This window comes from Coptis chinensis, chromosome 8 (assembly GCF_015680905.1).
Source record: "Coptis chinensis isolate HL-2020 chromosome 8, ASM1568090v1, whole genome shotgun sequence".
NCBI lineage: Eukaryota > Viridiplantae > Streptophyta > Magnoliopsida > Ranunculales > Ranunculaceae > Coptis > Coptis chinensis.
Window position 1 is genome coordinate 48,035,432 of NC_141463.1, and position 72,089 is coordinate 48,107,520.

General features: G+C 38.6%; 2 protein-coding genes across 12 annotated transcripts; one reads left to right on the forward strand and one right to left on the reverse strand.

The window, feature by feature from the left end:
- Positions 1-13,104: 13,104 nt before the first annotated feature.
- On the forward strand, positions 13,105-14,075 carry LOC147481744 (FKBP-type peptidyl-prolyl cis-trans isomerase). Its single transcript, XM_086580674.1, has one exon. The coding sequence runs from the start codon at positions 13,291-13,293 to the stop codon at positions 13,900-13,902; it is 612 nt and encodes a 203-aa protein (XP_086436800.1). The 5' UTR covers positions 13,105-13,290; the 3' UTR covers positions 13,903-14,075.
- Positions 14,076-14,262: 187 nt separating this feature from the next.
- Positions 14,263-43,878, reverse strand: SAC3A (SAC3/GANP/Nin1/mts3/eIF-3 p25 family). Of its 11 annotated transcripts, none has more exons than XM_086580670.1 (17): positions 43,754-43,878; positions 43,582-43,643; positions 43,445-43,484; positions 43,213-43,369; positions 42,746-43,114; positions 41,522-41,605; positions 39,321-39,872; positions 38,774-38,875; positions 35,940-36,037; positions 33,395-33,575; positions 32,361-32,858; positions 32,039-32,179; positions 31,801-31,860; positions 18,038-18,168; positions 15,199-15,332; positions 14,878-15,110; positions 14,263-14,700 (listed from the first exon to the last, which is right to left on the reverse strand). In XM_086580670.1, the coding sequence occupies exons 4-17, from the start codon at positions 43,321-43,323 to the stop codon at positions 14,602-14,604; spliced, it is 2,793 nt and encodes a 930-aa protein (XP_086436796.1). In that variant the 5' UTR covers positions 43,324-43,369; positions 43,445-43,484; positions 43,582-43,643; positions 43,754-43,878; the 3' UTR covers positions 14,263-14,601. The 11 variants fall into 11 exon arrangements, with proteins under 11 accessions (XP_086436796.1, XP_086436799.1, XP_086436798.1 ...); XM_086580673.1 differs by lacking the exon at positions 41,522-41,605 and having other exon boundaries at positions 32,361-32,662; positions 32,783-32,858; positions 43,754-43,871; XM_086580672.1 differs by lacking the exon at positions 41,522-41,605 and having other exon boundaries at positions 33,395-33,572.
- Positions 43,879-72,089: the final 28,211 nt, after the last annotated feature.

Here is a 72,089-nt window from a genome sequence, read left to right on the forward strand (position 1 = left end):
CCTTCAAGGACAGCTTGCTTGTCTTCAGAAACAGAGAAACTTATGTAAAACAAGTCCCTGTCTGTAGTAATATCCATGGAACCTTTTATCTTCCAGGCTTTCTCTAGAGCATTCTTTACAAAGGGAAAGCTCATCCTTTTATCCAGGAAGAATCCTATTAACACTTCTTCCCATTCAGCAATACCCACATCAATAATGTCTTGGGGTACCACTGCTGCCCCCTCTTCAAAAGTTGGAGTGCAAGGTTCTAAAACAGAGTTAGAAGATGCCAAAGATGATTTATCGTTTTGAAAGAGAGAGCTCCATCGGAATGGTTGAGGAGGAGTAGATGTAGACGCCATAGAAGGTAAGAATTGATAGAAGAGAGGGATGGATTCAAGCCTTATGTGCTAGACCTAAGAACTCCCACAGTTAACTGCAGAGGATTTTACCTCAGACTGGAAGGAAGGAGTTGCGCCAACTCAGAACATACACTGTAACCAGCGATGGATTTTACCCGAATTGGCAGAAAATAAAAGAAAAAGAGGGGATAAGCTTTTATACCTGACTGAAAATTTAACTAAAAGCGGCAAAAAGAGGTGCACAGGATCGTATGAGTGACTTAAGTTAAGTCCCTACTGGTCGCCCTTAACTTGGTCCCCATTTTCAAGTTTTCTAAACAAGTAAAGCAATTTCTTTCCTTGTTCGGACACTTCTCAGTAAAGCCATAACTGGGAAAAGTTGAGAACAAAGTTTATGAACAAGTTCTACCCACCCCAGAAGACAGATGTCTGTTCGGACACTTCTCATATAACTCTAGAATGTCCTGGTTACTATCAACATGCATCAGTTAGAGAGTACAATGTGAACTCATTTCAGAGGCCCAACCAAGCTGGTAATAACTTTCAAGGCAATTATTGGAGACAGAACGCTGGACCCCCAGGTTCTCAAGATCAAAGTTATATTCCACAGACAAGTCAAGCTTCACAGTTGGTCCCTCAACAACAATTATACTCTCAACAGAATTCTAATACAAGTGGAGAGTTAGTGCCGATCCTAGGAGAAATTATGCCGCGACCTCGCCAACCACCTCGAGAATGCTATTACTTTGCTATCACGTAAAAAATCAGAAGTTTGAAAGTGTTCTAGAGCTTCTTGCACGCCTCACCAATCTCCAAAGAATCTCGTGCAAGTCAATGTTCTAGAATGGAGTCTCTAGAAGCTAAGGTCGACCAACTCACCACTGCTTTGTCTGTAAAGACACAAGCCACTCAACCTAGCTTATTGGAACCAATATCGAAGAGTGAAGATGTATGCCACATTGGGACAACTTCTAATACTGATCACCTCCATGATCGTCACCGCTTACTACTCTCAGATCAGGATTGAAGATAGACAACAAGGTTAACTTACCTTCTCATGATGACATTGTTACACAGCAATCCGTCAAGATTTCAAATGAAGTTTGAAAAGAAGTGGGAGAAATCCTTTCAACTCCCATTTGTCAAGATAACCAAGACAAGATATGCAAGAATGCCAAAGAGAAAGAAGAGCAAACACATGCTTGATGTGTTTGTACCAAAAGGCACCTTTTTCCTATGTTTTTGCTCAAAGCAAAAAAGACAAAATTTTAGAGATGAAGGAGGCATTTGAGAAAGATAACATCAATATCCCCTTTCAAAGCGATCAAGCGGTTGCTATCATATGCCAAATTCTTGAAGGATGCATGCAACATAAAGAGAAGTACTCATGTTCCAAAGCGGCGTTTCTAGCTTTGGACAAACAACATCTATTATCCATCGAAGAAGCTCCAAATAAGCTCAAAGATCTAGGAAGTCCTACAATATCATGCAAGATAGGAGAAAAATTCATGGGTAATGCTCTTTTAGACCTTGGTGCTAGTGTTAATCTCTTGCCATATCATGTGTACCAAGCGTTGGGCCTGGAGAACCTAAAGCCTACATAAGTCAAATTAAAGTTAGTTGACCGCTCTACCAAGATTCCCAGAGGCATAGTTAAGGATGTTCTTGTTCAAGTAGCCGATTTCTACTATCCAGTGGATTTCATTGTGATAGACACCAAGGAGGCCTTTGATAAAATTCCAATTATTCTAGGCCTACCTTTCCTCGCTACCGCAAAAGCTTTGATAAATTGTCACAACGGTGAAATGAAGATCAACTTTGGTAAGATGTCCATGGACATAAATATCTTTCACCTGTCGCATAAGGATTGTGATGACACCGAAGGTGGAGAGGTGTACTTCCTTGATAGCATTATACAAGAATCCTTCCCATTCGAAGATACAATTGAGAGTGCTCAATCTACATAAAACTGTGATGAACTTGAGAACCCCACCACATAGGCATTGCTAGCCATGTCCTTGGAATCTCTACAGAAAATTCAGGATTTAAGTGAGCAGAATGGAAAATTGGCAGAGAGAGTATCATACCTTGAGAAGATGAACTCTACATTTCAGGATGAACAAATGTGACTTACGCCTAAAAAATGGGTTACTAGAAAATCGCTTAAAGAAGTCTTAGAAAAACAAATGTAATCTAGATATCGAAATGAGTCTTCCGGGCGAAAGTGGACCATATTGATAAGAAGAATTGCACTTTCTTGAAGCTTCTTCTACACCATCATTATCCGAACGAGAAAATTATGTGAACCGGAACTTCCCACCTTGCCCACCTTGAAAGATAAACCAAGACATCCATTATCATTATTGTGGTGGTAAAGGGCACATCAGATACTATTGTCCTATTAGAAAGAAAGATTTTTGGCAATCTTCTACACAGAGGAACCACAAGGCCTATCACACAATCATCAGACCTGAAATAGTTCAAGGTAGAAAAGCAACTTCACCAAAGAATCTTTCCAAAGATATCAAGGAGTATTTTTGACAACCCACAAGGTGAGACCTCCTCGTCCTCCAAACATTCATCAGATTTGGGTAAGAAAATCTGATCTCCTCACTCCAAATTGATAATGCATGATATATAGCCTTAGGGATCTGACTTAAAAAGACCTAACAAAAAAAAAAAAAAAAAAAAACTGGTAAAAGGAAATGTTCTTATTTTGGGAATTAATTTTGATATTCGACATCAATGGTAACATCTTCCCTTTTTCTTATTCATTTCATTTACTTAATTTTTATATATTGAGGACAATGCATATGTTAAGTTGGGGGAGGGTGTACTTGAGAAATGAATTTCGAAAATTAGTTTTCAAAAACAAAAATATTTTTGTTTCTATATCAGTAGCATGAGAAAAATGAATTTTAATGATGAGTCTGGGATATATATATTCTATACTGCTTAGTGTTGAGTTTGATAGATAGTTGATATTGTTGATTTCATTACCACTTAGACTATTTATTATGCTCGGACATAGTTCTTGTTAATAGAATTCTTTATCAAGGCACCACCATAGTACTTGGTCAGTTTTGTATACTTTTGCTAGAAGAGAGATTTAAACCCCTAGTAAACTGGAAGTAGAATTTTTAGACTTAGCCCGTGAGACTTGAGCTTTATACCCATTCTTTGGAGAGTTCTTACGAAAAATCCGAGTCTTAGTGACTCAACATCTTTCAGTTCTTTATGTCGTTGTAATATAGTCTCATTATTCGTTGATTTGGTTAATCACAAAGTGACATCAACTGGGGAGATAGCCATTAGGTCTTGTAGTCTATTCGAAACAGAGTATCATACTGATAAGTCAAGTAGTGAACCCATTCAGCCTTTATCCCACCTAGTAGGACCATCATGTTAAACCATTTTGAGCCTTACAATAAGCCATTTTCTTTCATAAAACCCTTTACCCTTTACCCAACTCCAGACAAGGAGTATAGCCAAAATATCTATCAGCCATACCCATATGTTTCTGAGAATACGAGGGGCATAAAGAGGAAGAAAGAGCACAAAAGGAAGATTACAAGGAAATACCAGAGAGATACAATGAAGACCATCATTCTGTTCTAAGTGAAAGAAGCTAGTGGAAAACAAGCATATCCAGTACTAATCAAGGATATACCACTAAGCTTAAAAAAAAAAAAAAAAAAAAAAAAAAAAAAGGTTGAATAGAATGGATGGAAAAGCTAAGACAAAGGAAGAATTTTCTCTGTAATACAGAAATTGAAGAAATCTTCCAAATAATGAAGCAAAACCCTTAGTGTTTTCAGAAACAACCTTTAAATCCTTTTTACCTTTCCTTCATAAACCAATACCCAAGCCAAGTTACAACCCATGACTTATCACTATAGTATGGTACGAAGTCTAGAATAGGTGAGAGGATGCTAAAGTGAAAGACCTGACATTTCATATGTGATTGACATTCTTTCCATGAGACTAATTTCATCCAGAAGTCCGTTTTTCAAGGTAGTATGTGGGATGTTCGTATTCATTATTCTTTTCCCCACATACACGAGGTAAAATAGTAGACCATCTTCTGAGAAATTCTTTTCTGAGAGTATGACTGGTGAGGATTGAAAGCCGAGATCATCTGCCTATGGTAAACTAGGGATTCCATTTCTTGGATAGGAGAGTATAGGAGATTGACTAAGTACAAACATAAACCTTGATTGAGAATTTTGTCAATTTTTACTATCTCCCATCATAATCTATAAGTCTTTGCAGTAATATAGTTAGCAATGGAGACCTTCTGTTGGAGTAAACACTAAGTGGGTAAGGAATTTCTCTCTCTAAAAAATACTATCATTCTTGAACATGATATTGATTGATTTTGTGGGTATATCACCTGAAAACCCTCACGAGACTATAACTCGTCCTTTTTGGGGAACTTAAAGGTTTAAAGCCTTGTTGCATATGGTAAATGCAATCGCGATGCCTGCGAAAATGAGTTAGGATTTTATTTTTGTTATTAGGATGTGATTTTGATCACTTATCTATTTTTTTTTATCTTATTTGCTAAGAGACTAGCAAAAGACTAGTTGGGAGTTGTGATAAGTGCTCAAAAACTGCAATTTAACCCTCGATTATGACTCTTGTTTAGCCATCTTAGTGGACTAATAGTGTTTATAAGTTGTGTTTTAAGATTCTACAGGTGAAAAAGAGAGTTTTGTAGAATATTAGATAAAAAGGGGTAAAACAGAGCAATTCGGAGCATTAAGGATCACATGGGAGGCCCGTGGACAATCATGGAGAAGGCCAAGGAATTGGAGCTATTAAAGATGCGACTTGGACCTATTTTAAAGCCTATTTGGAAGCCCAAGGCCAAAGGATTCGTTGCTTGGACCAAAGCCCGCAAAAGAAAATAGAAGGATAGAGCAGAAGAGATAAAATAGGCTTACGCGTCTGGAACGCATGGATCGAGCGTCCAGACACATGAATCGACACTGTAGCCAATTCCTTCTCAGTTTTGGAGATGAAGTTGGACTCTGAAAGAAGTCTATTTGTATTAGGAAACAAATGACGGTTTGGAATGCTTCTAGAGCTCATTGTAACCTCTATAAATAGAGGACCTAAGTGCCTCATGTAATTTGCCAATTCACTTATACTCTTGTCTCCAGAACTTGAGGCAGAGAGAGATTAATAATAAAAGATCAGTTTTAACTAGCTGAGTCTTAATAAATTAGTCTCTCTAGTCTTATGTTCTTCGACTCTTCTTCTTCTCGTTCTTCCTTCTTTATGGAAGGCTAATCTTCTCCTTCAAGGGAGGAGATGAAGCCAGTGCTTAAGGTTTAATGATTCTTCTAGTTCATGGTGTTCTTCAATCAAGTTAGTTCTTTGTGTTTTTAGTTATTAGTTCCATTGCCCAGACCAGGGGATGGAAGTATAGATTAAGATTTTTATTTATTGCAATCAAATATCATGCTAGTTTAGGGTTGTATTTATTGCAATTGAATATTTGTTAGTAACATACTTTTATTTATTGCAATTGAATACAATGCTAGAATAGGGTTTTATTTATTATAATTGAATATTATACTATTATTCTCTACTTTTCTTCTAGTTATGTATTGTTTTAGAGTAAGGAAAGTATTTCTTATGTTTGTCTTAGATGGTGATTCATTGAATAGCTACCGAAGCTCACAAAAAAGGAAAGAAGATACTAGTAACATGAACATAGGAACAACCTTAAGTAGAGTTAATTTGTTAACGATGTTTCGTCCAAGAGGGCATCGGCACTCGCTCGATTGCCTAATTGTAGTCTACTTGTGAGAACAACCATGAAGCAAAAGGTCATTAAATCAAAAGTATTGGTGGATTCTAATCTCTTGAATTCCCTCTCTTATAAATTCTCAATAGTTTAGTTTAGTTTAGTTTAGCATTATAATCTACAATATCTATAATAATAGTTTTTAATCCCTCAAACCCCCTTTCCAGTCCTATCCTTCATATAAACATACACTTAAAAGTGGAACGATACCCTACTCATCCTTTACTTATTGAGGGATAATTAGGTTTTGATATGCTTCTATTTTGTTCAACGACCATCATCTATCCACATCATCCATATACCATCTCACACACAAAAAGAGGCAAGGTCAGCTGCACTTGAGATAACGAAACTTGAGTGAATCTATCAGAAAGTTGTGATTGCAACACACCCCTGTTAGAACCCACCTTAAAGACGCTCTCCAAAAGTCTCAGAAACAACTCTGCTTTTGCATTTCATTGTTCATGTTTTGCACATTTATCTTTAGATTATTAAAATTACTATACATATGTTATTTTAAGTTCAAAGGAGCTTGTTCTTATTCTCCACTAATGAGATGTATAGACTTCTAAGAATAAATAAGGAAACAAGACTCTTTGCACTAAATAGAATAAGTTTGTGAGTACCTTAACTGGAAAACTCTCATGAGGCTTAAAGCTCGTCCACTAGGGCATTCCTAGTGGTTTAAGGCCTTGTTACATATGGTCAATGCAATCGCACTCCGCGAACACTACACCATAACACTGAAATTGCAACATTTAGGAAAATTGATTGCTAACACATCTTCATCTGTTATAATGTTTGTCACACTCAATCAGAAGATCAGTGATACGATTCCAAGCATCATAAAAAGATTCATGCGGGTTTTTTTGGCGAAAGAAGTGAATCTTGTGAAGCATTTAATCAGTCTTCTGTGGTAGGTAGAATTGTTCCATGAATAACCTAACCAGTTTTTCCCATTCCAACATATTACACAAGGACAAGGACATGTTGTGAACCCTTAATACGTCTTTTTTTTTTTACCAAAGCAATAAAATCAGCTACCCCTTCTCTATATACGATGCTCACTCGGTCTGGTTCATGAATCCACTCTTTCTGAATTGGCTGTAACATTATTCTACCCTTACGCAGATACAAAGATAAGAAAGAAAAAAGAAAGATAACTCTTGAGTTAGTTAGTTTGAAGCAATCATAAATGACTTGACACTATTACCACTAAGCTCAATTGATGTCTTAAAATCTTTTCAACATAGAGACTTGACAATTTTGTGAGCCACTATTCTAGCATCATAAATCAGGGAGACAATGACTTCAAAGTTCAAAACCATTCAAAAACACATACACAATTAAACAATGTCAAACTTCAAAGCATTCACAAAGTAAAAAGACATTATAGTGCTAATAAGAAAACTTAAGATTTATCTGCTTTCGTAAAACATTTTATAGCAACATACACACTCATCAGCTACTAGCGTATACTATGTTTACAGTCGAGGAAGTATCAATTCCACAATTCCAAAAGAACAAATCAATTTACCACCACTTTAATTTATACAAACATTGCAAACCAAAATTCCATATAATCTCAACAATAACCTAACCAAAATTCAAAACAATCACTAAACCTCCAAGATCCAACAAAATTCATTACTAACATTGTTATAAATACCCAATTCTCTATCTAACCACATCACAGAAAGAGTACAACACAAAATAAATGATATTCAAGTAAACACATGAATAAATAATAATCAAACCATGTTATTATCCAAGAGCTAAAAACATTTACAGAACAAAAACAAGCTTTCATGAAAACTAACCAACACCAGCGTACTAGTGAAGGCCATTGCCAAAGAGGCCTAAGAAGCTAGTACTGAAACCTAGGCCTCGCCTCACCCTTAACAACTGTGTATTACATAACCCATTGTCAAAGAGAGAACGAATACTAAATTTTCAGTAACAAAGTCAGATACTCAAAAATTATCGCTATCAAGAATGTTGTAACGAATCTTGAAACTTGGCTAGCTAATTCAGGCACTAATTATGAATTATGAATGGCTAGCTTCAAACAATCAAGAAAAAAAAAACATAACTTTATAACTTCAAATCCTTAAAGCTAGGATTTTTACGCAAAAACATTGCCCAACTTGATATAGAGATGATGTCAAACATAAAAATTTAGTAAACAAAAAAAAAAGGACTCGAGATCTCTACAACTGGGTACAGAGATCATCTCTGTAACCGTGTTGTCTCACCGTTGATCCGAATCTGAGATGTGTGTGTGTGCCTCAATACCTGTGTGCGCACTCCGAGATGTGTGTGTGTGCGCCGAGATACGAGATGTGTGTGTGTGTGTGGTACAGAGATTGATCTCTGTACCCGGTTATAGAGGAACCGGACTCAAAAAAAAATAACGGCAAAAGAGCAAGCATTAAAAACATACCCTCCAAAAGCCGAAAGCTATCTGTCAAAGAGAGAAAGAGAGTTCCAGAGAGACTTCAATAATATTGGAAAAAATTTACATGCCAAGAACATACCCTCCAAATTACGCGCCAAGAACATACCCTCCAAAAAACTAGCAGAATCGAGAAAAAACTTGTAAAGAATGAAGCAAAGAACTTAAAAACCTCTCTAATTGTAAAGAACAAAATTAGAGAAGACTACCTAATTGCGTGCCAAAAGAGATAGTTTTAGGAGCCAACCTTCTGATAACACAAATGATGAGATCCACACAGAAGAAATGTAGAGCACGCGAAATAAAAGAAACTAATCAGTATCAAAATACATAATTGCAGACATCAAAGACAGTAATAACAGGAAAATGCAAACACAAAATAAAAAACTTCAAACCAATTTCCTCACGCACCGTCTCAAATCAAATTTCGGTTAAGATTAAACAAAGACAACTAAATTTTAAGGAAAGAAAGTACCTAATAACAATTTAGTAATAAAACCAAGAGGAAACCCTCACCTTCTTCATGATTAGAGGAGAGATGAGAAGAAATATTAGACTTCAAGTATGAGACGAGATTGAGAGGGGAGGGGGGATGAATAGATTCAGGCGGAAGGTCTTTTTTTTTTGTGGAAATTTTATTGATATTGATAATGATTTTTACAAATAATTAGGACAAAGCGTGCAACAAGCTGCGTCGCAAGTCCTTCCTGAATAGCAAATCCTATTATTCTAAAAGCAAACTCGTTAGAACCAGCTGTCATAACATTACTGTCCATAACTTTCTGAAGTCTCTTGAGAAGCTCAACAGACTATTGTTCCAAAAAACCGAAAATGTCGAAACTAAACGAAATGAAACAATGCTGGTTAGTCGTGCAAGCTTCCTCATGCTTCTCTATCTTTCTTGTCGCTGCTCTCTTAGTTGCTTCTCCCACCTTAAAGACTCCATTCCCAAGCCCTACCAATGGAGAGGCTCCAGTTACATCAACACATGCATGTCTCCCCTCAGACTAACTGTATATCAATACATCTGCAGGCCGAAGTGTAGATCTTCCCTCATTCGGATCATTTTTTTTTTCGCGCTAAACAAAGAGGGAGATCGAGAGATGAGGTCGAGAAGAAAGATAAGACTCTTTTAGTTGACGCCTCATCTAGTGTCACATGCCTAACACATGTTTTAGTTCTGATGGTTCATAAAAAAAACTTTGATTGTTATTTGCCGTCACTATATTTTTTATATATATTTTTAAGTAAACTAAAATACATTTCTCAATTATAGTGACGCAAAAACCACAGAATGATGTTTTCATGCCGTCAAAAAATTGTTGATGCCAATTTGGCGTCACAAAACCGAAAAAGCCCTTGTCACAAACAAAAATGTTGTTATTGTGTAGTGAAATGGGGTGAAACCAGAAAAAGGAGGGCAACGAAAAAGAGGAAGTTTTTTATTTTATTTTATTTTTGGTTCCAACACCATGTTGCATAACCCAATCCTATATGATGGTCCAACATCGTCCCAAGATCGAAATTCCAGCACAAGTTTTGGTAGACACTGTGTTGGCATAATCCAGTCCCAAATGATGGTCCAATGTCGCCCAAGCCCGAGACTTTGGGCTCAAACAACGTCCTCAGATTGCTCTATCATATACCCAAACGACTTGGCCATGTCCTCCATCATAAATTCCTGAGACTTTGGGGTCAAATGACATACTTAGACTGCTCCGCTATACTTAAACGACCTAATGGCGTCGATTGGAAGTACATCCCAACGATATGATAAGATCCTTTGGGTCTCGTTACAGTTGTGATTTTGAACTTTCAATGACTTAATTTTATTTTTTTTGACTTTCAATTAAAATCATATTTCCATTTCAAAGTAGATAATATTTCAATTTCAAATTATTTAAATGGGTTTTACATAAATGGGTTTTTACTTAAATGGATTTAACTTAAATGAGTCGTGTTTTGATTTAGTTTGATTGAGATATGTAGGGATTTTCAATGTGGGGATGTATGATAATGAGTAGTGTTTTGATTGAGATGTAGAGGGAAATTTAGTTTGTTGAGTTTTCAATGTGGGGGTGTATGAGAATGAGAAGAGTTTTGGAGAGTCTTTGAGGGTGGCATAGGTTATCTTGATGTAATTGGGAGAGTGCCCAAGCCCAACACAAAACATGTAACAGCAAATTTGTAATAGTTCTATTTTTTTTTTTTTTTGGATTGTGTCCAACACAAAATGGTTAGTGCCGAACCCAAGAGTGTTTGTTTAAGGATGAGTATCATGTGATTTCGTCATTTGACCGGTCAAATATTCGTTTTAACTGCAATTTTTTCTTAAATATATATATGATGCTTTTGAAATGACAAATAGCACTAAGAGCAGTTACTCACAAATAGCACTATAGATACTATATTCAACGGTAGGCCAATATGACCAACAGCTTACACAGCTTAAAGTAAGATGTGGCTGATTAACTAAATGTGCAGAAAGACAACATGTACTACTCATTATCATACATCCCCACATTGAACACATTTCTTTTCTCTCCCATGTGATTAACTAACTGTGCAAAAAGATTCGTAGTTTTGTATGGTCCTATATTGGGCACTCACCAAATTCGATTGGGCAGTCTCCAGCCCAAGGCCAATAACCCCCCCCACACACCCCTCAGCGTCCCGGTTACTCTTTTTTTTTTTCAACCGTTCTAACTGGTCATCTCTCTTGCGAGTTCTGAACCCAAAAAAGCAGAAAAAAAAATTGAGTTTTCTCTCGAACCGGTCATCTCTCTCGCGAGTCCTTGGTTTTATATTATGAGTTCTATAATGGGCTGAGATCGCTACAGCACCGACATGGAATTCGACAGAAATTGTTTAAACCAATCATTCGAATTTCTTGTATTAATCGCTATTTCTTGTATTAATCACTCCTCCAATATTGAGTTGATCAAGATATGCATTTGTGCTAGTGAAAAAAGAAATAGTCAAAATATACAAGTACCAAACCAAATTATTGTTTGAAAAAGCCCCAAACGAGTCGTTTTCAAGGTGCCCTAAAATGACCCAGTGAGTTCGTTTTCAAGGTGCCCCAAATGACTCATTGAGACCGTTTTGTATATGGGCCAAATGACCTAGTGAGATCGTTTGAATGTCTTTGTTGTTGTTTTTTTGAATATTTTTGTACATTAGTTGTATGAGTTAATATAAGATTTTGAGTTATACTGGAGCTGAATCAAAGTGAGGTCCTGTATTGGGCAACCACCGAATTCGACTCAGATTTTGAGTACATATATTAGTTGGAGCTGAATCAAAGTCCAGTTTCTTTCTTTCATGGTTCAAGTCCACTTCTCATTCTGCACCCAACTTCACTAAAATGAACCTCATGACAAACAAACTGGATTTTTTTAGTCCAAACGACCCAGCTATGTCGCCAAAGAGAGTCTCCAAACTACCCCGTCATGTCGTCTTAGAGACTGCCCAAACGACCCTGCCATAAAGTCCACTTCTCATTCTGCACCCAACTTCACTAAAATGAACCTCATGACAAACAAACCGAATTTTTTTAGTCCAAACGACCCAGCTATGTCGCCAAAGAGAGTCTCCAAACAATCCTGTCATGTCGTCCTGGAGACTGCCCAAACGACCTCGCCATATCGTCTAGGTAAAAACCCAAGAGTTTTGTCTCAAACGACACATAAATACTGCTTGAGTGTACACTGAAACGACATGACGAGACCATTTTAGTGTACATTCAAAAGATATGGAAAAACCGTTTGAGTGTATACTCAAACGACATGGCGAGACCGTTTGAGTATGCACTCAAAGGACTTGAGAATTTTGTTATGGCGAGACCGGTTGAATTGGTTGTTGGGCCTGGGTTTTGATGACAAACTTATAATATTTTTTTTTTTTTTGGGGGTTACCAAATCCAATTTGATGAGGACCCAATTAAATCACCTTTTCTATTTACCACACTCTAGTTATAGCTACCGAGCTCATGCAACATTTCGGGAAGCAAACGGTATAATGAGGAGCATTAACAGCATGAGAACCCAAATGGAAGTGTTTGTTATTAGTCATATTTTCAAAGAGGCTAACAGGTTGGCTGATGCTTTGACCTCTAAGTCTCTAACATACCAAATGAGCACTGGATCGAAGTAGACCCTTTCACACTCTCCGAAGAGTATAGGACAATTGTGAATGAGGATGCCTCGGGCAAAGAGCATGTGAGATTATGAGATGTATGCCACACAACTGTTCTTTTTTTTTGACGAAAATAGGTAATACTATTTCAGTATAATTCAGCCAACTCAATACCAAACGCTATTATTTTTGGTCTAGGAAATTGCGTCCAAGGCATGGACTTCGTGGGCTTCTCGTTATGTGTGTCGGTACTCAGCAGTCAGTACATCAATTCAGTCGGCAGTTAATTTCAAACCATTCGTGCCAAAAGGCATGGCAAACTTTAATTCTCCACAGAATCACAGCCCAGCACAGATGAATAATGTAAAATGACGTAAAAAAATGACTTCAACTTTTAACTAGCCCATTGCAAGGAAATGGAATAAGTGGCACTGTGGTCTGTGGCACCTAACACAACCACAACCTACCTTATCTCAAAATCACTAATGATAGTGCCATATTGCCATAGCTAGAACTAGAAAGAACTGTAAACAAGAACTGATATGGAAATCATGATGGCATCCTCTTCTACCGTTCAGCTCTCTAATCCATTTCATTATTCCTCTTCTTCTTCTTCTTCATCAATAAAACAACAACGACATAAGCCTTCTCTTTCCTTCACAACAAGAGCCACAGACCCTGAAATCGAAGCCAAAACAACTGAAACCGAAACACCTCAAGACTCCGAAGACAATGAAAGTTTCGAGAACCGGCTTGCCCAAGTTCGACTCAGGTACAAAAGTGGGACGGGAAAGAAAGCAGAGGCAAGAAAAGGAAAGAAACCAAAGAAAGGGTCATCAGGCAATGGTGCAAATGGGAAGGCATTGTTTCTTCCACCTGTGCCATTGAAGGAACCGGTTTCGAGTGGAGTCAAGGTTGAGATGGGGTTCAGTAGGTACACAGAGCGGCTCAATGGTCGGCTAGCTGGTCTCGGGTTAGCTGCGCTGCTTCTGGTGGAACTAGCATCTGGGAAGAGCGTGATCAAGTATCACTCCCCGTCAATAGTTTTTATTCAGCTGTACTTCGTGGCTGCAGTTTCAGCTGTGTTTGTCAAGTTTGAGAAAGAGAGGGTCAGTGTTTGGCCTAATACTCAATCCTCTCTTCTGGATAAATAAAACTGGTTAGGAAAAAAAATGTAGAAAGCAAATCTCTCCCCTTTTGTTGTGAGCTGATGATTCAAGACTTTATTTATTTGCTCAGAGAAGAGGTCTGATTCATAGTTCAGTATCGCGATATATTGCCAAATATTAAGTTGATCTGGTTGCAGATTAACTAGTGTTAAACAAAATTCAGTGTTTAAGCTGTTGATAGGTGTTACCACCAGTAGAAATCAACCACAATGGATGCAAATTCAGTGAAAATTTTGTTCCTATTTGCATCTTTTGGGATGGATTATGAAAGTGGGAATACCTGAGAACTACTCAGTAAAGTACCTATTGCAGATAAACATTATGCCCAGTTATAGCAGAAAAATGTTTATACAACTAAACAGTAACCTTTATTTGACATTTGTGTACAAGGGCAAAAATACAGCCTGGGCGGGGAATTAACAAAATAGTATAGAGAATACAATGATTGATCTGTCTCAACTTTGCCACCACAGACTTCGTTAATTCATCCACTCTTTCTTCCCATTTCACTTTTATCACATATTGAACACGTGTCAGACTCCCTCCCAAACGTTACAAGTAAGCCAATTCACTCGAGCTATGAACTATTCTGAAAACAAACTGTTCCCCAACTTCCTCTATACGATTCGCAAAGCAGTCCTGAATAGATGCTACTTCCATATAGATTATGTAACAAAATGGCCTTCAGGCCGACCGAGTCAGAAAATCATTAACAGCAAGATTTGCATCGCCATGTGAGACAGCATCCTCAGGTTCTGGCATGAAAAGGCTGGAAGAAGAGGCCTGCACATCAAGTGATCTGCCGTTAGAAAGTGAAAATAATGATTTTAAATTAGAAAACGCTACAAAAGATACAATTATGAAATGTCTTTCCAACACTGGACCATAATTTGCATGTCAGTTTAGAGCGAGATTTCATCAACCAGGTAATTCATAATCCTCAAAACAAATTCAACAAACCTTTGTGTCGAGCTGCATTTCTCCATTGTTGTCTCCAATGAGACATGCACCGTGTGCCCGTAACCATTCCTCACATTCCTCCAACGCATCTGTCTGGTCGTCCTTTTTTTCAGTTTCTGGCAAGGAACTCAAGAAACCTAGAACCTGAGCAACAAATGCAAGTGGGACTGAAGGGCGATATGAACGAGACATGCATTTTACAGCCTCATAGCGCATTTTCTCAACATAAAGATCTGTATACAATAATTCGTATTAGAAAATACACAAAATGAGTAAACAATTAAGCTAAAACAGTTTTTTAAAAGTTAATGATCTACCCACCCATTAGGCAGGTATTCAGGTTTGGAGCCGTCTTGTACAATCTGAAAAACAAAACATAGTTCCCTGAGGTAACGGCTGCACGAACGGCAAGAGCATGCTTCACAGCCTCATCTCTTTTTGCTTCAACTGACAGTCTGAAAACATGGATGAGCTCAATTAAACTAATTGTTTAATCTAACTTATTCTGCCATTCATTTCAGCAATCAAATTCAATCTATATTACACCAGCGGCATACATGGGCTACATTCTTGAAATTTTATTAACAAAACTTATTTATATACATTATTCAAGAATCATCTTTTCTTAATATCATTTTCAATATGTAAAGAATCATCTTAAATTAAATGTGCTATTTAAGTTTTCTGCATGTATACATGTTTAGCATTTTTTTACGAAACTATAGGTACAATTTTCTGCAAAAAATCTAAACAGCATTAATATGAATTAAAATATTTGCAATCTAAAAACTAATATCCATCTATATTAGACATGTAATGAGGTCGTAAGTAAACCAAAACAAAAAAAGGGTTGCATACTTGCATTAACTCCAAAACTATTTAATGTAAGATCCAAGTTAAACATGTCCTAACCTTCATTTTTAAATTTGAACTGAGACAGCAACCATTTTAAATACTTCAAATATTTAACCTAAGTAGGTTCCACAGCTTAAATTGTGAAGATATTTATCAGTATCCAGCGATAATTAATTTGGAATGACTATTACACCACAATCTCCCAGTTCTATTGAGAGGCTTGAATGCCTTGACGGTGACAAAATTGTGCATCCATATTTTGTAAAACTTTGGTAAAAGTGGTTTCCTATCAAATATAGAATATATGTGATGTGATGAGGCACAATGGGGATTTTCCACAAGATGCAGTGAACTTGGAAGAAAACATGTCCCCATTTCAGGGTGACCAGTGGCCCTATAGCCTTGGTGGATTGTGTGCAAGGTTTCCGAATCAATTCCCATACCCAGCGGGGTAGGGGTGGGAATTGCTGAAAAAATAAAAATAATCAAATAATCAAAGGTGAATTATCCAAGAAAAAAAAGTAATCTTTACAATTAGTGAGTGAATTATTGACTATTAAAAACAAAGAGGATCATGTGGGAGTACACATCTAAATGCAATATATACATTTACTTGGGATAGATGAAACTTATACTTTTAGTTACAATATATAAAGTCCATCCAACTAAAAGATGTTCACTGTACACCATTTTCCTACAAAGATGCAAAGTGTCTGAGACACCCCATAAACCTAATCCCAAAGATGCAAAGTGTCTGAGATCACACCCTATAAACCTAATCCAAAAAGAAACTAAAGACAATAGTAAAATGTCAACGTGTCTAACATGTGGTATGTGTGTAGGACAGTTACACGGGATCTGAGACCAGAAATCTTTGTCAAAAGAAAATTTTCTTTAATAAGTGCACTATGAGTCTATGATCGATTGGATGTGATACACAACTGACCAGTGTTTTAATGAAATACGACGCGTCTAGCATAGTATTCAAGATGTGTTATGAGAAGGACAAGAAGAGAAGGAGAAAAAGGATGCAAACGAACAGCTCACAGCTCACCTAATCAACAGCAACTGTAATATCTAAGTAAGCTTTGCCTGATCAATAGAACCACACACAACCTTGCATATACTTCAGAGTCAAATGATCAAGTACGGCCAAGCCATTTGCGGATTATAATGAGCACCAAACAAGAAGAATTTCAAGCCATTTGGCATTCTACTTTAGTACGACACTGGAAATGGGGCGGCACGACTCGGGAAGACACTTTACCCATGCGCGTGACAATTCGTATCAGAGCAGAGTTTAGGGAACATCTCATGTATTACTACTAAGAACCTAATGAATTAGAAATTCCCTCTAAGTCACATCTGACACATATACGTGTAACGGTGTCAAACACATGTACGGAGTGTTCAAGAACAGCGACCTATATGAAGTAGGACATGGGGACACAACTAAATAAAAATAAAACTATTACTAGTCCTTAGTTAAACAACTAATTCTTGGGCTCAAGCCCATACAAAGCACCTCTTTACAAATAAATAACTAAGAAATTGGCATATCATGGAGAGTTGTAACTATGTCAATAGATTATTTTTTTTAGTCTTTTATGGTATTAAAGAAACCCTAGCTTGAAATTGTATGCACAACATGTCCATGTCTCCAACACGAGTGTTCGTGTGTCTGTGTTTGTGTTTCCAACACAAGTTTATTTTAAGAAAATGAAGTGTCCATGTTACTTAGGAAATTCATAATAATTTGGACATTCTAAAACTTCCAGAAAGCTGTTGTTTTAACTTTGTATTTCGAGATAAATCCAGCGAAATCCCATATTGCCACTGAGTAAACAAAAGTAATTCAAATTGTATACTTTACCGTTATAATTTCAAGATATACAAAGATATAAAGATGACCGAATTCCTTCTTGTAATTTGTTGATCTTCTATTTTTCCACTTCAGGCTTTTTGATAGTTCACCAAATGAACAATCATAACATTTGTCTGGACTTTGGCAGGATTCCATATGTGAATTTTAAAGTATGAATATGATAAAAACAAAACATAATTTGAAGGAAAGAAGAAATATTGATCAAATGGATCAGATTCTATGATTCATCCAAAACACACTGTTTGTCTTCTCAAGATCTAAAAGAAAAATCATAATAGCTTTCACATCCAAAACAATTCTAATCACACGATCGGTAAGAACTACGGAATATTGACAAGCAAGCACTGTTTTGCAAAAAGACATCGAGAAAATAGCACAAGCTCATCTATTCAAACACATCTAAGAAGAAATATGACTCACCTCGCCATTGATGATACAAGATCTCTAGTGTTATTCGAGTGCAAGATAACACAAAGTAAGTTGTAAGCAGAAAATTCCATGTCGCAACCCTTAATCCCTTCGGCGTAAAGAATTTTAAGTTGTGATTGGCACTGCAAGCAACAAAACTAGAATCAATCTACACTTGTAATAACAATATTTAAGTGATTCAGAACAACTGTTTGTCTTAATTATAATCAGCAAAAGATTCATTTTATGACAGAGATACAGAACAATATATTGCATTACAAAATAAAAAATCGAGTATATTATATATTCTACTAGTGGTAAAATATTCTAGTAGTATATCCTATTTGGTGTTCTTCACAAACAAGGTTGTTGAACCTCGAAATCGACATAGGCCGGAATTAGGTTCCAAATTCATATTTCTGGACATGTGTCCATCCATTTGATGTCGTCGCAAGGTTTTTCAAGTTGCTAAACTCTTGACAAATCCTAGTTCTGTAATTGAGAAGAGAACAAAAATATGGATTATTCATCACTTCTGCAACTCATATCCTACAATGTCGACAGCTTCCGCTGCCACTTCAATCAAGGATTCTCCCCCTAACGCTAAAAAAAGGAAAAAATGGTTCCCACTTTTCCCTCTTCATAATCTTCCTTCTCAATCTCTTAATTCTCCCCCACACAATTTAATCTACTTTTTTCCCGTAGCCCTTTTCCAGTAAGTGGGGACCAAAGTCCAGTAATTAGCTTTAATTAGTCTAGACCAAGTTTAATCACCTCACTCATGACTCACCTATATCTTTGTTGTGTAGTCGCTCACCCAAAAAAGTTTACTAAACTACGACTATTCTCACCACTCCAATTACAAGACCATGTTTGACATAAGCCCATCTAAACAAGGTTTGTTTATAACCTAATATCCTATAACAACGAGCCCATTGCAGCCAGTTTATAACTATCCAGTCCAATAAATCAGCCCATTACGCAGCCGATATCCATTCACTGTGATTTGGGGGGGGGGGTATCAACACGATTTATGTTTTTCTTCTCAAATCCAGGAATTTTTAACTTAGAAACTAAAAAGACCTTGCTCAAATACCAAATTGATGAACATGTATGTCCAAAGATACGACTTTGGAACCTAATTCCAAAGCTTGTGTCGATTACGAGGTTCTACAACCTTGTTAGATGGCCAAAGGCTACAACTCAATTTACAACCTTCTACAGTTGGAAATAGAAACCAAGTTCTAAAACGATTCTATTCATACTAGAAACATTAAATTTGTAATTAAAATAACTCCAAAATTAGAAATAGCCTCAATTACCCTAAAAACTAATTAGATACAATTCCTTTTTTTTTATCAGTAAAAATCAATTCATTAATAATAACATAAAGATATAGTGTTACTATTAATAGCCTAAGTTGCAAGTAGTTACTCAATGCCCTTGTGCCTGGTTACAAACCCTTTTATAGTAAAAGGGTATCCCAATTACAAATAAAGTCTTGGTAGGTCACCCCTTTGAAACATGGGGTAACATATGCCCAATCATGTAACTCCTCTTTGATCCCTTCCACTACCTTGTGGATGTCTTTTTCTACTTTTCTAGCTGCTCAAATATTTTTGTGTTCCTCTCCTTCCACAAGTTCCAAACAATAGCTCTAGGGGGGTGATCCGCAATCCATGATGCTTTGTTAGAAAGTGGTTGTAGTATGAGTTTACTACTTGGTGTTTCTTTAATGTTAGAAAGTGCCCTCCAAGGTTTAAGGAATGATGAGAAAAAAAAGTCCCAAATATTCTTTGAAAAAGCACAAGTAAGAAGGAGATGATCCACACTCTCCTCACTCACTTTGCAAAGTGGTGGGCAAACACTGTGGAGTCCCATACCTCTTCTATTCAAGACATCAATGGTTTTAATTCTCCCCAAGAAAGCAAGACAACAAAAGGAAACCACTTTAAATGGAATCGAATCCGCCCATATCTTTTCGTAAGAAAAGTCACGAATTATCTCTTCGTCTTCTAGGTTGTGCAAAACATACTCTTTAGCCAACACATGATAGAATGACTGCACCGAGAACTCCTCTTTGTTGTCCCACAACCAATTCCTTCTATCCACCTCCCCAAACTTTTCCCCCTCCTTATAAATACTAGCCAAAAATCATTCATAGGATTCAAGTTCCCAATCATTTAAATCTCTTCTTAAAGTCACATTCCACACAACTCTTTGTTCCCTTCGCTCCATGTAATCCGACACCAATGTTTTCTTGTTAGTGGCCAACACGAAAATATCACTAAAATTCTCCTTCAATGATACCTCACCTACCCAAATGTCTTCCCAAAATGAAATAGATTCTCCGATGCCGAGTGTATTGTGATACCTTTGATGAACTTATTTCATCTATCCACAATGCCCCTCCAAAGAGTATTTCCATAAGAATTTGAAGATTCCTTTACAATCCATTTGGTAGCCTGTTGGAGCTCTTGTGTTCTTCACTTTCCCTTTTGCCCTAGCCACTCTCTCGGTTTTCTCCCCCCTTTCTCTCTCTCTCTCACTGTTCCTTTTATACCCTCTTGTCTTTCATCGTAGTCGTCCACTTGTCCTCTCATCTCTCGCTCACTCTTCTTCCACATGTAGGTTTCTACCGCGCCCCTACGAGACCGCGGACTGATACCATACTCCCAAGTTCTCCGACTATTGTGCTTCGGGCCCATCCTACAACTGATCCTCTACACCCCGGCTTACACTACCGCAGCTCAAATCAGGCCCACATTACCTCTGACTCTTTATGTCGCAGACCCAACCCCCACAGATGCCCCTTCTCGATTCTGCGGCCATATATAGGCCCGGGGTCGAGAACTCAACTCACCTCTCTGTTTCCACACCTGGCCTCTCTTCTGACTCTTTATCGGTATATGTGTGCGCTGCAGAGTACTCATCACGCGCGTCTTTTCAGTCCATCTTCGTATTCTGAGCCTCCACGTGTCACCCCTCTATCGGTCCACTTGCTGTCTCTTCAGTTTCTGCACCCTAGGGAATTACCCTTTTGCACTTCATCTATTTAAAGTCCCACTCCCTTACTTTCTTCATTTCATTTCTCATCAGTTACACTCCTCTTTTTCTCCAACAACTCCTCCCCTTCCCCAGCACTCCAATCCACCTAGCCCCTCGGTGTTTGCCCCGGTCCGACTCTTCTCCACTGGGATTCTGATTCAGGTTAGTTCTTTCTTTCTCCCCTTTGCCTTAGTGATTTTCTTTAACTCTTTTCTTCCCTTAATATAGTAACTGTTGGAGTCTTCCTCTCTCTTCGAGTCTGTTCATCTTACCCTCTCGATGTCGGTATCGGACTCCGAGAACTCCTCTTCCCAATCCACAGAGGTGGCCTCTCCACCCCCAGTGGTCGCTGCTGTGGCCCTGTCCACCTCTGGACGACTCATCCTTCCATTGCCGCCCCCTTCTCGGTGTCGTAGACCTAATTTAGATGCGATTAGGGCTGCCTACGGAATCCCCCCTGATATCCTTCTAGAACACATGCCATCTGTCACCCACTATCCTCATTTAGTTCCTCGGCACCCGGGGTCTCTGGTAATCTCTATCGGTCAGATTGTCGCCGGGCTGCGGCTTCCCTCACCCAATTAGACATTGAAGTGTGCAATCATTTCAACATCCCTCCTTGCCAAGACATTGGGAACTTCTGGAGGATTATGTATGTCGTGAACTACTACAATAGGTCGGGTGATCCCAAATTGTCCTACCGCGATATCATTTCTCAATATTTCATAAAGACAAGCACCAAAAACATCAGCGTGGGGTACCAAACTTTTTGTGTCCGCCCTAAAAAGAAATCCTTTGTCCTCCACATTACCACCTTTGATAAAATGTGGCATCACTACCCTCTGTATGTATCTAGGAATTTCTTGTCCACGAACCTCCCCTCCGGGTTGACACTTAACCATCTTGCTTTTCAAACCAGTGGTGAGTCTTATTATAGTCTTTTTCTCTTCTTGCAATTAACCCAGGTTATTAACTGTCTTACTGATGTCTTTCCTTGCAGGTTGGCGGCCTGATTCCAAGTCTCGTATAAACTCAGGCTCAATCTCTCCCATTTTCGAAAGGCTTCGCAGACTAGGATCTGCCCAAGCTGCCCTTCTGAACCTCTATCCGACCACGGGTACTCCGTTGTTAGAAGTGTCGGCCCTACACACCATCGCGGGCTACACCACTCCCTTTTACCGTCCTCTCCCTCCTAAAGAAAGGAGACCCCGCGCATTGCCTCCACCCAAGAAACGTTCACGCCCCATACTTCCCGCCGCAGCCACGTGAGAGATTCCTCCCCCTCTTCCACTGCTCCTGGTCTTCACGATACTCTTTCCCCATCCGCTCGAGCAACCCTTCCTTCTTATAGGTCCATTTCCACCTGGAGAGACCAATACACCCCTCCCCTCTCTCCCTCCGCTGACATGGATATCACCAAGATGAAGTTGTTCAACAGGGATGCTAATGATGACGATGATGAAATGACGGAAGTTTCGCCCACTGCAGTGATTGCTTCTGCTGATGGGCCGCCAAACAAACGACCGAGGACCACTGTGTCTGAGGAATCTGCTCCTACCACTCGGGCCACTGACTCTGTGGCCGCTTCGGAGCCTGCCCATTGACCAGGTAAAGAGCACGCCCTCCCCTCCGGTAAAGATGTCACTCTCGAAGAGTTCGCCCCTACTTTTAAGGCTCGCAACCGTAAAGTTAATGTCGCGGACTCCGCCCTGGAGAATCCTGTTGTGGCTTCATCTCTCTTCCATGGTTCCCATCTTCCGAAAGACATGGCTTACATAGAAGGTGGAACCTTTGAACTTCACTGTACTTCCCTATACACCAACTAAGAGAAGGTACCAACTCTTGTCTCTGCCCCTGTTCTTTAACTTCTCATCTCTAACCTATTGTCCTTCTTGCTTTTTGGTGAGCCTTGACATCTACATGATCCGCGGCCTCTTTGGCGCCCGTGCCAAGATAAATTCCCTGGAGAAGAAATGTGGTGGTCCTACTGGAGTAAGAGCCACATGTGCCCAACTTCAGCAAGAACTAGAAGCTGCGGACCTAGCCAAAATCAAATCTCAGGGCGAGTTAACGACTGCAGAAGCCGCCCATCAGCAATACATGGATGGGGTCAATGAACGCCTGAGTCATCAGCGTGCAACCCTCCTCCAGCAACACCAATCCAGCCTTGACGCTCTGGCTTTGCAACATCAGGAAAGTACCGCGGCCCTTTTAGAGTAGCACAAGGCGGACATGGTCGCTCTTCAAAGCCATTTCAAGACCCTGGCGGACAAGAGGGTGGTCAAGAAAATACAAGAATATGCTCGGCTAATCGAGGAGGGACGCCTCCTTCCCAAAAAGTCGTCCACCCTTGTTGAGGAATCCGTAGAAGGGAACCTTGAAGCCACCGTGGGAGGTGAGGTACTGGACTCCACTGCGGAGGACACCACCAATGAAGCAGCAACTACTACGGAAGCCTCTACTGCGGACACCACCTCTATTGAGCCACCGCCCCGAACCACTCTGAGATTCTAATCGAGAATTCCATGTCTTGGCTTTTGTTATACTCCACTTGGTTATATTTCCTTGTGTGTCCACCTGTGTGGATTCTATATTCCTTTTGTTATGTATTTGACACTGGATGTTTTCTTTCATGCATTATGGTTACATCTTTTATTGCTTTTGTTTTTCAATACTCAAGTCGTAATCTCATTTGGACTCTGTTTGCTCTTTCTCTCTCTACACCATAATATGAGATACTCTCTCGTACTCTGCTCTTGCTTCCCGGTCGTCCCTCCTATCGTTAGTTTGCACCAATCTATGCTCAAGGGCCTTTCTCCCCAAAAGCCCGCTGGGGCAACTCTCTTTGCCCCACAGTTTGGCTTGGACGTCATGTCGGCCAAAAGACTCTTCCCTCCCTCCCCCCAAGTTGTCTCTCGGAGGCTGATGAGCTTGCTGGGGGCAACTCACCTTGCCCCTAAGTTTGATTCGGACATCATGTCCACAAAGGGCCCCCCCATTGCCTCTCGAGGCTAATGAGCTGTTGGGGCAACTCACCCCGCCTCTAAGTTTGATTCGGACATCATCCCGCTGGGCGGCTCGTCCCCCCCGCTCTCTCAAAGGCTGATGAGCCTGCTGGGAGAAACTCACCTTGCCCCTAAGTTTGATTCGGACACTATGTCCGCGAAGAGCTCCTCCCCCCGCTGTCTCTCGGAGGCTGATGAGCTTGTTGGGGCAACTCACCTTACCCCTAAGTTTGATTCGGATATCATATCCGTGAAGAGCTCCCCCCGCTCTCTAAGGCCGACCGACCCTTAATAAGTAGCCACGTCAATTTCTCGAAAGTGTCATTGTATTATATATTTGCAAACATCCCAAGTCCCTTGCCCATGGACTGGTATTACATTTAAACATAAAAAAAATTCAACATTCTCACATTCCAGGGTCTTTATCCATTTTTCTTTCATGGTTTGTAGCTTGTAGGTGTCAGCCCCTCCGACATCCACCACCGTGTAAAGTCCCTCCCAATTCGGGCCCAGCTTCCCATCATTTACTTTCCTGGTACTTGAAGTCACTCTGTGGAGCACGGAATCTCCCACTTGGAATTGTCGCGGCTTCAACCTCTTGTTATCTTGCTTTGCGGCGCCCTCGTGGTACTCCTCTAGCGACCCAAGTGCATGTCTCTCCTCTCTCCTCTCGCCAAATTCAATTCTGCGACAAGTATGCCCCAGTTCAAACCCTCATCAACAGCTTTAGTGCGGGTTGTGGATGCCACCATTTTCGACGGGATCACTGCATCTATGTCGTAAGCTAACGAGAAAAGAGTATCTCTAGTGGAAGTTCGCAGTGTAGTTCGGTAAGCACAGAGCACATGATTCAATTCATCAGTCCACGCCCCTTTCCGATCTTCTAACTTTCTCTTGAGATTGTTCATTATGGTCTTGTTAGATGATTCGGCCTGTCCATTACCCTCAGGATTATAGGGAGCCGAGAATCCCTGTTTCACATTGTAAGCCTGCAAGAAATCTTTCACTTTTGATCCCGTGAACTGTGTTCCATTGTCTGCTATGATAGAATATGGTAGTCCAAACCTACATATGATATTTTCCCATAAAAATTTAATCACCTGCTCCTCCTTCACTTGCTTACAATGCCACGGCCTCTATCCATTTGGTGAAAAAATATGTAGCTGCCAGCATGAATCTCCTCTTGCTACTGGCCATTGGCAGCGGACCCACAATATCCATGGTCCACATAGCGAACATCCACGGACTTGATACATTGAGTAGCGGCTCCGCTAGTGCAAATATTAATTGAGAAAACCTCGGACATTTTCCACATTTTCTAGCAAACTCTACGGAGTCCCTTTTCATATGAGGCCAAAAGTAACCCCGAGTCAAAAGCCGGTGTGCTGTGGTTCTTCCCACTGAATGGCTCCCACAATCTCCTGCATACAATTCTGCCAGTACTTCTTGTGCTAGATTCGGCCCCAAACACCTCAATAGCGGTCCATCAAAATTCTTTCGATATAACTCCCCTTGTATCAATGTGTACCTCCGCAAAATCTGTTTCAACCTTCTCCTCTCCTTATCAACCACCTCTCCTCTAGACAGAAAGTGCTTAATAGGGTCCATCCATTCTCCTACCCCTTTTGCGGTTTGGCATACTTCTTCCGCCTTCTCAATGCTCGGTTTCTCCAACCTCCTCACCTTTATGGTTCTCTCTTCAAACCCTGGTATTGCGGCTGCTTCATAAGCTAGGGCGTCCGCATGTCTGTTCTCACCACACCCCAAATGTATGAACCTGATCTTTTTGAACTTCACTGCTCTACTGTGTACAATCTCCAAATATCTCGACATTCGCGCACATCTAGCGACAAATCCTTCGTTTGCCTGACAAACTACCAAGTTCGAGTCTGAGTATACCGTCAACTCGTCCACCCCCAAATCATTTGCCATTCTCAATCCCGCTATCAGAGCCTCATATTCTAACTCATTATTGGTTGCCGCGAACCCCAGCTTCATAGATAACTCTATTATGTCGTTATCCGGAGTAACTAATACGACTCCTATTCCGCTGCATGTATCAATGGCGGACCTATCCACGAACACTCTCCATCCGTTCCTCTTATCCCATGGATCTAACAGGTCCGGTTCTCCCTCTTGTTCATGTTCCATGATTATCTCTTCTCCCCAAGTAAAATTCTCCGCCGGGAACTCCGCCACTGCCTGTGCTTTTTCCGCAGTCCTTATTTGATATTGGATTTCATAAAAACTCAGCATCACCGCCCACTTTAACATTCTTCCGGACTTCTCCGCTCTCAGTGCTTGCTTGGGCAAATTTGTTACCACCACTACCGAATATGCTTCAAAATAAGATTTCAACTTCAATGCCAAAAATATCAATGTCAAAGCGTACTTCTCCACTCTACTGTACCAGGTCTCTGCATCCAACAAGGTTTTGCTCTGAAAATACACCGGTTTTTCAACCCTGTCGACCACTCGGACGAGGACGGAACTTACTGCGTACTCTGTAACCCCCAGATATAGGTACAACCTCTCTCCCTATTCTGGCCGCGACAACAAAGGCGCCTTGCCCAAATAGCCCTTCATTTCCCGAAACGCTTCCTTGCATTCAGTCGTCCAAACAAAGTCCAGGGTACTCTTTAATAATTGATAAAGCGGCCTACATTTGTCTGACGACTTCGAAATGAACCTGTTCAATGCCGCGACTTATCCCGCTAACCGCTACACCTCTTTAATATTCTAAGGAGAGGGCATCTCTATTAGCGATCGTATTTGTTCGGGATTGGCTTCTATGCCCCGATGAGTAACAATGTACTCCAGAAACTTCCCTGTGGTCATTCCAAATGTGCACTTCTCTAGGTTGAGCTTTAAATTATGTGCCCGCAGTATGCTACATGTCTCCCTTAGACCCTCCAAGTGCTCTTCCTCCGACATGTCCTTTTCCACCATGTCATCGATATATATTTCAATTCCCTTTCGGATCTTGTTCTCGAACATTTTCTCTCCCAACCGTTAGAACGTGGCCCCGGCATTCTTCAAACCAAACGGCATCCTCGTGTAACAATATGTACTCCCTTCCACTATGAAAGACGTCTTCTCCTGATCCGGTCCATACATCGCGACCTGATTATACCCCATCGACGCGTCCATGAACGAGAATATTTTAAACCCCTCCGTTCGGTCCACTAATTCATCTACTCGCGGCATGGGGTAACTGTCTTTAGAACACTGAGCTAACATCTGTAAAATCGACGCACATACGTACCTTACCATTCTTTTTTGGTACCACGACGACGTTAGACAATCAGTCTGTGAACTCTACTTCTGATATTATCCCAGCTCCTTTCAAACTTACAATCTCCTCGCGAATTCTCTTAGCATACTTCGGCCTAATGCTTCGCATCTTTTGTCTCACAAGCTTAGCATCTTCCCTCGTGTGCAAACGGTAACAAGCGAAATCTGGGTCTAATCCAGTGATATCCTCAATTCCCCAAACAAAAACACCTTTATTTTCATAGAAGAACTATACTAGCTTACTCTTCCACTCGTCAGACAAACTGAACCCTACTGACGTAAACTTCTCTTCCTCCCCCGTCCCCAAATTCACTATTTCGATCTCATCGAGGGGCTTTGATCCCACCGATTACTCTGTCTGCCCCTCTACAGAAGCACTGTAATTGCTAATGCTTGCCTCTTCCTAGGGTTTGAAGTTTCTCCCTCTGCCCCTCGAACTAACCTCTTCACTGTCCCATGATGACTATTTTTCGCTTTCACCTGATCTCCGCGGACCTCATACATCCCGGTTGGGACAGTAAACCGGATCACTTGGTAGTAAGTGGATGGTACCGCCTTCATCTCATAAATCCACCGCCTCTCTAAAATGGCATTGTACTCCGAATCAGCATCCACCACCTTGAATCGAGAGAACACTGTCACCGGTCTCGTTGTCACAGGGAGCAGGAGCTTTCCTAGAGGCTCAATCATGCTTCCATTGAACCCGTACAAATTTGTCTGCGAGGGTCTTAACTGTTTCTTGTCTATCTGCATCTCCTCCATCGTTCCTCTGAACAACAAATTCACAGTGCTGCCACAGTCAATTAGCACCTTTTTCACCATGTAATTACCCATCTCCACCGTGATTACCAATGCATCCTCGTGCAGGGAATCGACCTCCTTCAAGTCCTCGTCTGTAAACACTATGTTCCCCCTTCCACTTGCGGACCATGGTACCGGCCGCAAGTGTCCTGACGCTTCGTTGACTTGCTGAATGCTCGCGGTTCGTCTTATCTTATCTTGGTGGGCGTTGTGACTCAAAACCTCTCCACTGAAAATGACGTTGATCGTTCCTAATATCCTCCCCTGATTTGGTACTTGCTCTTTCTCATTCCCCGTTGTAAACTCCTTCAGCAATCCCTTCCCTATCATCCTCTATATTAACCACTTCAATGCGTAGCAATCATTCATTTCATGGTTCTTTATTTGATGGTAGGCACAATAAGACTTGCCTTGCATTTCCGCTGGCTTGTTTCGCGGCCCTTCGTAACCCTGCAAATTCTGAATCAACGGCAATATCTCACTCAATGGGATGTTCAACGGTGCTTGTTCCACTTCACAGTAAGATTTTCTCTCCCTGCTCTCCCTCCTGACTTCTTCTCTGCCCCCTTCGGGCTGCAAGGAGTACCCCCGATACCCACTGCTTCTCCTGTCCGACGTCTCATATCTCCGGCGATCCCCGCTTCTTTTTAATGACAATACGGCCTTCTCCGGCCTTTTCATCTCTTTCTACATAGTGTCCTCATACCTTATATATTTCTCCACCCTCGGGTATAGGTCTTGTAATGTCGCGATCTCATTCTTGGCTACCAACTGATGTACCCTCGTTCCCGGGCGTAACCCCCATTCAAACGCTATCACCGCGGTTCTTTCGTACAAGTTTTCCACCTTTAATGTCTCAAGAAATCCCTCACTGACTCCGCGGATCTCTGTCTTACATTGAACAAAGCCGCGATATCTACCACCCGCCTTTTTTGATGTATGAAGTAGTCTACGAAAGCTTGCTCTAACTCCTGAAAGTTGTTTATGCTCTTCGACAGCAACCGGTAATACCAATCAGAAGCCCCCTCCCCCTCCTTTTAAGCTTGCGGAGAACATCATACATCGCAACCCATCATATTGAGGTTCTTGCCATAACGGCATCTGCTACCAGAAGTGGTGGATGTTATCCGCTGGATCTCCCTTCCCGTCATACTTCTCAAATCTGGGCTGGTTAAACCGCTTTGGAATCTCAGACTTCCAAATCTTGTCTGCCAACGGGTTGCGGCTTAGTCCCGCCACCACTTGGTTCGCCGCTCCCCCTACGCCCTTTGCTTGCTCCAGATTCGCCTTCAGGTCATTGGCAATCATTTCCCTAACCTGCTCTCTCGTGAGTCCAGGCACCGCATTATCCCCTAGGTTCGTCCTACCCTTCTCTTTTTCCGACTCCGACGCCTCTCTCAGATTCCTCTATGGTCTCCTTCTCCCTCCGAAGTCCGTCATTCTCTTCCCTCAATCTCGCTATTTCCTCATGCAACAGCCTCGTTCCCTCTGAAACCGACGTTGTGGTCTCTTCTCCTCCTTATTCTCCCCTGTCACTCTTCACTGACTCTCCCTCCTCTGCAACCACCACCTTTCTCGGTCTTCCTACTCAGCTTCACCGTTGTTGACATTTCTCTAGTTGTCTTGATCTCTCCCCATAGACGGCACCAAATGTTAGAGCTCTTGTGTTCATCACTCTACCTTTTGCCCTAGCCTCTCTCGGTTTTTCTCCCCCCTTTCTCTCTCTCTCTCTCACTGTTCCTTTTATACCCTCTCGTCTTTCATCGTAGTCGTCCTCCTGTCCTCTCATCTCTCGCTCACTCTTCTTCCACGTGTAGGGTTTCTACCGCTCCCCTACGAGACTGCAAACTGATACCATACTCCCGAGTTCTCCAACTATTGTGCTTCGGGCCCATCCTACGACCGATCCTCTACACCCCAGCTTACACTATAAGCCGCAGCTCGAATTGGGCCCACATTACCTCTGACTCTTTATGTCACAGACCCAACCCCCACATAGCCCCTTCACCATATTTGTCCACCACCACCCTCTGCCCAAAATGCTTTTCTTCCTCTCCAAATCTCCACAACCTTGATTCATGAGTAAGATCCCTCATTTTTAAAAAGACAAAGCCAATCCCTCTTCACAAGATGGATTAGATACAATTCCTAAAATCCCTAACAATACTAATAACAATATAGACTACCTTGAGGAGGGGTAAGGGTTCTAAATCTTGAAATACATCATAACCCCTCCCAAATTCACCACAAAATTATAGAAGTTTCATTCAAAATCAAATCGTAGCCCTCACCAAAACACTAACATTTAGGTTTTAAAAGCAAAATCCAAATCAAGTTCATTAGTTGAGGAACAAAAAGAGAACCCATTGCTCAATTACAGCTTCAAATTCATCTTCTCAGTGTCAAAATGTCAACTCTTGCTCAGTTGCAACTTCCACATACCCATCTCCATCAAATTATTAAACTAAAAATCAAACCCATAAAAGATCAAATTCATGCGTTAAACCCTAGTTCTCTTGAAATGTCATTTAATTATCTTCAATCGTACTTGATCAAATTAAATTAAGAGACTTTGCTAATGATTCCAAGGATAATAAACAAGTTGGGTTTCGTAGAGTGAGTCTCGGTAGAAAAACTACATTAATGAAGACAGTGGTGGAGGTGGAAAAGGAGGTGGTGGTGATGAAAGAAATGATGATAGTGGTTGTGATGGTGGACAAAGCATATGCTTTCACATGTTTTCTAATTTAATGATGTGGAGTTTTTGGACAATAAAAGTTTTGTTCAAATGGCAAACAATTGGTTACTCATCACTCTTAACATAAAATGGTTTTTACCCGCATAAGAAAATATGCCACAAATGTTTTTCTACTGACAGCTAGATGGAATGTTGAAAGTGAGAAAAACTTATACATTGTCAGTTTTATAGAAACAAAGTACATGCACCAAATCCCAAAAATCTATAAAGTATGTTGCTCTGTTTGGTACTTAATCCAAAAATCCAAATAATTGATCATGAAGCAAAACAAAGGTAGGCGATGAAACTTCAGAAAGTACAAAACGAATTTTCAATGGCATAGTACACATATATTACAAAACATAGTCAATCGAACTAACGTGGAAGAAGGAAAGACTACACCTCTTTAGCTACAATCAATATGATGGTTGGTATGTTGCGAAGTGGTAAAAGGCTTGAAGTGGAAAACCGTTTTTCTTTTTCTTTTTTTGGGGATTTCGGGAACATTTTGAGGTCAATGGTTGGGATTAAAATATGGGGATGAATTTGTCAACATACAAAATGGAAAAGGAGTGGCACCTTTAGTTATTTGGACTTAAGAGATACACACTTCCAAATTCCAATATATATAAAATAAAACTATAAAAGATAGAAAAACAAAAACACCTTTGTAGAATATGTTATGAAAACAAAAGCCAATCATCCATCCTAACCAGAAAAAGATACTCAAAAATCATATACAAGTGCTTTACATATAATTGTATAGTAAAAAAATAAGAAAGAATCGTGCAAGATGGACTGCTACAACTATGAACAACAGTAAGCACGCAATCAAAGGGGAGAATTTATTAATGAGCAAGATATCCCACAACAGTTCTAAGCAGCCAAACCTGATTATACTCAGGCAAGTCCCCAGCTTCAAGAGCTAGCCGTGCATGAGTTTCATATACCTGAGTAAAGGAAAGACGTATAAGAATATAGACAGATGCAAAGTTAATAATCAAAGTTATCATGTATGGTAGCCCGTTGTTTTCTAGTTGAAAATACTCAGACCAATAGGAAGATAGAAGAAAAATGAGTATCACTATTAATATCCAAATCAACAACTTGATAGGCAATAAAGAGTACCCTAACAGTTAGCTCGTTACGTATCCGTTGTACAGTGAGATCTTGGCGAACGGATTTCAACTGATCACACTTGTACAGATAGTTCTTTGGAGAACTTAGAACCATTAGCAGAGCCTTTTCCAGCACTTCCTCTGGTCGCACCTACAAGCAAATAAATCTATGCAATTCAAAAACCTTGCAGGTATAATTAGAAATGCAAGATAGTAAGGGAACAGAATTCAAACGTGATGAAGTAGTAAAAACATTACTACAATAAATTAAGAAAAAAATGAAAAAATAAACGGCTTTAAGAAGAAGATGCAAAACAATTTAGGAACAGTACGGTAGCAGGATCAGGCGCAGAGGTAAGACGCAGGTAGCGTTTCTCAATTTCCTGGCAAGTTCCTTTGACAGTAAGAGAATCCCAATCAATATCTTCGACAGCTCTACTTCCACCATCTTCAGCACCTTTGCCAAGTACCAACGTCAAAGCACTAGCCCTTTTAGTGTACAAATTTCCACCTCCAACAACTTTCGTTCTAATATTCTTAATTTGTGTATGTTGTCCCGGCCCTTTGTCAAAGCGCTTGGACCGACTTTCACGCCTTTTCCTTTCCTCAGGTGTATTTGCGAGAGCTATTGCACCTGAATAATATGCCGTTAGACCCTGTTCCTTCTCACTATCGCTAGAAGCATCACCATTTTCAGTAACTTTATAAATATCGCCAAACCGTGGCTTCTTAAATGGTTTCTGGGAGGGTTTACTTTGGTTCTGTTGCTGGGAATGAAAGGGTTTGGCGTTACTCCATCCGCCTTTATTCTCAAACTTTCCACCTGAAACCTGCAATACAATTTAGAAGACATTATATCTCCATATTTTGCGCACTTCTAAATGAAAAAACTGAACATGGTTTTAGTTTCCTCCTGTACTTTTTAGTTTTTCCAAGTCAGATAAACACCTAGCATATCCCCATTTTCATAATTACAATGTCCTTTTGGGATCAGTCATCGTTGTCAATGGCACAGCCTTGTCCAACGGTTCAGAACAATTATCCATATTCTCCACACTGTTTCTAAGGTTTTAAAAAAACCCACCAGTGCTCTTTGTAAAGCAATCTTTATTTTTAGTGTTCAAAAATTCATTTTTCCACATCAGATATCAATTTAACAATAAGCGCAATAAATGTGTGCATACGTCTCAACATAGTAAAATTCTTAACAGCAGTGCATCAGAAACCTCAAAACCATGTCCTTTTAGTTTCCATGTTAAATAGCTTTGCGGAAAAATAAAATTTCAATTAAGTGCAGTTCAATACTGTAGGGGGGGGACAAAAACATAATAATTGAACTCTAATGAGCAAGGAGACTGAAGATTACCGTTTTTTCTCTTTCTTTGACATGGTTCCAACTAACATCTTTTACAGGAAGTTGATTGACAGCTGCTAGCTTCTCAACCAACTTCTCCTCTGGCATAGGCTCCCACCTACTTTTGGTACGTCTACTTGGACTTCTTTTGTACTTTGTTGCTGAAGATAGAATACTAGGATTCTGCAAACTGCTGCAAAACAATGCATCACTTGGGCTTCAATTAACATGTATTGAAACAATCCTTTTTGATCAGACAGCTCAGAAAAACCATTTTAATGATTGATAGGCATAGTAAAGAGGGAAAAAAAGTTATAAAAATTATGCAGAACTTGTTTCAAATTCATTCTTCGAAATTTAGTCAGTAGTGTACAAATTCCTAGATAATTTCAATGTGTTTTGCCAAGCTTTAGATAAATCGTTTTAGAGGAAAGAAGCAGTGCATGGTGACAACAGTTAGGAGATGTTAAAGGAAGCTTTAGAAGTCCGTGGTGCCTATGAGGTGACTTCAAAGCAATCCAGTCTGAACCCATAAAGAGAAGATATGGATAGGATCATAAGAGTTCATAGTCATGTGGTTTGAGGAGGAGACTTTAATGCCAAATATGGAAAGACGGTGGGAGAGTAAAACAATTGAAGAAAGTGATCAGTTTATATTTCAGCAGGAGTTATATGGGCTTAAAGCCAGAACTGAAGGAGTCAAATAAGGAGTGCCTTGGGCAATTAGATACACACGTAAATAAGGAGACGGAGAGAATAGCTTCATTTGATCGTATGGAGAAAGAAAGTACCAAATTACAAAAGGATTAGCACTAGATTTCTCAAAGATCATTCGTTGATGGAAACACCTAATGAGCAGAGGTAATTTGATAATGAGGCTTATAAGGTCTTTCTCCAAGTTAAGAATTTGGGCTCAGTAAGGCCCACTGCTAGTTCCAGAATGGTGGGCTCCAGTCATAGGAGCGGTTCAGAGAAGTCCAAGGGGCCTAGAAGGAAAAGTTAAAAATTTAAGGTCAACAGTAATTACAATTAAAAAAAATCCAAGCCAAAGACCAAGTTAGAGAGAACTGACTACAGCAACTTGTTCCAATACAAAATTGTAAGGAGAACCTCTCGATGGTTGAGAGACTGGAGGCCATTCTCAGAGAGACTAAAGAAGAAGAGGCAGCAGGGAGAGCAAGAAGCATTTCTGGCATGACAGCAAGACTAGGATGTACCAACCAAGACGGGCTAGGGCTTCAAAGGAAAGTAAGATTAAAAAGAAGGTTGTTGGAGGCTGTGGATTCAGAGAAAAAATTGTGGTGGAGAGAGTGCAGGACATGGACATCAATATTCTACTAAATCTAAGGAGGTGGTATAAAAAGAAATCGATAGGCGTGGTAATAACTCATTGAAGATTGGCAAGCACTAAAAAAGGAAAAGGAATTGCTAAATATGGTAAGATGTGGGGAGCAAACGTACATACAAGTACAGGGAAGATTTTACAACTGTTGGATGAGAGGGAGGTTAGGAATGTTGAGGAATCAAAACAAAAAGGGTGGACACTTGACAGATGATAGCCGATAGCCCGGTTCTAGGATGACGACGATGCTAAAATTGACCTTGATACTAAGGAGAGGAGGAAGAGTTGGATGTCGAGTAGATGGTGTGTAATTCCAGCTGAGTTTAGGGGTGGAGAGGGGTAATTGTTGGTTTTTGCTTGTTTCTGTGTTAGTAGTACCACCATGATGGTGGTACTTTGGAACCCTCCTGCGTAGGTCCCCAACAGGTACATGCCCATTGCTCAGCCCAAGTCCAAAGGCCCTAACAGCAATTGGCTCAGCTATAAACATGGCCCAATGGTCCAGATCCAGGTCCAGCCCTGGCAATCAGAACGGAAGGGCCTGGAACAACTCAGGCCCATGACTAAATTAATCCAACCTACTAGGAACCACCCTTGTAAGCGTTGAGAAAGATATATTAAACCGATTTAGCAAAATCTAGAAGGATTTGATCCAAACTTGCCATTGAAGCAAGATTGAGACCAAATAGGAAGCTATCCTGTTTCATTGGAACTCCTTCAGATGGTCAAAGTTTTCTACAAATATCATAGAGAAAAAGTTAGCTGAACTACGCAAGCAAAAGCAAGACTGATCAGATCATCATCTAATTTGAAACTGGATTACATAGTGCAAGGGTACGTAGGCAGCTCTCTAGAGACCAGTCTCTCCATCCCAATCTCAGCCTTCCCCCACTCCCCTCAACCAATCAGTTTCACATAGTTTAGGCAGATTAACTCTAAACAGTGGTACTCGGGATCTGGTCTCTCTCTCTCTCTCTTTTGTTTCTTGTCCGTTTTTTAGTTTGTGTCAGGTTGCGTGTTTATTTCTTTCCTTTGGATGTGGTGGTGTATACATTGGTTCTGAGTGGTCCTTGAACAGTAGCTTCGACTATTATTTTTGGTGTTAATGTAATATTTCATATTATATCAATTCCATATCTTTTATCTATCATATAATACAAACAAATAAGAGATTAAAAGTTCAATAATCATGAACAGATAGGATAGTTGACGTACTCCTTGTTTGGAGAATCAATATCTGGTAATGGAAAAAGAGGTTCAATATCCCAATTGCGGGTGAACAATGTACCGTCAGCAGATGCCTTTGTGATAATCTGAAATTAAAGATAAGGACATATAAGATAAATATAAAGAAACATGATAGCAAATTATTTGACAATGAAACAGTCTCAAGAGTCTTGACAACAATAGAAAACCGATATTTGGTAAAGACACAACTTAGCAACATAAATAAATACAACAAGAAATAGAAATAATACAACTTGCAACAGAAAAGTAAGGCAGAAAAACCGTTAAAATTCACATGTTATCATAAGATATAAAATGTATAGTTAACTTAGTTCACCGATCCGGGACCAAACAATAAACGGAGAGTAACCATTTTCATATCATAACAGGATACATCAAACATTTTCGCATGACGGGAGAAGAGAGGGGATCTCATCATATGATAACAGATACCCTGATTCATCAACATGCCCAACGTACCTATACCCCCACTAGATTAGACGCAGATACCACCATTTTATATAGCCGCATTTCATCAACATGCCCAAATTTATTTTTATTTTTTTGGTAAAGTCAACAAGCCCAAATATTCTGTATTACTTGTTCCACCAAAAAGAATAAACGGCAAAATATCATGATTAAATCTGAAATCCCATGGTGCGAACTAAAGTTGTCTGCGTGGTATCTGGGAATTGCAAATTTATCAGCCTCTTACGTTTTCACTTCATTTTCTATGTTCCAAGCTAATAACTTAAGATCTAAGAGATATATATATATATATATATAGTGCGAGGGTATTTTAGTATTTTAATTGTTTTTATGTATCAGGCCATGTTGGTCCAAGTCTAAGTCCAATATTTCAGGTCCAAGCCCAAGCTGAGTTAGGTTTGAGGAGATTAGGGTTTAGTATAAATAGGATAGATACATCTATTAGTTTTTTAGGTTGTTTTTTATTAAGTTCTTTGATTTATAAAAGATTATGATTTCTTGAATAATTTTATTAAAGGTTATTCTTATTGAGGGAATTGTATATTGATTGAAACTTTCGCCAATCATAGTTCACATCAAAGTGGTATTCAGAGTCATCGATTTTGGCAAAAATTTTCTCTCGGTATTGTTTATAGGGTACCGTTTTCCGTCACTATTCAGTGTTGTTCATCGTTACTGTTCATCAGATTACTGTTCACAGTAATTTTTTTCTCCTTGTCAAGCTTTGATTTTTATTCCAATCGAAATATTGTTTATCCCAATGCCTCGAAAAGCAATTTGGGAATCTTCGGCCTCAAGTTCCAGGATTCTGTTATCAAGCTCAACAACAGCATGACAACAATAATGGCATCTGAACAACAGTCTAAAGCATGCTTTGAGGCGTTTATGGCAGCTATGGATGCAAACGCAAGAAACCCCTTGCCACCACAAGCACCACCGCCGCCACGAATTTCTATCGCAGATTCAATGGGCAGTGTTCTACCCATGTTCAATCAACATAAAGAACACGTCGTTGCTACGAGCAATGGTTTGAAGGAAGAAGGTATGCAAGTTCCTAGTCTTCTTTCCCATGAATCGATGTTCAATTCCAATTCCGACAGCCAAAGGGATGGTGTTTCCCCTTTTCAAAGTAGTCACCTTTATAACCCTAGTTCCTATGAAAAATACCTTATATTGATAGGGATGCTAATGTAGTTTCTTTTGTCCCTTCCAGTGATTGTCTAAGATGCGAGGAGTGTGGAAATTCTTATGGTTTAGAACATTGGTGTTCCTGTTGGGAACCACAACCTCAACAAGGTATTACTAAGCCGTATCTCCCTAGTGATTTTTTAGATATTTTTGCAGAAAAAGATATCATCATCCTTACAAAAATCCGAGGTATGGATATTTTTACACTTGGTGATTTTTTTGATATCTTTGTGGACACTACTATAGAGCCTTAGGATGGCGTTTCAAGTTGTTTTGGGATCCAACAAGAAGATGATGAGCACGAAGATGCATATATATTAACTTTGTCTCCTTATGTGGATCCTGTTTGGGTTGGTTTTCTTGCTAGTTATGAAAGTCGCATCAAGCCAGTGACTAGACAGTCTCATTTGTACAATTATGTTTTATGTGATTTGCATGTTGGTGCTTGTTCTATAACGCGAGATAAATATGTTGGAGATATAGGAGGTTTCATTTCGCAGTTTTGTATATTCTGCAAGCATATCAGATACTTTGTGTTATTGATTTTCAGTTAAGGAAGTTGCTACAAGGGAAGATATCGAGGCAGGATACACAGTCAACTTGAAAGTCGGGGAGATGTTTCAGAGGCTACTCATTTACTGTGCAAGTTTTTTACGGAGCTGTTGATCTATAATCTCGAGGATGAGATTTTCAAAGTCATGGAGAATGATGTAATAGGGCACATAGAGTGCGAGGGTATTTTAGTATTTTCATTGTTTTTATGTATCAGGCCAAGTTGGCCTACGTCTAAGTCCAATATTTTATGTCCAAGCCCACTCGGCTTAGGTTAGGTTTAAGAAGGTTAGGATTTAGTATAAATACAATAGGTGCCTTCATTTTTTAGGTTGTTTTTTTATTAAGTTCTTTGATTTATAAAAGATTATGATTTCTTGAGTGATTTTACTAAAGATTATTCTTATTGAGTGAATTGTTCATTGATTGATTGAAGCTTCCGCCAATCATAGTTCACATCATATATATATGTATATAAGGGAAAAATCAAAAACCTATATTTTACCTCCTCAATTACAAGTGTAACAACAAATGTTTGGCATATCATTTCTACAAGGGGACTATAACAGAAAATATTGAAAACCATGCTTTACCTCCTTCATTATAGTCTGACATGCGGTTTTTTGCAAATCACTTTTACACCTCGCCAAAGCCCTTTCGACATAAGCACGCAGTGATTGAGGGAAAGTTCCAGGCTGCAATGAACATTAACATCAAATGAAAAACAAAAGGTAAGAACATTCTTCTCGAGAACAAAAACATCTTGCACTCATGAATTCAATATATTAGCTTCCAGCAGGAGAATGGTCCAGAGAAAAAGGGCCTGAGGACTCTAAAAGACTCAATAAGTAGTATACACACATCCAGACCTACACTAAACACACAGAAAAGTAACATATGCATACCATGCACATGCATCGGTCTGTGTGGTTTTGGTTATATTTGTCCGGGGGTGTGGAACTGATTTCCTTAGCCGCTTGACCTCAATATATTTTTAGTGTCTATTAAGTCATCAGCAATAAAACAAAAGCATAATATCACTGCCAAAGGACACAAACAAACCAATTGCACGTATCGAGGACTTCAGGAATTGAACCCATAATGGTTCTTCCTATTTTGACAACCAAAAAAGAATCCCACCTTAAGCATGGAATCAGTGGCACTATGGGAGGGTAAATTGCTGTCAGACTTTGGCATTGAAACACTGACATAGGCTGGCTTTGTTGCCACAGTTGTTGTAGGGCTACCCTTATCTGTCTTTGGCAATCCCATAGCTAAATTTGATGCAATTCTCGGATTTGTCGGAATCTGCACTTTGTTCACCCTACTTGTATCAAATGATGAAACAGTTTGCATTGGTGAGTGGTAACTTTGAGGAATCTGATGTATTGTAGGATACTGTGAATTTGATCCATGAGGACCTGCTGTCTTCTGTAAGTTCTGAGAGTTTTCATACTGAACTGGGTTCAAATCTAAGGAATTTTGATATAAGGCAGGTGCCTGAGTGAACAGTGGCGCTTGACTGAGTGGTGTCTGAATGTATGATGGTGCCGGACTGTATGATGCTGTCTGATTGTATGCAGGGGCATCACTATATGACAGAGTCTGAGTGACATGGTGATTTTGGAATCCCAGTGCTTCATGTCTCCAATAACCATTGCTAGTATCACTTGGTACTGTAACAACACCTGCCTGTAATAAAAACCACCATGCAATCGAACAATTAAATATAGTATGCATAAAAGGGAAAAAGATATGGGCAATCTCCAAAACACTCGTCACATTTGTTTGTTTTCTTTCTTTTTGTTTTGCACTTTTATTGATTATTTAAACAAAAAAGCATAAATGTGAAAAAACTCAAAAAGTATTTTAAGGAAAATATAATAATCAACCAGAAGACACAATCAACTGGAGTAGGCCATCATTAACTTTTGCACACCTTGGACAATACTGCAGAAACATACGAAGATAGAAAACCATGGGATATACATTGGTGCGATCTGAACAACCAAACCCTAAAGGAGTCATATGGACCTTGGATCACCCCAAGTATGGTCTCTTTGAAGCTCAGTAAAATCCATTAGACTTAGCTCCCACTTGGTGAGAGCAATTTTTCATTGTTTTTTTTCCTCTGAAAGAAATTGGCTTGTGCCTAAACAGTCAGCTAAACTCTTGGCGTAATCACTTTATCACAGTTCGCCTCTAACAAGTCTTTTACCTTTATACCAGGTGACACCAAAGCTAGATTAAAATATGCTAATCGTCACAAAGTACATATTTATATTACAAGTCCACTCCTTCAATTCTTCCATTCGGTCTCCTCTCATTAAAGTGTTTTTTTCTTTGGTAGATTAAATGGTTTATAATTGATCAATGTAAGGGGCATTCCGAGAATCGAACTCGGAACCTCTTTCACCCAAAGCAAGAAATATATCACAATGTTAATGATTGATTTGATCTCATTAAAGTTTCTATCAGCTACTCCACCTTTTCTCTTCTCACCCCTCCCATCAAATTTTCTGCCAGTATAATTCATGAACAAACTAATAAAACTTCTGAGTAGGGCTGGTCATCGAGTCGAGCTGCTCACGAGTAACTCGGGCTCGGCTTGACTCAAACTCGTCCGCGCAAAAGTATGAGTCAAGTTTGAGCTTAATTTGAAGCTCAAGTTCAAGTTCAAATGAGCATAACTGAGCTTGAGCTCGAGCTCATAGTGCAAAATGAGTCAAGCTTGAGCCCAATATTAAACTCGAAGTCGAGTTCAAGTCGAGCTTCTACATGTGCGAGTCGAGCTTGAGCATGGCAAAACTCGACTCGGGCAGCTCGATGACCAGCCCTACTTCTGAGTCAGCACTCACAGACATCTAACGTGACATGAGTGATTAAGTGTTTATCCTAACTCCTTGTTCTAATGTCCCTCATTCTTCAGTCTGGTATTAGTCGTTGCATCCCTTTCGTTTTTCTCTTCTTCTTATTATTATTATTATTATTATTATTATTATTATTATTATTATTATTATTATTATTATTATTATTATCGATAGATTCTCTTTCTTTCCATTCAAGTAAAAGTTACATCAAGCAACATAATACAATATACGAGTCTCAAGTAGGAAGGAGCTACTAGATCGCTCAAAGGTTAACACCTCATCTTACAAAGAGTATTACAATTACATATGAAATCACTAAATAGAACCCCTTTAAATCGGACAAGCACAAGACCAATCATACAAAGTCTCTACGACCTCCTCCACGATCTTGTGAGTTGTGTCAGGTCATCTTATGTTTTAATCTCTTAATAATCTTCCAACAAATTAGGAGGTCTCTAGAAAAATACTCACAATAGTACAGCTCAATCCCTCTTTTAGATCCTCCAACCACCAGAACCCCATCACATACAGCCCATGCATCCAACACCAAACAACCTAACCCGAGACAAACAAAGTCAAGCTCGGGGAAAGAACCCCAAAACAACAACATAAACATCTCAAGCCCAACTTTCAGATCGATTTCGTTGATTGATTTCCTCTAAAGCTTGTTTTGATACTAATTAGCCAAACCAAACCCAGATAGCCTTAGTTCCATGTACAGAGGATTAATTTTTGCAAACTATAGTTTTGTCAGGAGATGTAAATGAGAAGTATTTGTTATAAAGCCTAAATTGGTCCATGCTCAAAAACAAACATCAGAAAAAAGAAAATCAGAACAATCAATTTATCCTCCTTCATTTACAAAATAAAATCAATGTAGTCTTTAGTCTGATTAGCCGAACAATACAACTATTCCAGTTGACCCTAATTTTGATGCCACAACACTACAAATCTAGAATCCAACTAAGGCCTTCTTTCTAATTGCAGGAAAGCAATTTTACTGGAGGGATGATTGTTGTGGTACGCAGAACAGGAACGTCAAAAGTTAGTCGAAGCAAAACACGGTACACTTTTCTATTGGTTAAGATTTAAGAAATATGTTTAACCTAGATCACATATTTAGTAACATCTGTGCAAGCTTATTTTTCTGGAACAAACTAATCCCAACTCTGGTTGAAATGCATACATGAATGGTCAAAGGTTAAAACTGTCTTCTATTTTGGTCCATGACCAGCTGATCAATATCTCTCAAGAGTTAAAAATAAGTGACTACAGCTTCACCGAACAGATCAGAGAGAAGGAAATTTCTGCCTTTTTCTTCTCTTATGCTTGCAAAATGCTAACAGAAAACCTCGGCTGAAGACCAATGGAATCTAAGTTCCAGGTCCTGAACGACCCACAAGTGAGAAGGTGCAATCTGGACTGTAAATCACCATGGTGAAATAATTTCTGTAAGGACTGGAGTCAAATATTCAGGTGATAAGTAACAGACGCCGCCATTTGCATAATTAGAACTCATGATGTTAAAGCAACTTTAACTCTAAGAGTCTAGGCAACAACAACACACGAACTATCTATATCAACATAACAAACATAGATACCACATCGGCTCTATTCAAATAGAGACTAAAGAGGGGATTAGAGTGCTATAGCATGTGCTTCTGTGATTAGTTAAATCTTGCATAAGGAAAAAACCTGCAAAGATGGAAGCTCCGATGAGCTTGGCTCTTGTCTCCAAGAGGTTGTGCCAGGTGGTGGAGGCTGGCTTTCCAATGGAATATAATCATTAGCAACTGCAGAAACTCGCACATTCTGTGTAGAGGTACAGGTAGTAGATATGTTCTCTGTCCCAGGGGCACAGCTGACATTAGATGTAGTCTGACTGTAATAATCTGCCCACTGCTTATACTGCTGCTCATAAGAAAGTTGAGCTGCAGCTGCAGCACTAGAACTGTGAGCAACATTTGAATCGTAATTTGAATACTGGTGAGAAGGATAGCTTGGATCGTGCCACGTGGCAGTGGTCTGGTTACTATAGCCGCTTCCTGGGTAAAGTTGAGTTGTCTGATAATCACCAGTATTGTAGTAAGTGGTTGGATAACTTGTAGAGCCCGCATAAGAGCCTGTATTCTGAAATGAGGTAATAGGCTGATAAGGAGCACCTGAGTTTTGATAAGCTCCTCCATGCTGCTGCTGATATCCATAATAGTTATAATTTTGAGGATCAGTGGAACTAGAGTATGACCCATAGCTAGATGGTTCTTGTGGTGCATAGGCCGCAGTAGCAGTAGATGATTCTCCTAAACTTGGATCCACAACCTACGAAAAACAAGATTAGATACTTTCATATCCTACGAATAGAGATGTTTTGGTATATCCAAGAAAACAAACTACCTCGTTAGACTGAGCCATGTTTTGTTATATCTTGAGCATCCTAATTCATCGAAAGAAAACAAGAAGAGTTAGTTAAATGTTTTAAATAAATATAAGTTGGAATTAATCTAAGAAGAAAAAATAATTAAACTTTTTACCTCCTATGATACAAAACGGTTGTTGTTGTTGAATTAAAAGGGATCTTGAGATGGAAAAGATACTTCGGAGAACAAAAACACAAAAAAACACACAAGAAAGAAAATTTTTAATTTCAGAGACGGATGAAGAAGAAGAAGAACAAATTGAATTTATTTGAATGATTGAGATTACGTCATATCTATGATGAGATTTTTGAAGACGGGTGAAATTTTAGATTGATTGACTCGATTCAACGACTGCCCTTCGCTCCTTCTTTTTTCGTTTGGTTTTCGGATTATTTAATTTGCCCTTGTTCAATTGCCAACTATAGATGCGACATATCGATAGATATCGTCTGGTATATTTCGATATCTAAAGTTAAGCCAGCTATTTTCTGTAAATCAGAGTTTAATATTCCCCCCATTTCCACTATGATATATTCAACCAAAATATACACCCAAGTTAGTTTCCAATGCGGCAAAATAAAGCCAAGTGTACTCTAAAGTACGGACGTTTGTGTGTGGAAGTGATATTGGAGAGATTAATAGATTAAAACGTCAATTTAAGTAACATCCCGTTTTTGCTGTGTTTCTTGAAGAAACATCCCGTTTCTATTTTAAGAGGTATGCCACTTTGAGTAATGTTTCACTTATTTTGCAAAAGCAAAAACATAGAGATAGTCTAATAGACCGAAACACTAGCTCCTCTTTCTTCCTCTCAACTCTATTTTTCTCTTCCAATACCTCCTAGCAAACCTTTTTTTGGTGGTAAAGAGCTCCGCGAAGAAGAATCAACATCTAGTGTAAGAAACTTGGGGCAAGAAAACGAATTCATCGCTCAAACACCGAATGAAAACACCCTTGAACCCATTGTTTTTCCACCATTTGTCAATCCACAACAACAACTACCACTGATTCAAAGCCCGAAAACGTACGTATTAAAAAGAGTACTTGAAAACCAAGTAAAATTTTAGTTTACTTGATTTACATGATATATATATATATATATATAGATTTACATGATTAGAAATCGTTTGTTTAAATGTCTATAAGCAAACTTTGGTGTTTGAATTCCTAATCGTTGTTATACAACCCATTGCAAATGGAAAAAAAAAAAAAAAAAAAAAAAAAAAAAAAAAAACAAAAAAAAAAAAACAAAAAAAAAAAAAAAAAAAAAAAAACTATTATCCTGAGACGAAGTATCTCATGTGTGTTGAATTATAAAAATTGGATAAGAATCGGGTGATCACAAACTTTGGACATTGTCCCTTTGTTTGAAGTTGGAGCTTCATTAATGCAATACTAAAAAGTTTACGTTAGTAGTAACTTATGGCTAATTGTTTCCAGTTCATTTGAAACCACATCTAAATTTAGCGTACACATTTTTTTCTTTTAATTTTTCATTATTGCTTATTTTATAAGTGAAATTGCATCTGTTTACATCCTTCTAAGCCCAGCCAGTTTTACTTGGTGCGTGAATCTGTTTTTAGGTAGTGGTTGTAGGTTAGTGGGGTATTGGGTGTGTTGTTCATCTTAGATAATTTGTTAGGAGGAAAGGGTTTGATGGTTGGAAAACCTCTTTCTAAACTTTATAATATTTCTTTAACTTGTTCTTCTTGTTTAAATGGTGGAAAACACTAGTTCTTGCATTGAATGGTTAAAACATAAATAAAACTATTGATTTAATAGAGAAAACATGTATGGAAATGATTTAGTTGGGATAGTTTGCTCACAAAGTTATACTCATTTGAACATGTCAAATGAGCATGACTAGTATTTTGGGGTTTTAATGCAAAATTAGAAGAAGTAATGAGATAGAAGACAAGGTTGAAAACTTTGTATTGAAGACAATAAGAACTTGATTTATCACCTAAAGCTTAAAGAATACATGAAAATGATAAAATAAGTAACTAAAATTAAACTATTAATTAAAACATATTAACCTACTCCTAATGACCAAAGATTAATTCTAGGATAACGTTCTCACTCCTCTCACTTTGGTTTATATACTTCACCAATTACATATTACAACTTTGCCCTCACCCTTTAGTAATAAGACACCTCATTATGGTTTTGGTATCTTCTTGAACAAGTTTGCTTATGATGCCAACTTTTTAGTTGAGGACATAATCTTTGGTCTTTGTGAGTTAAGGACATGATCATTTGTCTTTTAGTTTTGAGTCCCTAATTGTTGTCTGTTGACCGTTGGCTTTGACCTTGACTTTTTGGTACTTTTTCTCCTAAACTGGAATCTTCTCAAACAACGTCGATAGCAATCATTTTCGCTCTAAAATGCACGTTTTAGGAATATATATCCTAAGGTAGCAAAAACTATAAGTTGTCTGTTCGTTAAGCATAAAAATGGCATAATTGAAGCATTAAGTGTAAAGATAATTAAATGCACATTTGGGGACTAATTAACTACCCCCAAACAGCATTGTGCTTGTCCTCAAGCAAAGATGAGAGAGAAAAAAACTAAGATATCACAAATGCGTGATTTATTATACGTACTAGTCTAATTTCGCGGAGTGCGATTGCATTAACCATATTCAACAAGGCCTTAAACCACTAAAAATTCTCTAGTGGATTAGCTTAAGCCTCGTGAGAATTTTCCATAGAAGGTACTCACAAACTTCCTCTATCTAGTACAAAGGGTATTATTTATTTGCTTTATTCTCAGAAGTCTATACATCTTATTAGTGGGGGAATAAAGAAAAGCTCATTTGAACTCAGAATAACGTATACACAGTAATTTAATCATCGAAAGATAAACACGCAAAACATGAGCGGTGAAATACAAAAGCAAAGTCGTTTCCGAAACTTTTAGAGAGCATCCTTAAGGTGGGTTCTCATAGGGGTGTGTTGCAATCATAACTCTCTAATAGATTCACTCAAGTTTCATTTTCTCAAGTGCAGAGGGCACTTATATTCCTCATACACGAATGATGTCCAAAGAAACCGGGGTTGATTGATCACAATATCCACTAACTATCACACCATCCTATTATTAGTTAAGCTAGAGGTCTTTTATTAGGAATTACGGGGCTAATGTAGTGGTTTATAAATAAAAATGAAGGGAAAACAAACTCTGATAAGTTGAGAAATTGGGTCTTCAGGATATTTGTAACTAGAGAAGAATCTCGTTTTGTTTTTTGCTTCCGAATTTATGATTCATTATTTAGCCCTTTGGCTTTTTGACTCCATATGATTTTGAATTTTGGGAGTTCTAACTTTGCTTTTGTTTCTTTTGAAATCGACTCCTTTTGATTTTGAACTTTTACGAGATTTCAATTTTTAAATCTTTTCTTTCTTTTCTTTTTGAAGCTTCTAACTATTTCGTTTTTGTACAAGGCCTTCTCTTCTCTTTTTTTTACTGTTCATCTAATTCTCAACTCGTCATCTGGGTACACTTTTTATTGTGTGTAGTAACGGTTCAGGAATTGATGACAAAGAAATAAAAAGGTTTTTAGAAATTGGTGAAGGCTTAAGGGGGGTAACTAGAGAAAAACTATCTTTTTGGGTTTTTAACGTTTATTTTGCTATATCGATCCAAAAAGGGCCTAAATTCTCTCCTAGAATATGGCGTGGTGATCAAACAAGTGGGCGTGTTATCTTTCTATCCAGACATTCTTTGTGTCATCACTCAATAATCATTCAGATGAAGCTTTTGGCTAGATTCTCACAAGATATGAAACTTAATTGTTCTAATCTCGACTTCGGAAACTTACTGCTATATACAATCAATGATGCTGATGCATGTCATTTATGAAAAGATGCAGAAACTATTGCATGTATATTAGTATGAGTTTGAAGAACAAATATTTACTCTATTGCTATAGTAAGACTTCTAAACCATCTCTTCATCATAGAAAAAGGAAAACAAAACTTTTAGTACTAAACAGAAAAATATTTTTGGTATTTTCGAAATTTTTTTACAGAAAGAAAGAAATATAAAAATATACTTAATATATCTAATATAAAAATTGCTATATAATAAATATCTAGTTTTTGCAGAATGTTACTATACCACCCCCAAACAGAAATATGCATTGTCCTCAAAGTATGAAGAAAATGAAAGAGATTACCATAGGAACATGAGCAAAAACGATAGTAATCTATACTCTGTTCTTCGTGATGAGAATATACCACCCCAAAACAAGTTTGGAGCGTGGGTTGCTAGATATATAACAAGAAATACATGGTTTATCTAAATATTAAGCTATGTAATTATTCTACCATGAAATTTTAGTTTTTTTTTTTTTTTTTTAATCATGTTTTTCTCAAAAGGTATCTCTAACCATATAGATGGTTTTTACAAGAAGATAAAATCATACGTTTATCCAGTATCATTTTGGTTACTCTAGGGCGTAAAATTTTAATTTTTACATCCTCAAGTTTTTGAAAAACTATAGAGAGATGTTATAAAATAACTCGTACAAAAGTTGTGATTTCTAAAGCTAGGTTTGAAAACAAACCATAACATGTGATCTTAGGCAACTTTCGTGTCGGCGCGCTCTTTATTTATTGAAGCTAATAATTCCGTCAGATTGTGGCTTCAGTTATGTGTGTTGGGGAATTTATTGTGCAAGACGTAAGATGTCTCCTATGAATATCATGGTGATATGGGCAACCCTTAGTAACACATAACTGATCCTCAAACCGCCCTTAGAAGAATGGAGATTGCGTACTTCTAAGGTTTGGTCTATATGAAATCCATTTCCCGTTTTGTTTTTGTAAAATCACATAACTATTGATGTATCGAGAAACTCTATTATAAGCATAGGAAAAACAAAAACTTTTATGAAAGGGTGATAATGGTTTTTCTTTTTGGCTTTTTAGGTTTTTGTTCAAAAATTACTTAAAGCAATAACAGGGAAAAAAAAAACTACTAAGAAAAATCACTATGAGGAGAGTGATCCACCCAATAGAAGGAATTTTTTTTTTTTTTTTGAATTTAGGTGACTCAAATTGCGAACCATCCCATGGTTTGGTCTCCCTAGATCTTCCACCTTTTGTTTTGCAAGTAGGCAAATCTAGTGAAGAGGACTAACTCTATTTTTAGATAATCTAGTCTCTCTTCTCCAACTCTCTAGTTAGCCCTAGTTAAAGCCAATTCAACTAGATTGTAAGACGAAACTTGAAACAACTAGAAATCACCCACAGAAGGAAAAAGCTTTTTAAAATAAAAGGGCTCAAGTTGCCAACCATCCCATGGTTTGGCATGCCTATCTAAGACGAAGCATGCTAAACAACTATGAAAAGCAACCATAAGTCACCTTCACGCAATCACCATCTCACCTCTGCTTTGTTTTACATCTCTTCTTTATAAAGGAAAGACTACTCAAGTGTCAATAGTGAAGATTGAAATAAAGAACTTATGTAAGACAAAAAACTGGGAAATAATAGAAAGCAGGAAATGTAAAGTAAATGACAGAAAAGAAAACTATTTTAAAAAGAATATAAAATAAAGAAAAAGAAAAATGTATATTTGCTCCATAGAGGTACACTACTCAAACTACGAGTAAAAGTGCTAACAAGGAATATGTAAGGTATACGTGGACTCAAGGCTCCATCACTTACAACCACATGCTCCAAGTGGAGTGGTCCGGTTACCTTAGGATGCACTCCCAAGCAATGCATCAAGAAAACATAATATGAATCTTTTATAGTCAGATATTCAAGACTATAGGTGGGGTAAGTCAGATTCTCCAAGACTATATATAAGATGAATTGTTGTTAACTATATACTAATAATCTAAACAGTTGGGGATCAATATGGAAAAATATATTAAAATATTTACCCCCAAACAGAATGAAATGATGTAGTTGGAGTGTAAGATGCAGAATGATAAGATAAAGCTTATGTAACGCATCAGGGAATTTATGCAGTAACCCGTCATGTTTGAATTGTCCAAGAGAGTGTGAGTGTGGTAGTAGTTGTTCTTCATGAGGTTTAGATGATGCGACATATGGCAAACAAGGTTTTTCAACTACTTGAATAAAAGGATCATCAAATGCTCTCAAGAACTCATATTCCTCCTTAGATTCTGTTTCCTTTTTTTTTAGCACTTTAATCAATGTGGGGATCTTCTCAATCAGAATGATAGTCTCGAGAGTTTGTATGTTGGGCAAAGTCTCTTTACTGGGAAGGTTTAGAAAATTATGAAGGATTTCAAAGGCAATTGGCTTAAGTGCAAGTTTGAGGTTTCTTTGAAATGGTTTAGTGGTGCAATCCTCAGAATTTGGTGGATTTTTAATGAATGAAGGTTGGCCTTTGAGAGGTGTTAACTCGGGGGAATGATGGTCGGGTGGTGGTTCTTCATATGATCTCGAGGACTCAGAGAACTCTTCATCTAGCTTTGGCGTTTCCACAAATTTGTGGTTCATATCGACAATATTAAGGATGTCACAAATTTGTTCCATCGATAAGTTTTTAACGGCCAAACTAAAATTAGATCCACTTTCCATTATATAATTTATATCCTCTTCTCTAGGCACTTGATTTTCTTTGTCCCCTTTATCATTGTCTAAGTGTGTCAAGTCATTTTCTAACACATGTTCTAGATTTTCTTCTACCGGAGTGTTCTCATCCATGGGTGTACTAAGACAAGTGGGAGAAACTGTAACTTTAGGCATGTAATCATCAAAAGAACTAGAATTCACACGATAGTCAGGTAGATGGCAATAGGGTTTTAATTGGTCATAAATATCAAGATGGGTTTTAGCAATTGGTTTTGTTATAACAACATCTTGTTCCTCTTGTTGGTTGGTTTTTGGATCGGTGGGAAGAACATTAGTCTCAGACGTGGTATTAATTGAAATGGATTGGAGAGAACAGAAGGTCTTTGTTATTTGTTGTACTTGAATTGTTTGCTCGGCCATGTAGGAACCGTTATTTTTAGAACAAATATTTCTACAAACCGCGAGAACCACGCGCAGCGGAATTAATGGGTTCTCACGATTTTGGATTAGAGAACATACCTTTTAGAATCGGCTAAAATGTAATCTCTGAGAATCAAAGCTTTATCAAATCCGAATTCAACCCCTTGATCTTCTGTTGTATTCCTTTAGAACAGATTGGACGTTGTGTGGGCAACGATTTACCAATCCCCTTCTTTCTCACAAAGCTAGATCCAATTTTGGATCTATCTTTCCTTTCCTCTTTTTCTAATCCAGTGAATAGTGAAAATGTTAATTTCGGCCAAGAGAAAAAGTAATCTATTTATAGGCTACAACAGGGACCATGAGGAGAAATTAGGGTTGGGCCTCCTGACGGGCTTGGGCTTCCCATGTTCGCCCAGAACACACGGCCCAAGTCCGTCAACAAATGACTTATTCCACTAAAGGCCCTTGTTGCACTACCGCCCTAATTCCAAATTACGTGTCAGCGTTTATGGGCTCCATATTATATGCTCATTGATCTCCCCGTGTTTAAGATATCGAATGTTCGTTGATTAAGTCAAGTTACTGACAACTACATTAATCAACTTCTTATGTCCTTGAGTAGTACCACTCAACCTCATTGTCATGTCAGAATAAATCCACCTGTAGGGTTTACATGACAATCTTTTTGAGCTCTTCAAGGGGACATCATCAACCCGACTTCCTGCGGCTCACGGATTCCTTCTATAATCAACAACACACCTTACATACAATGTCATTACCCAATCCATCGAGTTTGTTGATTCACAAATGAATCTCACTCATTGATGATTTAAAGTAATGTACAATACACGTAAGTACCTGTTATTATATTCGGATTAAGAGGACAAGCATCCATAATAACAGAGGCATTTGTTCTCTTATATAGTCAGTATAAAGAGAAACAACCTCACTTGGTCCTGTTCAATACACACAAAGTGTACTAGTGTAATCTTATAGTCAAGATAGACTAATACCAGATTATACTACAACCGTACTAATGGTTTGTCCAAATCCATATAGGTTGTGAACGATTACTTATACTTTATAAGGTATTGATGATATGATCTTCTATGTGTTCACACCATATCATCTACAACATAAAGTATTAGACACATGCATATAACTAATAACATATATAATATGCATAACATTTGCCCATACAATTCTCATTTAAAAAATGAAGAATTAGAGTTAATACAAAAGTAATGTGATAAACGTAAAAAGAAGAATAGTTTTACTAATGAATAAAGCGATGAAACTCTGCACGTTAGTAAAACTAAACGATATTACGTGCCTAATTTTTCAAAGTTTTCAACTCTCAATCCTATTGAGATATAGTGGAGTAGATGATTTGTTCCACTCCTAGTTCTTTTCAAGAAGGTAATGTTCTCTCTACGATAAAATAATCTTAACTAAAGTCTAATGAGAGATTTATGAATTATAAGCTAGACTACGATGCAACTACCCACAAGATGCAACTAGTCAACTAAATAAACAGCTATGAAAATACTACGTTGATTCTATGATAAGGAATTAGGGGGATTGATTCCACCTTAACTCAACTTAACTTACTAACCATTTAATCGTCAGAATCGAATTGAATCAAGCCACGCGGAACAATTGGTTCTTCCTAATCCCTAATTACACATGGCATTTCTACCAATTCATAACTAGCATGTGAATGATTAAACCCATTCTCATGGTGAACTAATCGTTTCTAGAGTGGAATAGAAATTACTACTATCCTACGCTAACACAAATCAAGCTTTCATCAAGGCTTCTCATGCCCCCCCCCTCTAATGGAGGTTTAGCCGAGAATCATTACGTAATCATTTCCGATTAAATTAAAACTAAACATACTATAAAGAATTGAAATTTACTAATCTAAATTAAACAATAATTAAAATCTAATTAATAATTAAGAAATGATATCAACAATAATTTAAACTAGATCTATAAATGTAATGATAGAAAAATTAATTGAATAAGAATCTACTAATTTATTTATCTAATCAATGAAGATCAATGATTTAAGAGTTTAATCTAAAACAAGAATTGGATTTGAAACTAAACTTAATTAAAAACAATTAAATCTAGATCTAGAAGCTATTCTAATGGCTACTTTCTATTCTAAGCTACTTTTTATTTTCTAACCTAACTATCCATCCTTTACAAAGAGTCAAGCTTTTGTTTTTATACTTTCAGATCCAAAAATCGTGCATTGGTTTGGAGCCATGTTTTGGGCCGGAAAATCGGGCCCAAAACCCAATTCTTTCAGTCCGAAAAGGGCTCTTCAGCTGGATTTAGCTTCAATAGATTTTTCGTCCACTTCTCCTCCTCTGATTGGGTCAAGGCTTAGACCATTGGAAAGCTCTTTCCGAGACGGTCGTTTTGACATAAGGTAGGCCCAATTCCGAGGTCTGAGTCCAAAGATATGGTCTTCGGAAATTCTGGACTTTGTGCATCAAGCTTTTACGCGTGTTGACTTTTTCAACTTTTGGACCGGGCTTTACAAAGGCTTTGTCTCCTTGAATCTTGGCCTTTATTCACAGAACTCCTTAGCAACCGACCTTTGCTCTTTTATCTCGCTAAAGTGGCACATTTATGCACATAATGGACTTTGAAGCCTGGAATGCATAAAAACACGTAATCAGTATTAACTCTTACTTATTATTCACATAATTGGTCTAAAAGTACGATTGTTAAGGGGTTAAAACTACAGTTTTGGGCTCTTATCAAACCACCCCAAACAGCATTTTGCTTGTCCTTAAGTAAATATGAGAAATTAGAATAAGTGACCAAAAATAGAGTTCTAACTACTCTCGTTTCGCTGAGTGCGATTGCATTTACCATATGCAATAAGGCCTTAAACCACTAGGAATTCCCTAGTGGACGAGTTCTAGCCTCGTGAGAGTTTTCCAGTGAAAGTACTCACAAACTTTATCTATACTACAACGACTAAAAAATAAAACTATTATTTCCTTATTCAGGTCTCAACTATCTATACATCTCACTAGCAAATGAATAAGAATAACCAAGTCGAAAACCTAAGCTAATATATGCATAATAATCAATCATCTATGATACAAATATATATACTATGAGTAATACTATGAAATGCCTAGCAGGTTTATTTCTGAAACTCGGAATAGCGTCCTTAAGTAGGTTCTCACAATAATAGTCAAGATATAACACTCTAATTTTTCCACTCAAGTTTCGCTACTCCAGTGCGCAGTGGGCACACTTTACCTTACAAATCTCAATGACACACAAAGAAGCCGGAGTCGATCAAACACATCTGCCACTTACTATCACACTAACCTATTCCTAATTGAGCTAGAGGTCTTTATTAGGTGTTGTGGGGATTAGGAGATGGTTTAAGAAGGAAGGAAATGGATATTCAAAAGGACAAGTCTGAGATAATAGCGTTTTCATATTATGTAACTTAGAGAAAACCTTGTTATTTTCTTTTGCTTCTATACTATGTTTCCATCCTTAGCCATATTTTTATTTTTCTTTTCTTTGGCTTTTGACTCCCTTTTATTCTATTTTTGGAGTTTTTATTTTTATTTTTCTTTTTCTTTTCCTTGGATGGAAACTTCTTTTCTTTTTCTGAAGCAACTAACTAATTTTTGTTTACACAGGTTTTTCTCTTCTTCTTTCTTCACTCATTCTATTCTCAGACTTATTCTAGATTGGGTAAGTTGAATTTTTTATTTTGTTTTGTATTTGTAACAGGGTAAAGGAATTGTGGTTTATGGAATGCTAAAGAAAGGCTTAGAGGGGCGACTAGCGGAAAATAATTTATAGGTTTGAATTTCTAGCTATATCGATCCAAAGAGGGCCTAAATTCTCGCTTAGGATATGGCATAGTGATCAAGCAAGTGGACGTGTGATTTATCTATCCGGATTTTACTTCTCCCTTATGTCATTTCTCAAATGTTTCGCTCATATAAGGCTTTAGGCTATATTCTCACGGGATTTGTAGAATAAGTACTCTAGCCTAGATTTCATAAACTTACTGCTAACAATCATAGATACTCATGTAATATATTTATAGAAGATGCAAAGATTATTACCTACATATTAACCTAAGTTTCTAACAATTATTCTGATGCAAAAGCTACGTGAGACTTCTAGATTGTTAAGAGCATAGAGAAAGAAAACAATACCAATATTCCTAAGTGTATAGCATAAACTTATTTATTTATATTTTTGAAAATTTTAACTTGAAAACAATTGCATATTATACATATCTATATCCTAACAGATGTCTTAATTACACATGTTTCTATGCCCCCAAACAAAAAGCATGCTTTTTCCTCAAAGCATTTCAATAAAAAGGGTAGAAAAATACCATGGAAACTCGTGAAATTCTGGAACATCTGCAAAACAAGATTAGAACATAGTAATATAGAAAATAATAACTGACGCAACTTTGTAAGAGTTCCACCCATTATGGGGTTAACAAGAATAAAATTGCTTGGGACATAAGCGCATTACACTAACCGGAATTAAAAACTGACCTTATCTCCCGCTTTTATTCTTCACCCTCCTCATCCTCTTCTTCTATAAAGAAGTGAGGTTCCTTCGCTGGCCCCGCCATGCCATGATAATTTGCCGGGCTTCCCGCCATTTATCATCTATTATTGCTAACCTATTAAAGCCACTTTGTGTCTACGGACGGGGTGTAGGGTGCAACCCGATGAGGTTGTATCCTCCACCCTTGGCAAAGTCATTGCGGAAAAGATCGAATAATACTATTGGTGGGTCGCATGAATGTCGCATCGTAATCCAATCCGTGAAACGTGTACAAAAAGCGAGGAAAGAAACATAGCATAATACGGAATTAGAACAGGCATAAGAAGGTACTTATGCCTCATGCTATGGGCTCGAGCTAAACTAGACATCAAGGTTCCGGGAAGGTCATGGCACATACATCCCGTGGCTAAAGCAAGGAAGACGCCGCAAGTGGCATCATTCACGTAAGAAAAACGCCATTCCCCTAAAATGTTTAGCATGATCCAAAACATAACAGTTCCTATGTTCATGGACAAAGCTACCAAAGCGACGTTATATTCCCTTTGGTCCTCGATAATTTAAAAATGCCTGCCCCATACGACTCATGCATAAACTCATAAGTGTAGACATGCATATTATCTACCCAATAGCACCATGGGTCTTGTATTTCAGCGGGCGTAGCAAGTCCAAGAACAAATGCTAGCAAGAACCTGATAATTTCCATTGGTTCATCATTAATGTTGATGAAAAACTTTGTTCTCCATCCGGTCTCTCAAAGAAAATACAATTATCATAAAAATAAGATGCAAGTGCTTTGGAGAATAAAGTTCATCGTCTTACCATAAGCGGTTCCCGCCTAACGTATGTGATCGCCTCAAAACCAAAGCACCATAAGTAGTGCTTTGGAACAAATCTTCGAAAGACTGTTTGGGTATTATTGTAGGACATGTCATCTCAAAACGATGCTCGAACAGGTTGCAAATGATCCGGGAACAACCCGCGGAAAACGGAAATTTTTGTGTTTACGGAGGCCGGGGCCGCAGTGCGCGCTTCCACTTGCAGCGCCTGATGATTTTCGAAGTTCCAAAGTTTGATGCGAGTCGCTCACCTTGGTGCAGGTGCGCCGGTGCAAAATTTCGACACAGACTAGGCGCAAGTGCGCTCCATCAGGCACGCGTGTGCTCGAGGTGTTTGATTTGTGAAAATGGTGAAGAACAACCTGAAACGTGGGAGTGAAAGGTGAGTGATGGAAGTTAGGTGTAGTGTGGGTTGTGAGTGTAGAATGAATGAAGTTTTTATAGGTTTTAAGTTGCTAAAATGGATCGGGAAGTTGCCAAAAAGTTTTTACGGCAATTTCCGAAAATACTAAAATTTTCAAACCCGAAACGGAAACAACTCATATTCTTGATTCTAAAACAACCATAGTATCTTTTAGGTTGAATTTAGGATAAAACTACCTAACTTATCGAGATTTTATCCTAACCAATATTTATTCATAGATATGCCCATATCGGCAATATTCTCACCCTAACTCCGAAATAACTTCTAAAAACGAGGGTCATATAGAAATTATGATGGAATAGATAATACCACCCCCAAACAATTTGGGAATGTGGGATCAATATTAAACAACCACGCACAATGAAAATAACCACATTATATTAACTTTTTCATTCAAAGTACATTTCACTACAAAATTCAAATTACCGAATTAAAACTGACATTAAAATAACTAACAATAATAAAACTACAAATAAAAATCATCAAGCGATACTATCCCTAAACACTTCGGTACTGGTAGCAGAGGGCACACGCCGAGATGGCTCCCGAGCTCCCCGGCCGGCCACCATTATTCGCCTTTTTGGCGATGACGCCGCGGCCTCTCGATGATGTATCCTCAGAAGGCGAATCCCCGTGAGGTGGAAAGCGTGCAAGCATATCGGCTCGAAACTGGCGCTGAGCTTCTAGCTCAGCCCTCATCTGTTCCCACCGCTCATTCTCTCGCTAGGTACGAATCTCAAAGTTATGGTGGATAGTAGCATGTCGAGTCTGGAGGTCTTCGCAGATAGTATTGAGTGAACGCATGCCACGATGAATCACAGCCATGCGTTCTGTATCTGACCAACACCTCTCCAAGGCATCAGCATCAAACATGTCAAGTCCTCCTCGTCCTCCGAGTCATTCTCATTTCCGACGTCCTCCTCGTCGACTACCCTATCCTCAGGCAACCTCCAAACTTGTTGGATACACTCCTTATAAATCCGAGGATTTCGGTGTAGTATGAGGTAAATCCTATCAGACGTCGGAGTCGCTCTCAACTTCAACATGATCTTAGTTATCAAAACAGGGAGAGGTGCAATAGACTTCCCTACTCCTCTAATCATGTTAAGCAAAAACTCCAATATACATAACTCATACTTCTGCTCCTGGAGTATCCATGGAATGTGAAGGCAGTTCAGACCGATATCGCTGACCTTCTCCTTCCCTATGACATTCCTACCAATCCATCGAAATGCGCGGCCACCGGTTGGTTCGAGGATGCTTGGCGAACACAATGCGAGCTCACATTGTAGTTCCTTTCGGTAACAGTCGCGTTCATCAACGGTTCGACCCCAGTATATTGGGACTCCTGTAACATGGCATCAAGATGGATTCTAGGCGGAATGCCTAGAATCTCAGCCAACAACCCAGTAGTTACTTTCTTCCTCCTCTTTGCCACCGTAACAAAAATTCGATTCCCCTCCAACTCCCTCGTGTTGTAAAACCATCGGACTAACTCTTCGTGGTAAAAGGCGTCGGTCGAGTACCACAAGCTATTCCAATCTCTACTAATCATTTCGTCACTGTAAAACGGCGCGAAGTGGTCGCCAGTAAATGCTTGATCTAGCAAAATCCGGCGTTGTTGAGCCATTGGAAGTTTTGATAAGGTTAGGGGGTTTGAATAAGGTAGGGGGAAGCAATGAGGGACAACCTCACTAAAAAAAACGATGGTAGTGGTGGTGTGGTGGCGCGGCAGCTCCAAGATTTGAATTTTTTGGAGGTTTTTGGTTTTGTAAATTGATGGAGGTGGTGGTGGAAAGGTTTTTGAGAAGATTTGAAATTGATTTGGATGTTTGGCGTGGGTGTAGTTAGGTTTCTTTTTAATTTTATTGTTTGTTAGGGTTTGAAGCTTGGAAGTTTGTCAATGGCGGTTTGGAAGATGAAAACGCACGACTTTTGGTGGAAACATAGGGGCGCAGGTGTGCTGCCGGTGCACGCGAGTTGGGCCCAAGCCCAATTCGAATTTTTCGAATTTTTGTCGATTTTTAGCGCGACTTCAAACTAACATTGCCGCTTCGTTACCGGTCCAATTTTTGCGAATGAGATATGGAAATGATCAGGAGAGAATTTCCAATCTAATGATCCATAAAACACTCTATTCCGACCGTGGATGACATATAAGATAGTGGAAAATGCTCCGAAGTGTGTGCATGACGTAAGTTATGCGAACGAATGAACTCTCAATTCATAGATTATGTCAACCCGAATCAGAATACAATTAAACGGCCTAAGCAACTCTAATGGGACATAAAACATTCTAGTACGGAAACACGAACACCCCACCCCCAAACAAATTTTTTACAACAGAGTTTAGAAATTTTGTTTTTTTTTTTTTTTTTTAAATGGGTCTTTTAAAGTCAGATTCCCGAGACGTCCTAGATTACTATTGTTTATTATTTAATATTTTTTTTTACTTTTATAAGGAAAAACAATAAGCAATAAGGACATAATTCACCCCATAGAGAAACATGACTAAAAAATCCGAGAAAATATGCAAGAGTGGAAAACGTGAATTATGTTAAATGTGGACTTAGGATCCGGTACTTATAGCCATACACTCCCTAGGGAGGGCCTGGTTACCTTAATGGTGCACTCACTAATATAGGGAAATGAAAGGAAATGCACCAAACACAAAAATTGAGTCGTTTATAGTCAAATACTCGAGACTTTATCTAAACATATATATGAACATGCAGTTTATCATATATCAACAACCGAAATAGTTGTGGATCATTCCATAAATAAATATCACAAAAAACATACCCAAACACAATCAAACACCAAGATTTCCTATGACGCAACCTAGTGAAATGAAAGCGAAGTCGGATAGACCTATAACGTAACCTAGCATGCACCTTCTTTTTCATCTTTGAACGAGAGGGTGTCCTAGTGAATAAGTGTGGAAAAGTGAATGGTTGTGGAAGATATGGTGGATATGGATTAGTTGTAGAAGGAAAGCATGGAAAAAATGAGGATGTGGGTTTAGCACAAAACTCATTCATTATGTAGGTAGGGACTGTCTCAATTCTGAAAATGAAGGTGTCAAATGGTTTGTCCTTCTGAAATATTTGTTTGCTAGGAGGATTTAAAAAATTATGAAGCACAGGAGAAACAAAAGGATCGAGTGCAAACTCGAGATTCCTTTGAAAGGGTGGAAGGAGGGGAGTCGAGGCGGATGTTGTGCAAAGTAGTTCTTGATAGGGTGACTCATCACCTGCTCTAAGAAACTCATCGAATTCCTCACCTAGCTTGGTCATATCCACATTACTATGGTATTCCTCTATATCTTTGAGAAAGTCATCTATCTCGTCCTCATCCATAATATGTGTATCGACTAGTGTAGGGATGAAAATGTTGGAGTCTAAACTTTCAAAGGAAAGAAATTTGGGCATCTGATTATCAGTGAACGTGTTGTTGAAATAATCTCGAGCGAAGCTTTCGATCATGCTAATCTCTCCATCCATAGACGAATCGGGTAACTGTGTCTTTGTTTTAATAACATTTACTTCAACAGAAAGATGGCCAAAAGACATGGACATCGAACCATCGCGGCAATTTATGAGTGCATTGGCAGTTGCCAAGAAAGGACGCCCTAAGATGATCGGGACAGAGTCGTTAGCGACATTTGTATCGAGGATGATGAAATCAGCCGGATAGTAGAAATCCTGAACCTTTACCAGGACGTTTTTAACCACACCCTTAGGATATTTAATAGTCCGATCAGCTAATTGCAACGTCATTTTAGTGGGTTGCATCTCCTCTAGACCTATTTGTCTATACAAATAAAATGGGAGTAAGTTAACACTAGCCCCCAGGTCTAATAACGCAGTCGTCGTATAGGAATCTCCTAAGGTGCATTGTGCAATGGGGATCTACCGGGGTCCTTGTACTTAACAATTCCGTTATGTTCAGATAGAGTTGGGAATTGTTCTCGTTAAAAGGCGCTTTTGGTATATTGGTCTTACGCCTAGTAGTACACAACTCTTTAAGAAACTTAGCATGGTGTGGTAGCTTTTTAATAGCTTCGAGGAAGGGAAGGTTTATAGTTAGATTCTTGAAAACGTCCCTAATCTCCTCATAATTTGTATCCCTAGTTAACATGACTAATTTTTGTGGAAACGGTGGTTTCTCTCTATATTTAGCATATGTCACCTGGATGTTTAACTTTGGCTTTTTGTTTCTTAGGTTGTGTTGTAACTGGTACCTCTACAAAGGTGGTAGGCTCTTCAATTTCTATTTCGGTATCTAGTAAGGTAGCATGTGTAGGGGCTACTGATGGGGTAACTATAGGCATATCTACTTTGTTATCAACCATTCTGCCAGAACGAAGAGTGGTGATGGCATTTAGCTCACCTACATTGTAATGCCCGTATTTAAAATACGTATTTTTCTATTTATTAATTAATTAAATTATTTATTTAAAAATCGGCTGGATTGGATTTGAGATTTGTGGGCCTGGTTTCTGGGCCCGAGTCTGTGTTGAGCTTGGGTTTCAGACCCAAGTATATAATCATATTGTTCTAGAGAATAGGGTTCGGGGAGAATAAAAATAATAAAAAATGGAGGCGGCTGGTTTGCTCGAGCGTTGGAGCGCGACGTCTCGGACTATGATGAATTCGTGGAGCTTGGGATTAAGGTGAGTAGTTTAGTTTTATTTTTTTTCCTTTCACGTGTATAGCCTATACAGTCTATACTGAGATAACAATTTTACGGGGGTACAATGTTTATGTTATTTTCCCTGTTTTTCCTTGTCCGGGATTCTTCTGCTTTGTATTGGTAAAACCGGTTATAGTCTTAAACTGTTGGAACTCGGAAGAGTTCGGTAATGGTGGCGCAAGGAACAGAGAAATAGTCTCTTTATCCGGTCGAACTGTGATATTCTGGTGGTGTGTTTTTTTTTTTGTTATTTGAACTTTGGTGTTGTGTTATGTGTTGATTGGTGTCGGGGCTGCTGGAAGACTCGGAGAAGTCGTTAATGGAGGCGAGCCCCATTAGAAATCTGTCCTGCATGTTTATTATGAACTAGTATGTGTTGTGTTGGGTATATGCGATTGAAACTATTAAACTGTGATTGGGATGGGTTGTTTGAAATCGGTGATTGACTGTTGGGATGGATGGGGCGGTCGAAGCTTGGAATCCGGCATCAATGGCGGTCGGATCCAAGGTTGATACTGCTATACTGGTGGCGTGGATTTGTGTAGTTTGAACTGTGATTTTGTATGGTAGGTTGGTCTATTGTTGGTTGTGGATGTTTGGGTGAGTGGGGGCTTGACAGTAGGGCGGATTGAAGCTTCGAATCCGGCGTTAATGGCGGTGAGATTTTAGATCTCGTTTTGAGGAAGATGGGGGATCAAATGATTTGGGGATTTTGTTTTTAGTAAAGTTATAAGGTTTTCGATTTGGATCAAAACCGTGGGGTTGAAAGGGGAGGACGATCGAATCGGCAGCCGCCAAATCGGTGGTTACCGGAGGGAGGAGAAGAAAATTGATCGGTTTGGGCTTAGGCCTGGGTCGATTTTAGTTCTTGGGCCTTAGCTTGTTTTGTTTTGGGCGGACCATTTTTAGTCTATGGGCCAGTTCATTTATTTTTGGGCCCGATTCTATTTTGGTTTTTGTTGGGCTAGTTTTGATTAAGTTGTGGGCCAGTTTTGTTTTAGTTTTTGGGCCGGTTTCAGTTCAATTTTTGGACCGAACCACTTAACTGTTTTGGGGCCAGTTTCTAATATTGTTCGGGCCAGTCCATAGGACTTAATAGAGATCCAAATGGGTCTTTCAACATGTAGACTTTTGGGTTCTAAGGTTTGGGCTTGGCCAGCTGGGTCCGAACCATTACCTTAGCTATGACATGAATTTTGACCTTAGCCATGAACCATGGCTATGACCCTGAACCTGTCGAACATGGAAACGACAGTTTGACTTTGACAATGACGTGTTGACTGTTGACTTTGACCTTTGACCATTGACTATGAAATGTTGACTTTTTCCAGTTTTTCACACATTTGATTATATGGACAAATATAGTAATAAAATATTGTCGAAAATTGTATAACTTGGTTGGTCATTATCTAATTAAGATTTGACGTGAGTAGTGTGTAGTGCAATATAATATTGGCACGTAACTAGAGGAGAATTCTGATAATAAGAATTTGATATATATGTTGTTACGAGTATTAAATTATATACAGACTTAGATTTATGGACTTGAGTATTGGGCTTTGATGGTGGGCTTTTGACTGTTTAATTGTGCTACGTTGTATGTTGTAAATTGTATGGACAAATCAAATGCTAAAATGCTGTGGAAGCTTGTATAAATTTGGTTGTCATTATCTAATTAAGATTTGACATTGATATTGTGACATTATATAATATGTTGGGATATATATATTGAATGCAATAGTTTTGGAGACATAAATGTATAAACACTGCATTACGTTATCTGTGAGATGCTAGTAGAATAATTGTGAATATTTCCCACGGAGTGGGTGTGAGTGCAATAATGTATTGGCACGTGAAAGAATGAAAGTGGTTATGAGATATAATTGAGATATTTCTATATATTGTGGCTTAGTGCAATAATGTATTTGACATGCACGTGATATAGTGAAATTTATTATGAGTCATTAATGTATGACACTTGAATAAATTACGTAACGAAAATCCTAGAACCTAGCTACCACAACTCATGTGATTTGCCCTGTGTGGGCGTGTGTAATTTGATTGGCCCTTCCGGCGCTTCGCTGAATCTGAATGGCCTACGGGCGTAAATAATTTGATTGGCCCTTCCGGGCGCTTCGGTGAATCTGAATGGCCTTCGGCGTAATAATTTGATTGGCCCTTCCGGCGTTTCGAATCTGAATGGCCTTCGGCGTAAGTAATGTGATTGGGCCTTCCGGTGTTTCAAGAAAGTCGAATGGCCCTTTCCGCGCGAGCGAATAGTGGCTTGATTATTCCGTTCGCAAATATTGGAACGAGACACGCGATATTTTATGCCGAATAGTGGCAATACTTGCATAATGGCTTCCGTGTGAGGGTTACCTGGTGTGCGGCATCCCGCTCAGGGTAGTTACGCACGGAGTGGTACATTATGTAAGGGGAGGCATGTGGATGTACATGTTCGGCGTTGGGTAGCGATTGTGGTAGCTAGGGAAACTAGGTAAGATATAGATACGACGTGAATTTTAAGGACACACAAAGAAAGCCTTAATTAATCTAATTATGGTAATATGTTGGTTAATTATATATCTTTAGATAGATGATTGTATATGCTTGGCTGGTTATAGTTTAGTTAGAACCTAAGGCGCCTCGATGGAGGAACTACATGCCTTATTTATTATGAGAATAGTTGTTGTGTGGTTAGTGGGAAGTTAAGGCACCTCAGTGGAGGAACTACCAGCCTTAATTATTGTTCTTAAGGATGTTGTATTAGTTGTTGGGAGTTAAGGCGCCTCGGTGGAGGAACTAACTGCCTTATGGATGGTGTATGTATATATATAAGTATATGTTGTATTTTAGAGCTACTCACACTAGCATTTTTATAATGCTGACCCGATTTGCATGTTTGCTTATCGGGTGTGTTCATTAAATGAACACAGTTGATAAGTCTTGACAGGTTTAGTGTTGAAGAAAGTTGGCTGCTGGTGGTGGTTTGCGTTAGCATCGCATTTCAAGATAGACTTTGTTTTCCTTTGAGGTGATATAGATTTTCAGTTGAGGCAAAGTTATTTGCATTTTCATTTGTGAATTTTTGTAATGAAGAAGACTTTTGTTTAAGTTTAAAATTCTTATTGGTTTTTAATTATCCGCCCATTTAAACTGTTTATGGGTTTTTGGAAGTGGAGAGTGCGTCACACCTCGGAGATCGAAGAGTCGGAAACAAATAATGTTTTTCCGAATTCTGTCGAAATTCGGGGTGTGACATACGTTTTCATTTTCATTACTAGTATTACCGGATACCTCAAAGGCCGTGTTTGTTGTTTTAGGATTAGGTATCGCGTGACCTGGAAACACACCTTTGGGTTGGGCTTTATCTTGGGCCAACTGTTGGCTTAAATTATTAACGGATTGTAAAAGTTGTTGGTTAGATTGAGCCATGGTTTGGAAGAGTTGTTGGCTGACCTGTATGAAGGTGTCAAGACGATCCGGTTGGGTGGGTGTAGTGGTCACGGGTGGTGTGACTGGAACTATCTCGCGTTGATTATTTATGGGCGGATTGTGATAGTTATTATTTACCGGAGCGATACCTCTATTAGCATTATAATTATTATAATTACCTTGACCTTGTGCTTGACCTTGTCGAGGTTGCGCTTGGTTGTTATAATTATTATAATTACCCTGACCCTGTCCTTGTCGTGGTGGAGCTTGGTTATAACTGGGCGTTGGCCTAACATATTGATTATTGTACCCTGGAGGTGTGACTTGTTGGTTATTTCTCCAACCGGTTGGGATTTTGTCTCCAAGGGCTTAGGTTCACTATTAATGGAACAAGCATGTTCATAGGCTATAAGACAATTAAAGTCGGATGCTCGGGACTCCAAATGTAAACTACATGGATTAGAATTTACATTCATGACGGGGATAGGCTTTTGTTGTACGAAAATGGCCTCTACCTTTTTAGTGAGTGATTCGATTAGAGTTTTAAACTCGGGATCGTGTTTCATCTCAAACATACCGGCGGCCTTAACTGTATTAGAAGAACTAGCGGAGCGGTGGATATCGTCACTACCCCCCCAGTTGTTATTTCGCTTAGTTTGATCCTCTAAAAAATTATAAGCCTCCAAGGCTCCTTTACTTAGGAAACTACCCCCATTCATTATGTCAATGACTTCTTTACGGTGGTGTAGAAGTCCTTTGAAAAAGGCACGAACTAACGTGTCTTTCGCGAGGTTATGATGTGGACACTCTATAAGGAGATCGGTGAAATGATTCCAAGCCTCTGAAAATGATTCATGAGGATTTTGTCGAAAGAAATGAATCTTGGAAAGCATCTCATCCGTCTTTAGGGGGGGTAAAATGTTCCATAAACAAATTTGAACAAGTTTAGCCCACCACAGTCCATTTAATTAGGCGCCAGGCGCTTAACCAAGACGCCTTTATCGGGTAAAGTGAAGGGAAATACCCGAGTTTAATTTGTTCAAAGACTCACCGTTGGATGGTGGAATGTTGTAAGAACTTGTTCAATCCTACGATGTCGATAAGGTTTTTCATGGTCTAAACCATGGAAAACGGGTAACAAATTAAAATATTTGGGGATTCGAAATCCCCACCGGTCTGCAAGAACGATGCAAGATTTGGGGCTATCGCCAAAGCTTTATAAAAGTCCGAGAGGAGTCTCTCCTTCGGTTGGGCATTGGTCGGGTAGAGTATGTGGAATAGTAACTAGAAGTGCAATGTGTGGTATACTAGATAGGCGTGCTTGTTGATGTTGCCGCGGTAATTACGTTAGGTGTTTTTGTTCGACCCGCACCTTTAATCTCATACAAGGTTAAGACCAAACTTAACTAAACACGACAACCTCCAAACAATCCCCGATATTCTAGTATAAACCTCTAAATGTAAGATGCGAGGTGTGGAAAAAGGAATACCTGATTAAGGCCCTTGCTTTCGCTTTTATGAATAAGCGCCTTGTTTACGCTTTGTTCAGTGTATATAACAAGTAAGAACACCGAACTACTTGAAAAATCGGGTTCAAAACAAACCCGGTGAAAATCCGCAAAATCGGTTGGCAGGTGCGCCACTTTGAAGCGCAGCGCCCGTGTAAGTTCAAGTTCACGTTGTTTAAGCGGGTCGCTCAACTTCCAAGATTTTAGCGCAGTCGCTCCTTTGAAGCAGGTGCGCCCATGCAATTTTTATGCAGGAAGTTTAATGCTAAAAAAGACAAACCACGCTTAGAATCGAACAAGGGTGGGTGGGTGAAATGGAACTTTAAGAAGAGTACTTATACTACGAAAACAATGCGAAAGTGAAACTAAGATGGCAGCGGCGCCATTTGATAAACGTAAAAAGAAAAATAATTTTACTAATGAATAAAGCGATGAAACTCTACACGTTAGTAAAACTAAACGATATTACGTGCCTAATTTATCAAAGTTTTCTACTCTCAATCCTATTGAGATATAGTGGAGTAGATGATTCGTTCCACTCCTAGTTCTTTCGCAAGATAATATTCTCTACGTATAAATAATCTTAACTAAAGTCTAATGAGAGATTTACGAATTATAAGCTAGACTACGATGCAACTACCCACAAGATGCAACTAGTCAACTAAATAAACAGCTATGAAAATACTACGTCGATTCTATGATAAGGAATTAGGGGGGGGGGGGGATTGATTCCACCTTAACTCAACTTAACTTACTAACGACGAATCGTCGTAATCCGAATTGAACTGCTATGCAGAACAATTGGTTCTTCCTAATCCCTAATTACACATGGCATTTCTACCAATTCATAACTAGTATGTGAACGATTAAACCCATTCTCATGGTGAACTAATCGTTTCTAGAGTGGAATAGAAATTACTACTATCCTACGCTAACACAAATCAAGCTTTCATCAAGGCTTCTCATGCCCCCCCTCTAATGGAGGTTTAGCCGAGAATCATTACGCAGTCATTTCCGATTAAATTAAAACTAAACATACTATAAAGAATTGAAATTTACTAATCTAAATTAAACAATAATTAAAATCTAATTAATAATTAAGAAATGATATCAACAATAATTTAAACTAGATCTATAAATATAATGATAGAAAAACGAATTGAATAAGAATCTACTAATTTATTTATCTAATAAATGAAGATCAATGATTTAAGAGTTTAATCTAAAACAAGAATTGGATTTGAAACTAAACTTAATTAAAAACAATTAAATCTAGATCTAGAAGCTATTATAATGGCTACTTTCTATTCTAAGCTACTTTTTATTTTCTAACCTAACTATCCATCCTTTACAAAGAGTCAAGCTTTGGTTTTTATACTTTCAGATCCAAAAATCGTGCATGGGCTTGGAGCCATGTTTTGGGCAGGAAAATCGGGCCCAAAACCCAATTCTTTCAGTCCGAAAAGGGCTCTTCAGCTGGATTTGGCTTCAATAGACTTTTCGTCCACTTTTACTTCTCTGATTGGGTCAAAGCTTGGACCATTGGAAATCTCTTTCCGAGCTGGTCGTTTTGACATAAGGTAGGCCCAATTTCGAGGTCTGAGTCCAAAGATATGGTCTTCGAAATTCTCACGACTTGTGCAATCGCTTCGCCCCGCGTGTTGACTTTTTAGCTTTTGACCGGGCTTTACAAAGGCTTTGTCTCCTTGAATCTTGGCCTTTATTCACAGAATTCCTCAGCAACCGACCTTTGCTCCTTTATCTCGCTAAAGTGGCACATTTCTGCACATAATGGACTTTGAAGCCTGAAATACATAAAACATCGTGTCGATGATTAACTCTTACTTATTATTCACATAATTGGTCTAAAAGTACGATTGTTAAGGGGTTAAAACTACAATTTTGGGCTCTTATCATAATGCTTTTAGTATATAACCCTATCAGGCCATGCTTGGTAAAGTTGGTATGTGATAGTTAGTAGAGTGGGATATGAATTAGATATGGATGGTGATGTGAATGGTAATGGGCTTTGGGTGAAACCGTACTGTGACTGACCATATGGATACATGAATGGTGGTTGACTATCTATGATGGAACTCTATGAATTGTTTGCATGATTAGAAAACTCTGAGGTGTATTAGGTACTAGAGAAGTTTAAAAATGGAGGTTCGTCATTATAAGAATTTCCCGTAGTAGACTCAAACTCGGCATATGATGGACAATAAGATAACCAGTGATAAGGACTACCATAAAAAGAACAAGGTTCTGGATTTGTATTATAATTCCATGACGGTTGCGATGCATATTGATAAGCCATGAATGCTCAAACAAGAATGATGCACAATCTACAGAAATTCATTTGTGACCTTGAAGTTTTTGAAAAGTTTGTATGCAATGTCTGTAGATTAGATACTATCCCCTGTTCGAATCGAACAGTGGGCACAAATTTAGGATTTTGGTTCTACACGCGTCAAGAGGGAAGATTGCCACTTCACCAGATGGTGTGCTGATTAGCTCCCAAATGTGTGTTTTATTACCCTTATATTATTGCATTACAACCCTTCTTACGCTTAATGAAAAGACAACTCATAGCTTTTATTGCCTTTTTCAGGTTGAGAAATTCATACCACTTATCATAAAAGTTGCGTCTTAGCACTAAAAGGAGCCTTAATCATGTTTATTATGAAGACCAAAAGCTGTTATGAAAAAGTGCTAAACAAGTCAAAGTCAAGGGTCAAAGTCAAAGGTCAAGGTCAAAGGTCAAAGCCCTCAACTTAGAAGACCAAAGATAGAGGCCCTTATCTCAAAATATGGCATTCTCCAAAACCTACCTTGGCAAGAAGAAACCAAAAAGCAAAAGGTGAAAGGAAAAGCAAAAATGAAGTGTGAGGTGTCTCAATTATAATGGTAAAAAATTATTGATTTGGGTACTGAACTATAGTGGATTTTATAAAATGGGTATTGTATTATTTTTTTTGCAAAATAAGGTACCGTAGATTTCAAATATTGCTAAAATAGGTACCGTCTATGTATACTGTAAAGTATGTGTACGTATTTGATGATTTGGCATACATAATGCGTACACATGGCAACGTAGTCTCCACGTAAGTAGCGCATGTGCAAGGCACGTGAGTCTCTATCTTGGTTTTTTTACGAGAAATGAAAGGCGCATGCTCTCACTCACATGAGTGGTCAAGAACTTCGCTTTCTCGAAGTCCTGATGTTGATCTCCCTCTAAAATCCCTAACTTCACAAACCCTCGTCTGAAGACCTTCAGGTGTTCTTGTGGAAATTCTTGTTGAAAGAAAACCTAGTTTAACTATCTAAACAAGTAAGTTATATTATTATTACATCTCTTTGTGTTTCATTTCGATATTTGTATAGAATATGGTCTATAATGATATAATATTATTGGTGGTTCTTTATTTGTATACGTTTGATATAATAATGTTTGTTCTTTATTTTATTTGAAATAATTTTTATTTCGTTTTTAGTGGAAACTAATCATGAGAGTATGATGATAGAATTCCACCATTCCGGGAGATTTAAAACCTCATCAATGCTAAATTACAGTGGTATAATAGAGTATGTCAGTATGTCACAGAGCTGGACTTTGATAGGATTTCTTATTTTGAACTTTTGGGGATAGTGAAGGATGATTTGAATATGCATAATTTATCTAACATGTATTAGGCACCTCAAGATAGAGTTTTGCAGAATAATATCTACCAAATCCTTAGTGACAAAGAGATAATTGAGATGGTTGAGTATGCCAGGAGAACAGGTGTAGTTGAGGTTTATATTGAACACAAAGAAGTTGTGTCCCAATACCTTGTTATAGAAGAGGATTTGAGTAGTGATGAATCTGATACTGTAGTAGAAATGGAGGATGAATCTGATCAGCCTGATGCTACTAGTTTAGATCATATAAGTGGTGTGGATAAAGAATTGCTTGAAGTAAGAACACAACAGTTGGTTAGTATGAAGAAAAAGAAGAAGTCAAAAGTTATTGAGGATGTGAATGACAATTTGGATGGCAATGTGAATATTGAGGATGTTCCAACTGATGGAGGTGGTCCAAGTATTGAGGGATTAGCACCAATGGTGGATGGAAATGAAACTGATTATGCTAATAGTGATGATCATGATAGTCCTGAGGTTAGTAGTGAAGAGGATGAGATGAGGCCTAGGTTGGCAGCTAGAAATAGGAACAAGTTCCCAATATTTAATACCAAGACTGAGATAAAGAAGATTCAGTTTGAAGTTGGGATGAGGTTTGCTCATAGAAATGAACTGAAAGGTGTTTTGAAAGATTATACTGTTGCTAGTGGGTGCCCAGTTAAGTGGTCAATCAACAAAGCAAGTAGGATGCAAGCAAGATGCTACCCAGAAGGTGGTGAATGTCCTTGGAGACTATGGGCTAATCCTATGCAGAATGAAGAAAGTTTCCAAATCAAGATACTTGTTAACGTGCATAAATGTTCAAGGAACTTGAACAGTAGGCTTGCTAACTCTTAGTGGTTAGCTAAAGCTTATTATGATAGAATCATTAGTAATCTATGTTGGAAGTTAAGTGATTTCAAGTTTGAAGTGTTGCAAACTTACAAGTTTAATGTACTAGAAACAATGTGCTTCAGGGCTAAGAGGAAGTGTATGGGAGACATTGAAAAGAATTTGGTTGAGATATATTCCAAAATTAGGAACTATGGTTTTGAAATATTAAAGAGGAATCCAGGGAGTATAGTGAGAATAGATGTAGATGAAGTTGTAGGATTAGCTCAACCTATTTTTAAGAGAATGTACATTTGTTTTGATGCATGTAAGAAGGGATGGGTGGAAGGTTGCAGACCTGTCATAGGTATAGATGGTTGCTTTTTAAAGGGGTACTACAAAGGGCAACTTCTTACTGCAGTTGGGAGGGATGGCAACAGTGTTATCAGACCCAGCCCAGCCCAGGCCAAACCTGGTTAACTCGTCCAGTTTTCTTGTAAACCGCTTTAACCCGGAAGGTTTAGTCCAAGCCGCCGGTCCATAACTAACTTTAGAAATTATAAATTTTTAATTTGTTGGTACTAAGACTCGAACCTTGGGTAACTATTAAACAAGCTAGGATCTCTACCATTACACCACAACAGCTTTTCTTGCTAGTTATTAACTATATAAGAAATATAAATAACATCTAATAGTAAACTAGTAAAGAAACATTTTAATTTTGAAAAACATAACCTGTATAGACTTGAACCTTGGTTTATTGGAAAATGAAATGGCTCTAAGACCACCTGGGCCACTAATGAAGTTGTGAAAATGTATATACTAAGTGAATTATATAATATTTTCAACTTAAGTATTGACCCACTGGTCGAACCGGTGACCCAATAACCCAGTTCTTTTGCCGGGTCAATATCCGGGCTGTATCTGATAACTATGGATGGCAATGATCAAATGTTTCCTATTACTTGGGTTGTTGTTGAAGCTGATAATGCAAGCAGTTGGAGATGGTTTCTTCATTTGTTGATTGATGACCTTGGAATTGCCCATGGTGTTGGTTTGACTCTAATCACTAACTAACAAAAAGGTTTGCTGCAAGTCATTAATGAGTTGTTACCATTTACAGACCATAGATGTTGTGTAAGCAAGGCATATCTATGCAAACCTAAGGAAGAGACAATCAGGTAAATGTGTTTTTGTTTTTACAATTGTTGTTTTAATATGCAATTTTAAATTATAAGAATTTTAAATTTTAAATGTTTCCAATTACAAGGTGCAATTTATAAGAGTTTGTTTTGGCAAGCTACCAAGGCAAGCATTCCTGAGGAGTTTGATCTTACCATGGAAGAGATAGCAAAGCTGCATGATGAAGCAAACAAATATTTGACTGAGCAGCAATATCCAAGATGGTGGTCTAGAGGTTTCTTTTCTTTTGTGCCCTATTGTGATCCAGTTGAGAATAACACGTGTGAGACATATAATGGTGTAATCAGAGAAGCAAGAGGGAAGACTATAATTGCAATGCTAGAGGATATAAGATTGCAATGTATGGAAATGATGCATAAAAAGATAATTATATACTGCAAATGGCATGATGTGTTGTGTCCAAGGGTTAGGGTAAAACTTGAAAAGAACAAAGATGATGTCAGGAATTGGGTAACCATTTACAATGGGGAC

Bases quoted from the DNA above. Each gene is read 5' to 3' on its own strand.
- LOC147481744 (XM_086580674.1), top strand. From the start codon at position 13,291: ATGGAAATCATGATGGCATCCTCTTCTACCGTTCAGCTCTCTAATCCA.
- SAC3A (XM_086580663.1), bottom strand. The intron at 31,861-32,038 runs GTACTCTTTATT...TCCTTTACTCAG, and splicing joins GTAACGAGCTAACTGTTAGG to GTATATGAAACTCATGCACG. The intron at 15,111-15,198 runs GTGGGTAGATCA...TATTGTATACAG, and splicing joins CCTGAATACCTGCCTAATGG to ATCTTTATGTTGAGAAAATG.